This window comes from Colletes gigas, unplaced genomic scaffold, assembly GCF_013123115.1.
Source record: "Colletes gigas isolate AHSC1104 unplaced genomic scaffold, ASM1312311v1 Colletes_gigas_Sc00059, whole genome shotgun sequence".
Lineage (NCBI taxonomy): Eukaryota > Metazoa > Arthropoda > Insecta > Hymenoptera > Colletidae > Colletes > Colletes gigas.
Window position 1 is genome coordinate 61989 of NW_025106688.1, and position 60948 is coordinate 122936.

General features: G+C 36.6%; 3 protein-coding genes across 8 annotated transcripts; 2 read left to right on the forward strand and 1 right to left on the reverse strand.

Moving 5' to 3' along the window:
- The first annotated feature begins 44967 nt into the window (after positions 1-44967).
- LOC122403539 (inner centromere protein-like) lies at positions 44968-47303 on the forward strand. Of its 2 annotated transcripts, XM_043407106.1 has the most exons (3): positions 44968-45161; positions 45461-46705; positions 46824-46935. In XM_043407106.1, exons 2-3 carry the CDS (start codon positions 45492-45494, stop codon positions 46825-46827), a joined length of 1218 nt encoding a protein of 405 aa, XP_043263041.1. In that variant the 5' UTR covers positions 44968-45161; positions 45461-45491; the 3' UTR covers positions 46828-46935. The 2 variants fall into 2 exon arrangements, with proteins under 2 accessions (XP_043263041.1, XP_043263040.1); XM_043407105.1 differs by having other exon boundaries at positions 45461-47303.
- A 3635-nt stretch (positions 47304-50938) lies between these two features.
- Positions 50939-59915, reverse strand: LOC122403541 (KICSTOR subunit 2-like). 5 transcript variants are annotated; one of them, XM_043407108.1, is made up of 10 exons: positions 59673-59915; positions 58736-58882; positions 58504-58655; positions 58302-58442; positions 58069-58207; positions 57809-58002; positions 57587-57737; positions 57359-57463; positions 57120-57286; positions 50939-51042 (listed from the first exon to the last, which is right to left on the reverse strand). In XM_043407108.1, the coding sequence occupies exons 1-10, from the start codon at positions 59751-59753 to the stop codon at positions 50964-50966; spliced, it is 1356 nt and encodes a 451-aa protein (XP_043263043.1). In that variant the 5' UTR covers positions 59754-59915; the 3' UTR covers positions 50939-50963. The 5 variants fall into 5 exon arrangements, with proteins under 5 accessions (XP_043263043.1, XP_043263042.1, XP_043263044.1 ...); XM_043407107.1 differs by having other exon boundaries at positions 57353-57463; XM_043407109.1 differs by lacking the exon at positions 59673-59915 and adding an exon at positions 59118-59233 and having other exon boundaries at positions 57353-57463.
- Positions 51123-57053, forward strand: LOC122403532 (WD repeat-containing protein 3). The gene is made up of 14 exons (XM_043407094.1): positions 51123-51428; positions 52190-52399; positions 52476-52673; positions 53722-53886; positions 53969-54174; positions 54265-54400; positions 54469-54659; positions 54730-54925; positions 55042-55269; positions 55353-55622; positions 55714-55956; positions 56027-56193; positions 56387-56609; positions 56689-57053. Exons 1-14 carry the CDS (start codon positions 51258-51260, stop codon positions 56851-56853), a joined length of 2769 nt encoding a protein of 922 aa, XP_043263029.1. The 5' UTR covers positions 51123-51257; the 3' UTR covers positions 56854-57053.
- Positions 59916-60948: the final 1033 nt, after the last annotated feature.

The following is a 60948-nucleotide window of genomic DNA, read 5'->3' on the forward strand; positions in this document are numbered from 1 at the left end:
AAAGAGTCATAAACGGGAACCACAAGTTCAAATACGGAAAGGATTGGAAGGACAATCCTATACCGTGAACTTGTACAGGAAGTTCAATACGGAACGGATTGGTAGACAATCCTATACCGTGAACTTGTACAGGGCGTTCAATACGGAACGGATTGAAGAACAATCTTATACCGTGAACCTCCCCAACCCGTTTATTATTTAAAAACCAGCTGTAAACGTGAACTTGTACAGGAAGTTCAAATACGGAAAGGATTGGAAGGACAATCCTATACCGTGAACTTGTACAGGACGTTCAATACGGAACGGGTTGAAAAGCAACCCCATCCCGTGAACCTCCATAGCACGTTGATTAATTAAGCAACGTGGTGTCAGGCCCAATAGTAAGTCGACCCAAGGGCGCCGTTGGCAAACCGGCACCACACCGTGCCCGTACGCACGTAAGAAGGTGGTAAAGGGCCAAGGACCGGGTACGGTTGCAGCCTTACAACCTCCATCCGTTACCCTCTCCTACGATGGTCGAAACCAGCAGTCGGGAAAGAAACGAGGTTGAAGCTCGTCTTCCCCAAAACTGCAATCAGCTGTTTCCCGGTTTAAAGGGAACGCACACATACATATACAGTCCACTAGCTTAGCTGCGTAACGCGGCGGCTGAGTTTCCCGCTCCTGAGTGCGACAAGCACAATCGGGAGCGCGTAAGAATTAAAGCGAGACGGATAGAGTGACTAACGTTACCGTGTATTTACACCTAGTTCCGTCTCTTTTGTTTCAGAGCGGCGTGAAGCGAGAAGCCGCCATACAACGCCTAAACAGGGCATTTAAAGCAAATAAACGGCGTCGTCGACCTGTTTCGACGACGCGAAAATAAAATAAAACGTGTGACAATTACTTTTCCATCCCCCTATTCCCTCGTGATCCGGACCCCCGTTAGACGAGGCTCTCAAATAAATATTTGAGCCCTCCATATTCTAACATATATTTTTAGTGTTGTTTATAGCAATACCTGGGGTATCTGAGTTTTCGTAGGTATCTAGCAAAAAATTAGTGATGCCTTTAAAATCAAGTGGAAATTTCTGTAGGTTAGCCAGAATATAATCTTTAGCTGGAAGTAATTGCCTTGTCACGTCGTCCAAAGTAATTTCAGATGAACCAGATTTTTTCAATTTTTTAACAGTGTTAGGCTATTGTGTGCCGTTTTGGCGGCCTTATTTCCTTCAGGACCTTGATCTGAACTGATAATAGAAGATAGAGAAAGAGGTCTTTTGGTATGTGCCGGAGGAGGCATGGTAAGGATTGTAAAATTCGGCTGTGTAGTTGCAGTCAAGCTTTCAGTAGTGTTTCGCCTTGAATCTTTTTCTATAACATGAGTAGCTGCCTCTATATTGGTTTGCATATTTTCTTCAGAATTTGAAATCCCTATAGCGCTACTATTGTTTGTGGAATCTATAGTTTTACAATACCTAGCAAGATGCCCCTCTTCATGGCATAAAAAACATGTTAACTTCTCCGTTGATAGATAAATCCAGTAAACTGTATCATCATAATTAATCTTCAAAGTTTCCGGTAATTTAGAAATGTCTTCAGGCTGTATAAACATTTGTCTTCTGAAGCTTAGCACGTGACTGTACATAAGGTCACTCATTCCTGCTCTGATAAATGTTATCTGCGAGCTTAACTTGATTTTTAGCTTGTCTAGTTCGTTTTCAATTGCGCTATGGGGAATTATTGGGCACACGTTTGACAATATTATTCTTTTAGCTTTTGTAATTAACGGTCATATTCCACGAACATGCGAACCAATGTTTACTTTAGCATTACTATCAGTAAGTTTGTCAGCTATCTCCTTACTGTTCAAGTACATGCAAACTCGTCCATGTGAAATGCGAGATACAAATCTAATATTTTTTGGATCCGTTAGCTTTCCCACTGCCATTGTGTAATCCTGAATAGAGATTCCTTCAATTGAATCAATTATTATTGCCTGTTCTTTAGTCGGAAAATATACTTGTTGAGCCATTTGTGCGTAGGTTTTTGGTACATTCGGATTCATGGTTGATTTCTATACGTGGAAGAGTGCCCCTGAAGTCAGAAACACTTTCCTTCTCTCTCACAGACTTTGATCGAACACTCGCGTATCGCACACAATCAAAACCAGGACAATAATATAAACACGTCCGTGCTTGACGGTACCTCGCGCTCGACTCATCTATTGTAGTTAAGAGTCAAATTTAAAGAAATAAACGGCTTAGACGTATAAGGCAATTAAGCGAAAATAAAATTCAAATTACACCGCTTATTTTCCCAACATTCCTTCCCTCGAGATCCGGACCACCGTTAGACAAGGTGTTTAAACCTCCTCTCCCTAACAGAAGTCGAGTTTCTGGGGTATTCGGTCAGTGAAAGCGAAGCCTCCATCAACAAATTAGTATTCTTGATTTTGGTCTTATTTTGACCTCTAGAATCTCCCTTTAAAATTTTTCCCAGGGCTGGCCGAACACCCTGTATGTATAGAGTTAGTTTCCAATAAATAACATTGCGGTTTCGATAAATTGCGGGAAGCAACGGTTTCAACAAGCAGAGTCAAACAGCGCAATAATAGGACCGCTTTTATGACTTACCATTCAAGCCGAGACGTTTCCGCTGAAAATCAGTAAATTTCTAAACGTTATATCTTGAAACCTAATAAAAGTCGGATGAATAAATTGCAGCTTAATGAATTCGTCTTGAAAAGGACTATCGCATGATCAAATATATAGTTCCATTTAAAAAAAAAAGAAAAAAAAAACGAAACTTCACCATCGTATCTTTTAAATTAATAACTTAAACAAAATTTTCGTTTACGTCAAAATAGAGATCCCATTTTATCCTGCAATTTACATATAAACAATTTTTTCGTATCATCAATAGTTATTGAAATATCGCGTGGACACCCTGTATATGTATAAGTCTTATGTTAATATTTTGTACACTCGGCTATAGCGTGGACGAGAAACGATTCTTGATACTTTGTTGACGCCTACTGGAGGTGGTGAGTGTAGAAAAGAACAGCGGGCATATGACAAAGAGGGACTGAACTCCCAAGCATCGCCGAATTTGCTATCGCTTCCTTCGCTTCGGGTCGGCTGTCACGAAACACAGGCGATGTTTACGCGAGCCTATACGAAATCGGTGTTCTAATTCCGTACTCTAATTCCGTTCTAACTCTCTTGGTAGAGGTCGCAAAATGAAATACTGATTCTGTATAGACTCCCGTAAACATCGCCTGTGTTTCGATACAGCCGACGTGGAGTCACCTGAGCGATGCATACCTTTGATCGCTTATTGCGTTAGTAAATAGGATCTAAATTGTATATCATATTTGGTGTCATTTTAATCGAAAAAGTGTCACGAATATGTTGATGAAGTTTGAAAAAAGGAAGAACAAAAATAAAGACGAATTTCGTTGTTGATTTAATATTGTATATGTACTAGTTAAATCGTGTCATAACTTCAGTACATATATGTATGTATCGCTCGTTTACTGTAATAGTGATATGATTCAAAAAGATACAACTTGCGAATTTGAACTGTTTAACCAACTTATTTTACTCTGAGTTGTCTCACGATTTTAACAAATAAATGATAGGTCAATTAAATTACAATTTCTTTTTTCAGATGAGGCAGACACTTTGAAGAAACGACAAATGTATATCATAATTTATGAAAAACAATAATAAAAATTATATTGTACTTGATCTGAGTTAAATAAGAAAACTGTCACAGATACGTTAAAAATTTCAAAACAAGAAAAGGAAAAATAAAAAATTTGTATTATTGCAGTAGTGTTGCTTTAGTAATTTGAACCCGTATCATATGACAATGTTCGACGACCGACTGTCAAGCACGCCGCTATCTTGGGGAACCGCCCATAGGAAGGCACACTCGCCGGTACAGCGAGTGCTGGGTTCTAACGGTACGCAGTGGGGATAAGTAGAGGGGATACGACATTTGCCTATATCGTGGATGAGTTCTGAGCTTATACAGGGTGTTCGGCTACCTCTAGCAAAAATTTTAATGAGCGATAGTAGAGGCAAAAATAAGACGAAAATCAAGAATACTAATTTGTTGATGGAAGCTTCGTTAAAAAGTTATTAACAATTAAATTCAAAAATTTCAAATCGTTCTGGAAAAATTATTTTCGGTTGCGGGGGTCAACTACAATCATTTTTGGTGAGTACACATACCTCCGAAATCCTATCTACTTTCGAGAAAAAAAATCGAGTTGTTGCTGAAATTTTTCGGCGAAAAAAAATTTTTCAAATCGTTCTAAAAAAATTATTTTCGGTTCCGGGGATCAATTGCAATCATTTTTTATCATTACACATACCTCCGAAATTGTACGCACTTTCGAGAAAAAAATTCCTTACTGAAAATCCAATTAGGTGCCTAAATTTTTCAACGGAGAAAAAAAATTGCAAATCGTTGTGGAAAAATTATTTTCGGTTGCGGGGGTCAATTACAATCAGTTTTTGTCATTAGACATACCCACGAAATCCTGCCCACTTTCGAGAAAAAAAATAGAGAAGGTGTGAAATTATTCGAGAAAATTAAAAAATTGCAAATCGTTGTGGAAAAATTATTTTCGGTTGTAGGGTTCAATTACAGTCATTTTTGGTGAATAGACATACCCCCGAAATCTTGCGCATTTTCGAGAAAAAAATTCAATAAGGGTGGCACTTTAAACGTTAATCACTTTTTAACGAAGTTCCATCAACAAATTGGTATTCTTGATTTTCGTCTTATTTTGGCCTCTACTATCGCTCATTAAAATTTTTGCTAGAGGTGGCCGAACACCCTGTATGTATGTATGTATACAGAAAATACTGTATTAGGTAATAGATAATTGGAGAGGTGTTTCAAGAACTTTAATGCAATTATTCGATAGTTAACTTTGAACCACATAAGAATTATATTGCGAATCGTTATCGGCATAAAATTTAAAATTATTTAAAAGACCCATTTTGTTGGCACTTTGTTTTAAATTATTTTTTAATACATTCAGATAAATCCATTTGTCCATTACATTATCTATAAATACTAAATTTTCAACGCCATTTACCTCACATTTCAAGATTTATTAATAAAAATTGGCTAAATCGCTAGGTGTACGATTTTAAATGGCACTCACTGTTAATATACGAGTATCATTCTAGAGAAAAATAGTGTAAAGCAATGAAAACAAATTTAAACTGCAGCAATTAAAAAAGAAGCATCATAATATGGAAAAAAAGGAAGGAAGCATACAAAAGCTGTTTTGTATTATTACATCAACTGTTAAATTTGGTGAAGATCATTAATGTTATGAGAGTGTTTTTCGTGGAATAGAGTTGACAATTTGGTACAGATTGACAGAATAATAAATGCAAACAAGTATAATTAAATAATAAACAAAAATTTTGAAGAGGCAGTTACGAAAATGAGGCTCGAAAAAGAATTTATTTTGCAATAAGACAATCACACGAGGCACACAGGTAAAAGAAAAACAAAAAAATTTTTGAGGATTCCAATTATTGGAATGACCGGCACAAAGTCCGGATTTGAATTTAATCGAAAACTTATGGAGCGTTCTGAATTCAAACGTGCGATTAGAAAAACGACAGAACAAGAACAATTGCTTTAAATATTTACGATTAGCGTTTGAAAATATTGATAAAAATTCCATTGAAAATCTGCTAAATAACATTCCACGATATTTAAAAGCAATTATTGCAGCAAAGTGTAGTGATACTAAATATTGATTTTATATTTTTATGTATCTTATTACCTGTCCACTTATTTTTGTCTCTCGACAATTAACCAACATTTCCGTTAAGTACACCTTATTTTAACAAAAATGTAAATATTAATTTCAATAATACGTTAAATAATCTATATACCACATAGTATATAAAACTTAAGTGTATAATAGTTATACTACTTTGGTTAAATTTAATTTATACTTGTTTCCTGTACCTGTCCACTTAATTTTGACCGCAACTGTATATTTTAAACGTTTTATTTTTCTTTTCACATTCTTTTCTTTTTAAAGGAGAGGAGGCCGTCTGCTAAAAAATTTGGAAACCGCTGTACCAAAATAACGGTTTCATCGGTGTAAGGAAGATCATTGACATTCCATGACAATATTTACGTACTATTAGACAGTTTTATCCATAATGAGATAACAGTAGTTTCTCTTAAAACCGCAGTTGCAGCATTCAGAAAAATACTCACACTTATGTGGTTAATATCTTCAACTATTATCTCTATACGCCCCGTTATATGACAATTGAGGGAAATTAGGTGTCCATTCTTTTTCTTTTATTTAGAGAAAAGATATGGCAATACGCACACCCTGTATACCACATGAAAAATAAAAACAGGTTAAAAATGCCGAAACCACTATTCCCGAAAGACAAGTTTATTCCATTGCACAACAGACGCAAATTAAATTTACCAAAGACCCGGAAACGTATGAATACCGATGGAGAACTTCAACTTCAAAGATAGCCTTGGAAATGAGTCTTTCTTACATTCCGTAATTCAATCTCGATTGCATACAAGCATCTTGAAAATGATCAATAACGGAACATTAATCTTAATCCGAAGACAGTTAGAAGAAAGGTACGGTCAGCACTTTGATTTCGCTTTGATTGCTTGTGCTCGCGTGCAAATCACCACGACAATGGACGATGTATTTACTGACCCGTACAAATTATTCCGCGCCGCTGTGGAGCGTGATTAGTATCGTTGCAGCATTGTGTGTAACAAAGATGTACGGACGTACAATAAGGGCGGTAATCAGTATTGTTGGGATTTCTATTACTTTCGTTGTTGTTTGAGTCGCGCGTATAAATAAACCGACGTTCGTCTTCGTAGGCTATTCTATCGAAGCAGAGTTTTGTATTCCTCGGACCAAAGTAACTTTTTACGGCTAACAAACTCGTTAATATGTTACCATCTTCGTCCGCGGTATTATTTTACAAAACATTCGGGATACCTGCCTGTCAGAAGGAAATTATGCGACGTATCGCGAAGAAAGTTTCTTGTAGTTTGCGACTCGCGCCGTGCACCGGGGAAAATGATTTATGCGACATCGCGTCTGACATACTACTGTCTCTGACTTGTCGTGTCTGACCGTTCGATCTAAATGTTTCATTTGGCAAATACGAAACTCTTATTTTATCATCTTTCGATCGTGATTCCGTGAAAATTCTCCTGTGCAACGCGATCTCGGGATCTTTGGGTTTCAAGTTCTCTGTTCGCTGGTCAGCCGCTTCTTCCACCGCATCGTCAATCCTTACGATCTTGCTGACCTTCCAAAGACCTTTTCTTGCACTGTCTCCGTTTGATGTAACACCTAACTAAGAAATGAACAAATTTATCGTACGACTTTATCAAGCAGACCATGCATATTTCTCAACGATACCAACAATCCTAAGAAACAACGAAAAATAATTATTGCATACTTTATTATGCACCGCAAGGTTCGTGCAAGGTTTCGTTTAAATTTGAATTCCCGAGTTCGAGTACTTCCCTGGGAGAAGTAATAATCGGACTTATTAAAAAACTATCATTATTATGCAATAGAATCACGCTGCGAGGATTTTGTCCCAGCGCACAGTGGGCAATTTTAACGATCTAGATGGACAAATTTCTTAAGGACATGTTCATGAATTTTTTGTCACTATCTGTTTTTTTTATACATATTTATGGTTTTTAACGATAATATAAACGCATCGTAATATGGTAATAATAATAATTATGGTAATGATAATGACGATGATGATATAGAATTTTGAAATCCTATTTCTTTTTTTAACCATTCCGCATTGTTATTCAATAACCTCTCTTTTGTGCGGTTACATCTTGTCTATCTTTCAGAAAGTTCATAACAAAAATTTATAATTTCATTTCTAACAATTTTCAATATTTTTTCTTCAGCATTTTCGACATCAAAATAATTAACAATGTACGAATACAGTTTCATGTTATTGTCGAAATTCTCACTTTCGCTGAGCCATATCTCGAAGAGAGTATGTACTACGAGGTATGACATAGCTTCCTGGAAATACATACATATAAAAACTACAGGGGCAGGACGGAGTAACCAAAATTCTTAAAGTAATTAAAGAATTATTACAAAATAAAACGGAAATCAAATTGTACACTTAATTAAATTAAAAATTTTACAGAATCTTCTAGCATGATAAAGATATCTCCTTTAACAGCATGTACTGATGTAATAAATACAAACTAATAAATGTATAACAAACTAGATATTACCTTTTCTATTAGCCATAGCAAAAGTTATCACAGAACACAAAAGATATTTAATATTTGATAAATGTATAATAGCTTTCGGCTTAAATAACCTATCAGCATAAAAAACTGTCCGTATAATATGAATGAATACAGTGTTGTTTTACCTAACAATCAAACGAATTTCATGAAGTTAGGCATTTTACAGTATACAGGGTATTTCACCTAATCCAGACCACCTTAAATATATCGCTTACTTTGTGTGATAGAAAAAATGTCAAGGGGAGAAAATATTCTGTTCGAAGGCGACAATACGGTGTTGGACCGAATTTTTTAGTCAAGGTCATTTTTTTCAAGATTTCAAGGTAATCGTATTTTTTTTAAATGGAACTGCATATTTTCACTACACAGTCTTATGACTTGTACATTTTTAAGTTGTTCTATAGTAATTGATCTACATTCATGCAGAACCCTTTGTCCCATGTTTTCTGCTGTTGTGGGAATACATATCATTGTAAACTTTATTTTTTGAGCTGGCCAACAAATTCGTACGCCATGTCCTATCCAACGATCGGGAAAAATTCTGTCTAATACATTGCGTGCGATGAGTGCATTATGAGCTAATGTACATCAAGAATTTATTTACCGCCTCCAAAAATGTATCCACGTTCATGGTACACATTTTGAAAACCTTTTAAAATAGAGATTTAACTTAAGACGGTTTCAGTGAAATTGAAATTCCTTCATTTACCGTCCCCGAACGCCTACTGAAGTTACTGACAAACATTTCATAATTTCGTCACTAAAGGTCAAATGAAGGTCAATATATTGCACCTCGTTGGAATCGTCTTTTTATAAACTATAAGACTGTTGTAGTGAAAATATGCAGTCCCATTTTAAAAAAATACGATGATCTTGAAATCTCGAAAAAATGACCTTGAGAAAAAAATTCGGCTCATCACCATATTGGCGCCTTCGAACAGAATATTTTCTCCTCCTGACATTTTTTCTATCATACAAAGTAAGCGATATATTTAAGGTGGTCAAGTTAGGTGGAATACCCTGTATATGAAATAAATTTATAGGATTTGGGGCTGTTTCGATAACATTAATATTTTCATTTTGTCTACCTAGATCTATGAAATTAGCCATTGTGCAGCGTGCGGAGGTATGCAAAACCCCAACGACGCTTGTACAATTAACAATATATACATGGGCGTACGTTCACCGTCGCCGTATGATGAATATATGCATTATACGGCGAACGGAGTGCGTTGAAAGGGTGGTAGAAATCCGCAACGAACGGAAGACAAGAAAAGCTTCGAGCCCGACAAAACGAAATGTTTGGTCGTGGAAGAAGAAGCCAGCGGGTATAATGGATATCTTTATTATCGGAGGGAGAGGCAAAGCCGATTGGAGTCGGGGGAAAGACGTCGCGGTATCTGCGGTGCCGGTCCCAGCGACGACGTTCTGCTGTACCAGGCCAACAGAACTTCGATCCAATTGGTCCGCCCGCCCTCCCTCCCCGACATAAATATTGATGAAAACGATACATTTATACGCGAACGACAAGTCCGTCCGCGGATAAAAAGTCAAGAGATTTATCGGGATACGGCTTCGCGACGACAGCCATTTCTGCGCCGATCATACATCAAGCGGAGCCTCCAGGCCAATTCTGATCGTCGAGCCGATGCTCATGCGATTCCTGTTTCCAGACCGATCTGCGATCGCGATTCGTTAAACAGTGTCGTTTCAGACAGATTTTTTCCAATCCTACGCTAAACAGATATTCTTTCCTACCTAACCATTTCACCGAAAGCAAGACTGTTTTAAATCCAGTAAGGAGCAAAACTGAATGCACATACGACATTTTAACAAAAATAATTTTTTATTCATTTTTTACATGTAGAATGCAAAAGAAACAAAGTACTTAGTATTATCTACAATCTTTTGGCTTTTCAAAACTTTAACATTTATAATATCATTATTATTTCGCTTCGTATAATTTTTGTTCGTGTGGTCGGTTTTGCCGACAAATAAATAGACATAAAAAAATAGACAAATATTGTGAGTATTATTTTACAACGTACGGAAAATGAAATTGAATCTGAGGACAAGTGCCTTGATCATGATCGCAACTCAAAAATTATTAGCCTTGCATGAAACTTGGCGTACAAGAAGAACAGAAGACTATGTCTGCTAACCCGAACCGATCGGTCGCGACTCTAACGCAATTATACAGGTCGTCGTACTGGTTTTTGAAATAATCGCATTAGAGTCGCGACCGATCGGTCCTGCGGAATTTTCCAAAATACAAACCGAGACCCGATATAAACGACTGTTTCGCATAGATCATCGTACTAGTTTTTAAAGTAATCGCGTTAGAGTCGCGACCAATCGGTCCGGACCACGAGCACGATGTAAAGAAACGTAATTTTTTGACACACGATCGTATGTCTCTTTGTCTTTTCAATTGAAAATAATTGTATGGGAAAACATACATAAGGAAAAGCCACCAATTATGACTCACTTCCTATGCTATATGCGATGTTTAATAATAAATTGAATGACAGTATTGAAGAGCACACATAATGTTATTATTCTACACTAAAGGAATTATAATTTCACAAAAAAATATCGGTTAATAAATTTCGAATAAGACGATAGAAGTACATTCGACTCTATTGCGAAATCGTAATAATTTCAAAACTTCAATTCAAATCCGGCACGTGTTCTAGTTGTCCAATCACGTGAGACACAAATGATTTCTTCATCAAGTGTCACAATCGATGGAGGTGCGACAAAAATGAACTACAAAAAAAATTTTGACCCCTGTAGCTAAGGATCAACCTAATACACGCACGACATTTTAACAAAAATAATTTTTTATTCATTATTTGCATGTAGAATACAAAAGAAACAAAATACTTGGGTTTGTCTACAATCTTTTGGCTTTTCAAAACAAATTTAATATTTGTGATATCATTATTATCTCGCCTCGTACAATTTTTTTTCATCTAGTCGGTTTTGCAGTACAATTACTTTTTAGTAAACATTTCAGATTTTGATACTGTGTCGCTTGCTTTGCTGCAGTTAGGAACTCGTGAGAATCTCGTAGGAGGACAGAAAAGGAAAGGAGGGAGGCGCGTTTAAAGTCCGGGCCTGCTAGTGGACTCATCAGTAAGGCTTTCTAGCAGGCCCTGCCTTAGACGACTGGGATGTTGGGAAGTCGTTCGAGGAATGTATATAGCAACTGATGAGTCGGCCGAGCGCTTGTGGGAGCGCGACCCCTCTGGTGGCGAGCATGGGAGGCGACGCCACATACACTTAAAATTTCATCCATAAACCTTTAACCGTGATAATTGCTTCAATACGTTTAGATATACTTAACAATACATTTTCGCAATACTCTGGTGCAATAGAATCGCATCAATATAACGTTATGAAACCATCATCTAAAGATATAAAGAATAATATCATTTTCCAATTAAAATTGGGGTTATCAACGGAAGTAATTGTTAGAAAAATTACTGTTATTCAGGGAGTTGTACATAAAATACAGAAAAACTGTAATGAAGTCCCTGCATCTTCTGGAGGCCGTTCATAATTATTATCCTGTCAGGACAAGAGAAGATTGGCAAGATACATTACTCCAGCAATGTTGGGAAGTGTGGAAGTATAAAGAGTTTACACGAAGATTCTGGAATTTTCCATTATATCCAAATGCGTATATGTTTAAAACAAAAGGCGGCTTCGCACAAGCGCCACAGCGAGGCGTGATCGCTAGTGAACGCAGTCGTTATGCGAATGTCGAACTTACAACATAGCTTTTTCTATTAAATAAAGATTTCCTTTTTTATTTCTACTACTCGTGTCAATAATTCATCCAACAGAAAAGAAACTAGTAAATGGACAGCTCGAAGAGCATTAAAAGAAGCCAAATTTACAGCTATTGAGAAGAAAAAAAAGCTGCCCTATCGAACAAAAATGTCAAGATCCCTCTGAATTTTTCAAAAAAACATTTAAGCTGGAATATTAAATTAGAAAGTAATTATTTTCAACGAATCAAAAATCAATCGAATTTCATCGGATGAACGTTGTTGGTGTTGAAAAAAGCAAAACGAACCTCTTTTACCGCATCATGTGAAACAAACAATGAAATTTGGTGGTAGTTCACTTATAGTGTGGGGGTGTATTACTGTGCACGGTGCAAGTTCAGTACATCGAATAGAAGGTACGGTGGAAACGGTAGAAACGATTGAAAATATGCCGATATCAGAGTGTGATATTGTATTCCGGCATGACAACGCTCCTAGGCATTCTGCGAACAGCGTGAAGAATTAGCTGCAAATTCAATTTCAACCATGAAGTGGTCAGCTCAAAACCCAGACATAAACCCAATTGAAAATGTCTGGAAAAAATTTTAAATGAAGTTAAAAAATAAATATAGTGCTCCTCCAACAACGATAATCGATTTGTGACAAAGAGTGCTACAACAATAGTATTCTATTACACCACAGTATTACGAAAATGTAGTATTAAGTATGTCTAAACGTATTGCAGTAATTATCAAGGTTAAAAGTTTACAAACAAAATATTAAGTGTACCAAAATCCGAAATATGTACTAAAAATTAGTTACGGTGCAAAACTGTCTACACGAACAGAAATTGTACAAAGCGAAATAATAATGTTATTACAAATGTTAAAGTTGCTTTAAAAAGCCAGAAGATTGTAAATAATACTAAGTATTTTATCTTTTTTATATTCTATATACAAATATCGAATAAAAAATTATTTTTTTTAAAGTGTCATATATGTGTTCAATTTGGCTCCTTACTGTATATCTACACTGGTGAATGTACAGGGTGTCTCAGGGTTAAATCGCAAAACTTTACATATGAATTCAGGACCGTAAAATAAACAAATTTTTCCTCTGAAAGTATGCTCGCAATTGCTTCCTTTAAAAGATATTTACTACCAAAATTAATAAAGATTAGGAATGAATAACATTGAAATATTTGTGTTTCCCAGAACGAAAGTTACTAATTGGTTGCAACTTGTTGTTGCAAGTATACAGAGGTAGACATAAGTATCGACATAGTACGCGATTTGGTATAAAAACGTTAAAAACCATTGAAAAAATTGTTTATGTCACTTCTTTTTTGTACGTATCTTTATTTACAATATCTCATTGATCTATACACAAAGGCAGAACAAAATTAATAAAATGAAAGACATATAATTAAACAAATTAAGCAACCTGCTCCCGGCTTCCCATCTCAGATCCACTCCCGATCATTTCGTCAACGGCCACGCCGATCCAGTTTCTAGAAGGATCGACCCCCATTAGACGTTGAAGCAGTTCCATCTTCGTGCCTGTAGTCGGCAACCGCATTTCTTTCAGCTTTTCCTGCAACTCTACTGTTGAAACCCGGGATATCAGCCACCACATCGCGATAATTTCTTAATTTTTTAACAATCTCATATGGCCCCTTAAATTGAGGTATGAGCTTTTTGAGCACTCGTGGCGCTGTATCAAAATTGTGGACCATAACGCAGTCACCTGTTTGGTACTCGTCATCCTGGTCATCTTGAGGGTGCACTCCGTTGAATCTGGAACTACGACTGCTTACATCAGCAGCTTTCAGTCTTTCATCGAAAAACCCTCCATCTTTAACATGTGGAACAATTGTTCCCGATTCGTGGGATCCAACCTTTTCCTATCTAGCTCCATGGTCGCCTCCCTGCCCTCATAAACTCGAATTGCAACTTTCCACTCCTCTGCAGTTGCGCTGTCAGGAGATCCCATATCTGCTCAAATAGCCAGAATGGCTGCCTCCCTTAGATCTGCCTTATCCGGGAATAGTTCCCGGAATTGGCGCACAGCGATTCCCTCATTTCGGTTCATCTTCTTCGATATTTACCAGTATACGTGAGATGTCTGTAGTAGCAAATGTCTTATCAATCACCGGTGAACTGGTAACAGATAACCTCACCTTTCCTCGTATAGGAGTCTTGTCTGGCACTTGGACTGAAGTTGCCTCACAGTCCCTTATGGTCTGAATGGAAACCTCTACTCTATCAAGCCTCTTTTCAGCTTCTGGAAGTTTTGTTCTGGATCCAGCGGTTCAATACGTGTGTGCAATTATAGCACTAACTGAGACGCTGGCTAATTATAACTGCATCAACCAAAAGTTCTAAGACAGATTTACAAGCACAAGTCCCCACAACAAATCTAGGAAGCAAGCAGTTATTTTGCATTAAATGTGTTGTGTACCCGTCGATGTGTACATTCATTCTCTTTGTAATAATTCTGTCTCCTTTCTCAGTATTGCACATTCTTTTTCCGACCAATTACACAATACGGTTTCTTCTGGTAGGGAAGTTTCTTCCACACCTGCTCCCGGCTTCCCATCTCGGATCCTCTCTCGATCATTTCGTCAACGGCCATGCCAGTCCAGTTTCTAGAAGAATCGGCCGCCATTACACGTTGAAGCAGTTCCATCTTCGTGCCTGTAGTTGGCAACTGCATTTCTTTCAGCTTTTCCTTCAACTCTACTGTCTTCCAGTTCCCTAAATCGGCTCGTTCCATGGTCACCGATACACCAAATAACATAAGACGCACGCTCAATCCCACTTCTGAGTTTTAAACGAGGAAGAGTTTGAAGAAAAGAATTTATTAACACGTGTGGTTACTCTCACATTATTCCGTGGAATGCGAGTGATCGGTTATTGTCGCACAGCGATCGCCCCACTCTTATCATGATTTGGTTACAGATTCGTCCGCGAGTCTACTAACTTAAGGATACTTTACACTAGTGTTACACAACCAGAAGGCGACAACAATTTCGCCAGCTTTGTTGAAGGAAGTGATAAGCCGTCATGGAGTTTCGTTTGAGCTGCACTCTGATTAGGGTCGGAGTTTTGAATCTAACATCTTCAGGGAGCTGATGAAGCTACTAGGAATTAAGGAAATTAGAACAACTTCATTGTACCGTGAGTCGGACGGGCTTGTAAAGCGAATGATAAGGACTTTGTTGCAATATTTGTCCCAGTTTGTTGCAGATCATCCGATAGACTGGGACGAGTGGATTCCGACATTCTTGCTGGCTTCTCATTCTTCACAACATGAAGTAACCCAAAATACTCCGTCAATGGTCCTCATGGGACGGGAGATGCGCCCTCCTCTGGATTTGTTAAAGGGAACTGCCACTTCAAAACAAAAGGAAGAAGATGGTTATATCAAAGAAACTAGGAAGAGAATCGGAGAAGTACACAAATTCTTTCGACAACGCATGCGAATTTGTTCAGAGAGAACAAATAGTGTTTCCGGGCGGAAAGGACGTGCGTGAGAAAAGTTAAAAGAATTCCTGCGAAGAAGCTGCGATGTGGGGATTGAGGGAAATATCTGACATCTTCGCGAAAGAAGAGGACGCCTCGTCGCAGAAGGCTAGGATGAGGATTACTTGCTGGCTGCGATAAGCTTCTTTGTATGTCTAAACGGTCATGGAAGTGTAATTCCCTTCAAAGGGTTACTCCACAGCCGGTGCTCCATCCAGATGGGGTTCTAGTGGCCAGACTGCAAAATTGTGGTATGTTCCGGACAACCATTTCATTGAGGAAATTCTCCTCGATGATTGGGGAACATCCGTAGGGGGGCTGTTCCGTTTAACTGGGAGAATTTACACCCGGGAAGTCCTCAAGAAAGAAGCGCGCAAGTCGCAGGAAATCAACGGGAGGGGCGAGGAGCAGTCGGGATTTCCTCATCCTCGAAAATGTCTCTGAGATCAGATTCATCTAGAGGAATTTTTCGATCAAGCGAAGTATTTGCAGGATATACACCGGCGTCTTGCTCAAGGTTTTTGGTTGGTTTTCCTTAAGACGGTGGACAAATGTCAAGGCGCTAAATGCCTGTTAAAGGCCACTCAGGTAAATGTTTCGGTCAATTGGTTTATCTCCTTTCCAGGCAGAGATGTTTAAACACGAAGGGGATTTGGAGGTTAGAAACTGCTACTGAAGTTGCCTGCCCGAGTTGAATTTTCCGCGGTCGGGACGTTTGCGCTTTGAAGAGAGGGAACAGTGTCGTGACAGTTTGAAGATACATCGTTGCAGCAACCTGAAGGATGTTCCGCAACGATGTGAAGCTGCTTCTTTAAACAAGCGGAGGCGAGGACCCATTCCTTCCGGTTGCTAAGAGGAACCGGCAATTATTTGAGTAAGAGAATTACGAGAGACCTCGAAGAGAACAGATGCGTTATTAAACCTGTATAAATAAAGTTTGAGTTATTGTTTCTTATCAGTTTTCGTGTTCAATGAATTTTGTACGAAATACCCCTCCCCGGCGCAACGATATTAATTATTTTTCTCTTCTCTCTTTCCGATAATTTTGGGGGACGACTGCTTCGTATCTGACATGTTTACAAATGTTTTAATTATGCTTTGAATCGTAAAACCACTACTTTGCACTATTTCTCCTATCTTTGAATAAGATTTGCCTTGCTCATATAACTTAAATATTATTTTTTTTTCTGCCAGTGTACAACTTTCTTTTCCTCTTCTTGACATTTTCAAAAGAATCGTAAAAACAACAATTAGAAACACAATCAAACTTGCAGACAATGATAGAAATGACTATTGGGATTGACTTCATTTGTTTCAACGAAAGACTAACAATATATTTTTAGAAATGTATCGGTAAATAAAGATTTTCAAATATGTGCCAATACCACAGACGAGGCATGCGAGTAGACTTTACACTTTATGGACTTTCGTGGCCCAATCTGACTGCCATACTGACCTGAAAATTCGGAGGTGATTTTAGCGTCCTCTTCTCATGAATGGCGGTCAGTTGAGAGACTATTCACTGAATTAGTATTGATGGGCAGATAGCTGTAGTGTATGCGTTAATACATGTAAGTTGACTATGGAAGGGATTGAAAAAGGCAATCCAGTGTTATCAGACGAGAGACCGGTGCCCAGAGGAAATTGTCCATCCACTTTCGTATTACTAATTATTAATCGGTAAATTTAACAAAAATAGAAAAGTCTTACTTCCCTTACATGGTGTATAGTTCGGCCTGCGATATAGAGAGCTCCTAAAATCAGGTAGGCGTTAAAGTGAAGATGTTTCAGCTACCGGAACAAGCGAATTGACAGAAATACGAGCAGATGAGGACCTTATACCATAGTCAGAGCCGTATAAAGAAATGTTTTATCCAGTATCGCCATTTTTAGAAAGCCAATTTTAGAGGTACCGTTACAGGTAAAGGTCTTACTCAAGCCTTTAATATTGTTGCGACGAACTGAAGATGCATCGTTGCGGCAACATGAAGGCTGTTCCGCAACGATGTGAAGCTGCCCCTTCGAACGAGCGGAAGCGAGATCCCGTGCCTTCCGGTTGCCAGAGGAACCGACAACGATTTGAAAGAAGAGAACTACGAGAGACCTCGTAGAGTAAACACGTGTTGACAGAGCTCCGTTAATAAAGTTTCCTATTTATCAGTTCTTAGTTTTTAGTTTTGTGTTTAGTTATTGTGTTTTAATGAGTTCAACAAGAAACGCCTCGCTCCGGCGCAACACTGGTGTCAGAAGTGGGATTGTGACTTGTTCTGCTGCCGGGGCGGAGGCTTTTTCGTCGCTGGAGTCTCTTCTAGAAGGGCGACAGCAGAACATCGCAACGTAATTCCAGAAGCAGCAGCGAATGTTTGTGGAAGAACGTGAGCGAGCTGAAGAGAAGCGGGCAATGGAGAGAGCTTCCGCTTCGACCAGAGATGCCTCAGTTGAGGAAAGGATTGGAGCTGTGGAGAGCCAATACCAGGTCCTATCCTCAAATGTTGCGCGAATTCTCGATCGGCTTTCGGGAGCCCCGGTCCGCGATAGGGAGCGCGAGCCTGCAACTTCTGTCGGGCTCGCGGGCCTTTCGACTTCGCAGCCAGTCCCTCAAAGTGGGGGTAGGATGAATCAGAGTGTTTCCGACTTAGGCTACACTCTGAAGCCCTCCGTGTTTGACGGAAAGTCTTGCTGGAAGGAATACAAAATTCAATTCAAGACGATTGCTGAGGCGAATCGATGGGATGGACCAAAGAAGGCTTTGGCCTTGGTCTCATCGTTAGGGGGGCAAGCGTTTTGACGACTCTTCCCGTTGAGAAACGTTCTGATTATGACGCGTTGATTTCAGGTCTGGAATTCCGTTACGGAATGAGAAATTTCGCCAATTTGAATTATGTTATGTTTCAAAATTATAAACAACGGAGAGAGGAGTTCATCTCCGATTTGGCAGCGAAAATTGAAAGGCTAGCGCAGGCTGCGTTCGACAATTGCCCAATCGAGGTTAGAGATAAGCTCGCGGCCTCTCAATTCATTGCTGCGCTGGCCAATGACGAGATGAAGAGAACTTTGCGACTCGGCATTTCGTTACGAGCTGCGGTTGTAAGAGCTCTCGAAATTGAGGCAGTCGAGGCAGTGTCGACGCCGTACGTTAGGCCTGAACGGTCTTTCAAACCTTTTTCTTTTTCGGAGGGAGAGTCATGCAAAAGAAGGTTTCCGAGCGGAGAAGGAAAGCCAACGGAAAAAGAGAATGATAGCGGAAAGTCCATGGAATGTTGGAGCTACAAGGAAATGGGACATATGCAGCGGAATTGTCCCAAGAAAAGCGTGAAGAAAGGAAACTGGAAGAAGTCGGCGTAGAGGGGGAGATTCCGGCTTCGTTTCCTTCTACCCCCATCGTAAGGAAGGTAAATTTGTCGGAAGATTCTATCAGCGTCGAGGGAAGGAAGTGTCAGTTCGTCATCGACACGGGCTCATGTGTGAACTTGATGAAGTTTCACAAGAATGACAAATCTTGCGCGGCGGGAATACAAGAGAACATTAACATCTGCTCAGTTTCCGGTGAGAAGTTATCAATTCTCGGAAAGCGACGCTCCTCCATAGCCATTGGAAGCCTCAAAACCGAGGAGGATTTTCTTTTGATCGATATGGTTGAAGAATGCATTTTGGGAACGAACTTCCTCCGAAAGCATTCCTGCCAATTGGATTTTATTCTGCAAAAACTTTGGATTAAAGGACATCAAGATATGGATTTGAAGAGGAATCATCTTGAAGACCGAGTCCTGACGCTTGCGGAAACGAAGAGTGAAGCTTCTACTTCAGAATTTCTTCAAGATCTGTACGGACGTTACTCTGTTGATCTTTCCGAACAGCAGAAGGCTGCATTCCGAAAATTATTAAGCGAGTTTTAAAACGTTTTCGCAAGGGATCCCGATCAAGTAGGAAGATGTGATGTCGTTCAACACAGAATTGACACTGGAGATCATCGCTCGATTAAACAACCACCACGACGTCTCCCTCTACATCGTCGTGGTGAAGTTGAGGAATTGCTTGGGAAAATGGAAAGGCAGGGAGTAATTAAGAAATCGGGAAGTCCGTGGTCTTCACCAATTGAATTTGTAAAGAAGAAGGATGGAAGTACCCGATTCTGTGTGGACTATCGTCGTCTTAACGAAGTCTCGAAGAAGGACTCCTATCCGCTTCCTAGAATTGAAGACACGCTGGATGCCCTGGCTGGTGCAACTTGGTTCCCAACGATAGATTTGCAAAGCGGCTATTGGAAAATTGCAGTACATGAAGAGGATAAGGAGAAGACTGCATTTTGAGTTGGAACTGGACATTGGCAATTCAAGATAATGCCATTTGAACTCTGCAATGCTCCTGCTACTTTCGAACGTCTTATGGATACGGTATTGACGGATTTAAATTGGAAAATCTGTCTGGTATACCTGGACGATGTTATAATTTTCGGAAGAAGTTTTGAGGAAGAGATTGGAAATTTGGGAAGAGTTTTCACCCTCCTGCGCAAGGCAAAATTTCTTTTGCCGAGAGGTTAAATACCTCGGTCACATGGTCTCCGAACGGGGCGTTAAGACGGACCCCGAAAAGATAGCTGCGGCACGAGACTGGCCGGTTTCCAGGAATCAGACAAAGCTGCGAAGTTTCTTAGGACTTTGCACTTATTACAGGAAATTTGTCCGAAACTTTTCAGCAATTGCAAAGCCTTTGCATCGTCTGACGAAGAGTAAGGTTTCCTTTCAATGGACAGAAGAATGCCAGAAGGTATTCGAAAACTTGAAGACACATCTTACGAAGTCCCCTATCTTGACTTACCCCTTGCCTGATACGGATTTCATCTTGGACACTGACGCATCGAACAATGCAATTGGAACAGTCCTTTCCCAGATTCAAGATGGTCAAGAAAAGGTAATTGCGTATTTCTCAAAAGCGCTGGGAAAGGCGGAAAGGAATTATTGTGTGATAAGAAGGGAACTATTAGCCATCGTGAAATTCATAGAGCATTTTCACCATTACCTCTATGGCCGGAAGTTCTTGATGAGGATAGATCATGCTTCTTTAAAATGGCTCCTCTCTTTTAAAAATCGCGAGGGTCAAACTACAAGATGGATAGAGTGTCTTCAACAGTATGAGTTTTAAATTAAACACCGTGAAGGAAAGAACCACGAAAATGCAGACAGCCTTTCCAGGAGACCATGCGAAGCTTTGCAATGCAAACCCTGTTTTCGTCTGGAACAAGGTCGCGAAAAAGAGCATCTTGTCTTCAGAACCATCTGCGTATCTGCAAAGACGGAAGAATGGATTAAGGCCCAGGAAGAGGATGAGGATCTGCAATTTATCCGACATTCGAAGACTAAAGAAAATATGCCTACTTGGCAAGAGGTTTCAGCATTTTCCCCTGAAACGAAGTACTTCTGGAAAACTTGGGATTCATTGGAAATACATCATGGATTATTGTTCCGGAGGTGGTAATCTGCTGACGGAAATGAGTCCAGTCGGTTATTGGTAGTACCGAAGAGCAAAATTACCGAGGCCTTCAGGAATGCCATGATACGCCTTCTGGAGGGCACTTCGGGGTAAGGAAAACATAGTTGAAAATTCGACAGCGCTTTTTTGGCCAAACCACCAAAGGGATGTAGAAGATTGGTGTCGTCGGTGCCATAGTTGTTCCGCGAAGAAAGGACCTGCGGAGAAGGGAAGAGGAATCATGAAGGTTTATAACGTAGAAGCACTTTTTGAGAGGATAGCGCTCGACGTTGTTGGTCCCCTGCCGAGGGCTTCCGCTGGGAACAGATTCGCGCTAGTTGTGATGGATTATTTTTCGAAGTGGCCAGAGGTGATTCCACTTCCTAACCAGCGGGCGACAACAATTTCCACAGCGTTGCTGAAGGAGGTGATAAGCTGACACGGAGTTCCGCTCGAACTGCTCTCTGATCAGGTTCGGAGTTTTGAATCAAGCATCTTCAAGGAGCTGATGAAGATACTTGGAATTAAGAAGACGAAAACAACTCCATTATACCCTCAGTCGGGCAGGCTCGTAGAGCGAATGATAAGAACCTTGTTGTGATATTTGTCTCAGTTTGTTGCAGAACACCAAAAGGACTGGGACGAATGGATTTCAACATTCTTGCTGGCTTATCGTTCCTCGCAACATGAAGTGACACAGAATACTCCGTCGATGGTCCTCACGGAACGGGAGCTGCGCCTTCCACTGGATCTTCTAAGGGGAGCTGTTACTTCTGAGGAAAAGGAAGAAGATGGTTACATCGAAGAAACCAGGAAACGAATTGAAGAAGTTCACAAATTCGTTGGACAGCGGATGTGAATTTGTTCGGAAAGAACGAAATCGTGGTATGATTCGTTTTCGAGATCAATTTCCTTTGTTCCTAGAGAGAAGGTGTGGCTGTATAATCCTCGAAGGGCAAAGGGAAGATGCCCGAAGCTCCAATACGATTGGGAAGGACCCTACGATGTGAAAAATCGGCTTAATGAGTTGATTTACCGGATAGCCTATTCCCCGAAGTCCAAACCGAGGGTTGTACATGTGAATCGACTTGCTCGGTACAATTCACGAGAGATTTCTTGCAAGGATACTTCGAGGTGAGAATCGAGGAAGATGGCCGACATCTTTGCCCAAGAAGAAGACGCCTCGTCGCAGAAGGCTAGGGTGGGGGTTACTTACTGGCTGCGAACAGCTTTTCTTATTTGCGTGTCGAAAACGGTCGTGGAAGTGTAATTCTCACAGGGAGGGTTACCCCACAGCCGGGGCTCCATCCGGATGGGGTTCTGGTGGCCGGACTGCAAAGTTGTGGTATGTTCCGGGCAACCATTTCATCGAGGAAATTCTCCTCGATAATTGGAGAACATCCCTAAGGGGGCTGTTCCGTTTAGCTTGGAGAACTCTCATCCGAGAAGACGTCAAGAAAGAAGCGCGCAAGTCGCAAGAATTCAAGGGGAAGGGCGAGGAGCAGTCGGGATTTCCTCATCCTCGAAGAAGTCTGAGTTCAGACGAAGTATTTCGAAGGTTACACCGGCGTCTTGCTCAAGGTTTTTGAGTGGTTTTCCTTGAGACGGAGTACGAATGTTAAGGCGCTAATTGTCCGGTAAAGACCACTCAGGTAAATCTTCGATCTATTCGTTTATTTACTTTACAGACAGAGGTGTTTTAAACTCGAGGCAGATTTGGAGGTTGGAGGCTCATACTGAAGTTGCCTGCCCGAGCTGAATCTGCCGCGGTCGGGCCGTCCGCGTTTTGAAGAGGGGGAGCAGTGTTGCGACGGACTGAAGATGCATCGTTGCGGCAACGTGAAGGCTGTTCCGCAACGATGTGACGCTGCTCCTTCGAACGAGCGGAAGCGAGAGCCCGTTCCTTCCGGTTGCCAGAGGAACCGGCAACGATTCAAAAGATCAGAACTACGTGAGACTTAATTGAGAACTAACGTACCAAATTGTGCTCTGTTAAAATAAAGCTTATTCTTGTTTATTAGTTCGTGTTCCTAGTTTTACGTTAATTTGTTCCGTGATATCATGAGTTGTGCGAGAAACACCCCGCCCGGGCGCAACAATATATTAGTTTACCTGCTCATAATATGTGCAGGTAGAAAATAAGAAAAGGTTGTGCAGTTACGGACATTCAGAAAGGCACCCTCAAGCAAGATGTCACATACAAGATTTTAGTTTACAACCTCATTATATCGTGGCCAGGACTATACAGGGTATTATTAACAATTTTATTTAAACGAAGAACTTTACATCGTGGGTAACACCAATTACCAGGTCTTACCACGTGGATTTTGCTGCAAGTGGAGATCCGAAAGGAGATAAAGTTAAATGGAGTGTGCAGTGGGTATGGGTATTAAATTGACTCCCGTGTGATACCACCCGCATTCATCACCACAAACATCTAAATCGACATTCGTCATCACAAACATCTGAGTAACATCCAAGAAGACTTCTACACCATCCACATCACCACCTCGTAGCAACAACATCTCAGTCAGACATCAGTCCTCAAACTAAGACAACCCCACTCTAGAGCCATACCCGAAACTACCATTATATAAACCCTTCGCACAAATAAAGTGCAATTCTGTATTTCAAACTCAAGGTCCGCATAACGTTAGTCTGTCCGTTCCTTATTTTAGCTACGGCATAATCTACGGCCGAGACAATAGTTGCACGCAACTTTGTATTAAGTGATATTATTCACTTTTGTTTCGCGAGTTTCTATTTTTTACAAGTGACGCGTAAAGTCCCGTCACACTCGCCTGGACATGATTATTAGTAAAGCGAGTCGCGCTTCTGAATCTGGTCTCTGTTTCTTCAACGCACACCGTCGGGATCCAAAAGGACCCGACTTAATATCTGAGAAAGGACATTAGACAAGAACTCTCGCCGGAGGGTGCGCGTTTCCGCAGAAAACAGATACTCCACACCCCTCCAGTCTAGCCACATTTAGTCTAAACCAAGCTACCAAGGGGAGAGCGGTTAAAATTATCAGACCTATTACACGGGTGATAACGAGTTTCATTCCACCAAACAGCGGTTCTCTCAGAACGAGAGAACGAGAAAAAAGAAGCTACTTGTTTTATAATTGCTTAACAAGACATGGAGACGTGTACAATAGAGACTTAAAATTAACGTCGAAGCTTAAGTCTAATCGAAATAAAAATAAAATTCAGAAGATAGAAGAAAGCAAAGTTCTTTCAATCTTCTGATTTAGTTGTACCAAGTAATTATTTTGTTTAAAGAGGGTGTAGGTAAGTAACCTCTTAGGCATGGCTGAATTTTGCGCGTGGTTGTTTTTTTATACGGCAGAGTGAACAAACTATGAGTTTAGAGCCACTATAATGGCGCGTCGTTCAGAAAGATGACATCCGCGAAAGTCACTATAGTGGCGCATCGTGTCTAAGAGATTAAGAGAGATGCAACACGAACCGAATAGCGAGTCTAAAAGGTCAGCTCCTTGCCTCTTAGCAAGTTCGATCGAAGGGGAAGAGAATCGACCCACCCAACACAGAGGTTCCCCATTTCTCCCACGTATCCTGTTGGGAGCCAAAGGATCTGTAGCGGCCATTGTATTGTCACTACGCCCTTGACATGGTATGAATGAAAAGGAATGCAAAGATAATTTTAAGCTTTCTATTTTTCCATTTTCCCAGGGTCTTGTGTGAGCCTGATCGTCCTGTTAAACACTTGGCGACCAGAGCCGTACGAGGCGTCTGTTTTCTTTCAAGGTTTCGCCTGGGCCTCGAACCATCCCGAGCCGGGCCCGGCGAGCCTCTTGACTTTTATTACTCTCTTTCGCTTAAACTAAACTTTCCTTTAACTAGATATTTTCCAGTTTCGTTTTTTCCGTCTTTCTGTCCTGTCTCTTTTTCTCTCCCTTTTCTGTTAGGGTAAGGACGGATATATATTCGATGGAGTCGAAGGAAAAATGCTCAGTCTGTTACTCACGGTCAGTGAGGCTGAGTCTGTTAAAGATACCCAGTCCGGTAAAGACGTCGTTAACATCACAGTCAGTAAAATACAGTCATTCTACACAATCGGTTAGACTGCGTAATATCAGATTTAATAATAACCTACGTGTAGCTACACCCTTAAATAAACTTTATAATTGGGGGTAGCAAGTTGGAGTGTTATTCAACCACCAGCCCCCTCAGATCCAACTCGGGATGACTGATAAAGAGAGGTATCATGAGTCGGGGCTACCGTAAATAGGAACAGTCCCTGATCCCCTCTCCGGCCGAAATACTCTTTTTTTTGGATCGCCTCACCAAAGTACGGCAACTGACTCCAGCTAAACGGCCGATCACTTACTTTCTACATGGAAGCAGTGGTGATCGGAGCAAAAAACGAGAGATCGAGGAAAAAAGAAGCTAGTTGTTCAATAATGGCTTGGTAGGACGCGGAAATACAATAAAGAAATCTTCAAAGTTAATTTTAAGATTCGCGACAAAGCTTAGGTCTAATTAATTTAGAATTAAATGTCCCTCAGCGGATGAATCCCTCTCAAGTTGTAGCGTCTTCCTTTGACGTCCTTGTGATTAATCTGAATCCAAGCTGAAACCAAAACTGAGACTTATGTTAGTAGCATATGAAAGAAAATTTAATGAACACCATGCAATCCATCGACTACTACGTAAGTAGTGGAAGAGAGTAGTGAAGTAGATGAGAATCTATAAATTGAACAAGGTCATATTCATACGTAAAGGAATGTGCAAAATTGACACATAAAATAGTGAAGATACTAGTAAATTAAACATTGTGTGTTACTATAGGTCTTATTTTATTAGCATTGCACTCAGTTAAAACGTCATAATAATTTCACAAATAACGACAAAATAAAAATTATAATTAATCAACAGACGATACGGTACGTAGCCAAAAAATAAAAAAAGTTTTTTAAAGTAAGAAAGTCCTCATCAGATCAAATTCTATTAATAACACATCTAATAAAAACATCAAAATAAAAATTATAATAAATCGACAGACGATGAATCACCAGATGAATCCCATGACGCATGCGACGTCTTCTGCGATGTCCTCTGTAAGCCTGCACCTAAACTGTAATCTAATTCAAGAACATAGGAAAATAAAATTCAATTATATGAAATAATATTAAACAAAATATCACATTACAAATTTCTTAACATTGCACACAAGAATTTAAAAAATAACGTGAAAATAATTATTTTATATATCAGTGCAACGAGAGATAAAAATTCTCACGATAATGAGACATTAAACAATTATAGAAAACGATTACATAAATTATCTGTCACCTAGTTGAAAGACTACAAATTTCAGAGAAATAAACAGATTAAAATAAAAATCTTATTCTAATTAATATCATCAAAATTCATGAGATAGTATAGAAACAAATATGTTACATGAATCAACACAATATATCATTATCATTTTCAACGAAATAACCACACCAATTCGAAAAATAATACAGAAGTAAAAATAGGGAAACGAAACGTTCATAATAATCAAATAAAATCGGAGAGACAAAGTTGAATCAACACCAAACAATAAAATAAACAAGTACATTTGAACTAATCGTATAAATGAGTGAAGTGGACTTACTACTTGCTGACACACAATTACAAGTGGTATTCCAGTAGTGATCAGTAGCCGTACCAGCATTGGTCACTAGTGGATACCATTCCAACTTTTCCTTGTTAAAACCGAGTTTTCAATTTGTCTTAGCGAAGATCGCAGCCGGTTAAGCTGTTTTCAATTACCAAACATTTATTTCACAATTAACCCTTTGCGAGTGAGACCATTTTGGACATTATTCTAAAACATTTGTGGTATTCGTTTTCAATGTGATTTAAGTAAGCACATAATGTATAAGATTTCATTTAATTTTTTTTTTTCTAGAGAAGACAGAAAAAAGTTTATTTAATTTTTTTTACATAAAATTTAATTCTTCCTAAGATTTATATGAAACATTTAAAAGATTTTTTATAAATTACGCCTATGTATCGGGACAACTATAAAACAAGAGATTATATAATCATTATTATTCATGGGCTGATTATAGTTAAAGTCTAACCGGACTTTGAAATGAGAACATAAAACTTAAATGTAAAGTTTCATTTAAATTCATTTAGCCATTTATACTCAATCGTATTAATAATATACATATTGTACGCTCATACATAGGAATAACAAAAAAAATTTCTTTTTTTTTGAATAATTAAAATATGATCAGAGGAATTTCTTAGCGAAAATATGATAAAACATGTATTTTCGTTAAATAAATTTTACAAAATTTTTTTTTCATTATGAGTACTTTCCTTATGTACGCCTACATAAGTCGGAAAGTAAAAATGCCTGGGCAGTCGAGAATCTCGGTTCGAGATTACAAATCGTATGCCGTTGACGCGAGGTCAGATGTCAGTTCTTTAAGAGTGAGAAGGCAAATGTGAGCCTTTTTCTCTCGACTCCCACGAGGCGGTCCGAAATTACTTCGGGCAGCTTCGGAGAATCGAGAAAGAGAGCATGCGTCAGTTTGCCTTTGTCGACTTTCCGAAACTCTACGAGTTCACGTACGCATGATCTGGCATGAATGAGTAGTGCACCCGGTGCTGAATCTGGCATCTCTGAGCACCAGTGGTCACCAGCGGCCAGCATCCCGTAGCGGTTCGCTTATGGCCATGTGTAGGCCCCCGAAATCGCGACGAGACTAAACGAGTATGTACTCAGCAATGGCCCTATTTATACCTCCTCTCTAAGATGGTGGAAGGGTGGGGCGATTCAAAGTGAAAGTCAAAATCGAAATCACAATTAACAGTTAAGACTGTCTTATTTGCAGAACTCTTTCAATTGGTCCTACTTCTTGGCCATTTCTGGGTCTTCACTGGACCACTGACCTTGATGTCAACCTCACTGTTGACATAAGCTGACCATTGAGTAATCAACGATTAATTACAACCATCGCAAAGTCAACAACTAAAGCCTTTTTACACGACTGCTGATCAAAGCAGTTTCACATATGCTTCCTTTAAGATGACGAAGACCAAAAAGATTAATATTTACATAAACTCATAGGCTCTTTCATTATTCATATACTACATATTGTTAAGAATTGCTCCAACTATTGCGTTGTAATATTAAACAAAGGTAAGTTTTATTTATAATTGTTTAATCTGTATGTGTTTAATTCTGTTCCCTGATATAAATGAATCACGATAGTGGCGATTTACCGACAAAGTAATTTCTTTTTTACTCATTCTCTCGTGTCTTACTCTGGACATCGTTTGTTATAACACAGACGACTTATGTTTATACATATACCAAGTCTGTGTTTGTAAGAAGCATGTGACCGGATGAGTAGTTAATTCTAATGGTCTCCTACAATAGTGAATGTATTTCATTGAAATTTATTTCTGAAGTAGAGCTCATGGATTCCTAAAAAAGAATTAAAGAACATTTCCGTAGAACGTCAAACAAATTAATCCATTGATGCCCAATTCTGGACCGTACAGCTTTCATTCCGTTAAAAAATAATAAAATTTCTGTAATTTCATTTTCTGTCTCACTTCCTCTCGTGTTCACTTCTAAACCCGTTGGTAATGTTGCGAGTGACACGAAGATGGTAATGGAGTCTCGAAAACTCAAAAAAATGGGCCGAAGAAATATGTACATTGAGTGAAAGGTCTACTTGTATAAATCGTCTGTGCCATTACTTTTGTCCAGGTATCGAATGATGATAAAACAGATTTTCATTAATTATATCACAGACGAGATATATGAATACTTTCACGTAATGTAATTTTTCGGCCGGAGTTTCTGGGGTCCCGGGACCCCATTACCATTTTCGTGTCACTCGCAACGTTATCAACAAATTCAGAAATTAACACAAGAGGAAGTGAGATAGAAAATAAAATTACATAAATTTTATTATTTTTTAACAGAAATAAAGCTGTAGGGTCCATCATTGGGCATTAATCGATTAATTTCATTGGAGAAATCAATCGATTAAGAGTATTTAAAAATTTCAAGATTATTAAAATTCCTAAGGATGTATTTCATTGATACGTACACCGCAAATTCTCTATTTTTTATTTTAAATTGTAATACATCATTTATTAAAAAAATAACTCGGCAGAAACGTATTTGCGACTCGAAATCAGTTTAATCAGACTGTGCATCGGGGCCCCGGAAACTTCTCATTCCTCACTTTCGCACACTATGCCCAATTGCGTGTACGTGAGCTCGTTGAGTTTCGGAAGAGCCGAGAAGAACAGGATGATACTCGCTTTCCTTCTCGCTCTTGCATCGCTGACGTCGCTTACATTTCTCGAAAGCAAGCCTGTTGGCATCGCCACCCGTTCGAATCGTCAGTAAACGACAAAAGCCATCGTGACTGACAGACCTTACATTTCTCGTAATCGGACCTGGGCGCTTTTTGAAGATTCATTGACTTTCCATACGAAGCGACCATGCGTTATATACATATACATGTTATACATGCTAGGAACTATAAGTTGTATAACTTACGTCGTATATCTACTTTCTAATAACATGGGAAAATTTTAAAATATAAAAAAATGTAAGAATACTGTAGAATTTTTGCAATGGAGAATTATTGAAGGAAAATGAATTGATTATATACATACATATGTATATATCGGACACATCCCTCGCAAACACGCTGCAAACATTAATGAGAACAAATCTGCAAATCTGTCCTTTTTTTAAACCCCGCAACTGATCTTTGACTCGGAACTCGTTCTCTTCATTTAGCAATTATAATAAACGTAGACTCATTAAAATTCGTAAAAATAACGAAGTTATAGCCATTTAGAGGGAAGAGTACCCAACGGTTAATAATCATACCAGAAATTTTAAGTGAGTTTTTCTCGAAACCATATTTTCGAAATTGGCTGACATGATATCACAAATTCATATTGATTAATGGATTTGAAATTTATAGAGACATGCCTGTATGTTAGAAATTTTGCCTTTGACGGTTCTGGGGTAAGTCCTGTGCTGTTCCTCACAGTGCTCTTACCGGAAGGTCCCACGCCTTCCCCACTCCGTGGCCAGATCCTTCAGGACAAAGTCTTCATTTTTTCCAGCAATACGACGTCAGGTCGTCTGCCTCTTTTAACTACTCTCTCTCTATTCATAAACAATCAATGCCTCGACACGCGCTACCTGGAGACCCAACGCGGTCGTCCGCTATCGCGTCACCCGTTGCCAGGCCTGTTTAGTCTCATTCGCTCTTTAGGCCGCATGCACCCCAAAACTCTGTCATAAATGTATCGTAGACTGAGCGTCCTTCAGTGGTCCTTACATTCGACTCTCTTGGAAAATACATTGTCGCTAGCGTTTCTGGAAAACAAAAGCCGATCCCCTATTTCGGGAGAATGTCCACGCGTCGCGTCCAACCATTGTTGCCGTGGCGAAATCGACTTTTTTGCCTTCGCCTTCGAAAAAGATTAAGTAAAAGAGTTTCCTTCATTGGAAGAACAAAAATTTTCCAGTCCTTTATTTTCAGTAGGGACGGTGTCAACTTCCATTCATTTTCATGTTGTAGCAACGATTTGAATATTCGCGCAATTAGAAAAGAAATGCGTGCGCGCGCGCGAGAGAAGGAAAGAAAGAGAGAGCGTGTGCGCGAGGTGTATAAATAATCCGCGAGCGAGCGGGCTCGTTCTTCTTCTTTTTCTTCTTCTTCTTCCTGTTTTCTCCTCGCTTCGGCAGTCGATTGTATCAATAAAATATTTTAGTATTTTGTTAAAACGCACCCCGACAATGTTATAATTAACTTTTATTTTAATGGTAGTATTATAAGAGAATGACTACAGGTGTACACGTGCTCTTTCGCTATCGCTAACGACGACTCCTAAAATCTACTTTTCGCGAATCTCCCGTAACCTGCGGTGTCGCTCTCGCATGACGTCACGCGCGTTGCCATTGCCCGCGAAAATCGGTATCAGTTCGGCCTTTCCTGACAATTCGATAGCGTCCGCGCTATCAGTACACATATTACTAAATACAAATAATTATAGAATGAGTTACAATCTAAAGTTATCAATCTAAATACAATATAAGCTTAGTATCTACGGTGCTTTAGCCACTATTTTAATTTTGTCGACTGCAATTATTGCTTTGTATAATCGACTACTTTGTTGCTCTCCTTCTATGTCTTGCACAAGATACCTGTCGTTACCTAACGATTTAACGATTTCGTACGGACCTTTGTATTTTATTTCTAATTTTCTGCTCTGACCTGTCGCATTTGGTTCACTACGAACCATCACCAAATCGCCTTTTCGATATAATTGGGGCTTCCTACGATGCTTATCGAAATACTCTTTTTGTTTCGCACGATTTTTCTCTAATAGCTCAGAAACTGGTTTTCTTTCATCGACGGTGTCTAAACTTTGGTTAAGTTCTAGAATCTCGCGTGTCAGTCGATTTGTATGGATACCTATTCCTTGTCTATGAAATATGATTTCGTATGGTGTACGCTGTGTGACGCTGTGTTGAGTATTATTAATTGACCACTGCACTTGATTAATATGGGTGTCCCAATCGTCCCCATCGCTATTACAAACGGTTGATAAACAGGTTAAAATCAAACGGTTAAGTCTTTCGATTTGACCATTTGCCCTCGGTGTGGCGGTCGCGGTTTTTACGTGTTCAATGTCATACTCCGTACAAAAAGTTTCAAATTCTCCCGCTGTAAACGACGTACCCCTATCGGTGATTACACGTTTTGGTTTCCCATAATGGGATATAAATTCTTGAACAAATAAAATTGCTTCTCGAGCGCTCGTATTTGGTACCGCTTTCAACATACAATATTTACTATATCCGCATATTGCTGCAATCACATAAATATTATCGCGTTCAGTCTTTACAAAAGGGCCTAAGTGATCCACGTGTACGTCGGCAAAAGGCGTTTCTCCTTTATCTAACGGGAACAAAAAGCCTTGAGGTTTGCCTGACTGATTTTTATAATATAAGCAACTAATACAACGATTTATATATTCAGTTACAGCCTTCCTCATTTGTGGGAAATAATATGTTTCTTTAATAGCCGCTAACGTTTTATCTATTCCTACGTGGCATAGCTTTTTGTGTGTCTCCGATACAATTTCGTGCCTTAATTCCTCTGGGACGTACAGACGCCATCTTCCCTTCGTGATTCGATACACTCGGGCATTTCGCATCGAAAATTTCTCGTGTGTTTTAGCGCATCCCTTTTCTAATCTATCGCGAATATCTATTATTTCTTTACTGCTACGTTGCATTGCCGCAACCCAATCCGTCGTAATTTTTATTCCTAATACGGGTAATCCTATCAATTCAACTTCCTTTGCTTTCTCAACAGGTCTTCTACTTAAAGCATCCGCTACCATATTACTCGCACCCTGTTGATACTCTATGTTATAGTTAAATTCACTCAGCCTGACGAACCATCTGCCTATCCTTGGATTAAGGTCTCTCCTTGACGCGAGTAATTTGAGACTGTTGCAGTCCGTTACAATAGTAAACTGAATTCCTATAAGATATGCACGGAACCGTTCCAATGTACAAACGATTGCAAGTGCCTCTAGTTCAAATGAATGGTATTTGGATTCATCATTAGAAGTTTTGCGACTAAAGTAAGATACTGGATGCAATTTTCCGTGCTGATCTTTCTGCAATAAGACGCCGCCTATACCCTTTGCGGACGCATCCGTATGAATCTCTGTCTTTGCCTCGGGATCGTATATTTTTAAAACTGGTTCGCTTGCTAAACACATTTTTAATTTTTGGAATGCTTCATCATGTATCTCTCTCCACTCGAATTTCTTATTTTTCGTGAGTAAATCTGTAAGTGGTCTAGCCAAAAGAGCGAAATTTTTAACAAACCTTCTAAAATAACTACATAAGCCTACAAATCTTCGTACCCCTTTCACATCCGTCGGCGTTGGGTACTCTAATACACTTATCAACTTTCTTTTTCCGGGGGCTATCCCAATATCACTAATTTCAAATCCTAAATACTCTATTTTCCTCATCATTAAATAACATTTATCTAACCGCAATGTTAAATTGGCATTTCGCAACGCTTGTAATACGCATATGAGTTTACGCTTTCCTTCGTCTACACTTTTTGACGGAATTATGATGTCATCAAGATACGCTAGTGCCGTTGTGTATCGTAACGATCCTAAAACTCTATTAATTAATCTCTGGAAAACGGCAGGGGCGTTGCACAGCCCGAAGGGCATTCTTTTGAATTGATAATGTCCGCTCGAAGTACTAAACGCTGTATATTTCTTTGATTCTTCTGCCATCGGTACTTGATAGTAGCCACTACTGAGATCTAGGGTGCTAAAATAGGCCATACCTCGTAATCCGTCTAGATTATCATCTATTCGTGGCATGGGGTACTGTTGCTTTACTGTTTTACGGTTTAGGACTCGATAGTCGATGCACATTCTCACATCCCCTGTTTTCTTTTTCACCAACAGGACTGGGCTGGCGAACGGCGAATCGCTGTCCTCGATTATATCCGCTTCCTTGAGTTCCTCGACGATGCTTTCAATTTTACGTTGTTCATATTGTGATACACGATACGGTCTATAAGCAACTGGGTTTGTGTCCATCAGTGTAATACTCATTTCGGCTCTATTTGTACATCCTACCTGTCGAATAGTATGTGCGATTAAGTCTCTAAAATCGTTTAAAATACTCACAATTGATCGAGCCTCATCCTCCGGAAGCTCCGTGTTTATTTCTTCCAGTTTCACTGGTTCTCTATTAATCTCGCGTTTGTTGTTTCCTTGGCTACGAGTCACTGTTTCTCCTCTGGTCAATGTTGTTCCTTCCACTATTTTAACATCTCCTCCGGATACGTTAAGAATTGGTAGAATCGATTCTCCGTTGCCGTCGGTAGAAATTAAACATCTAGGTATCAGCTGTCCACTTTCTTTCAATCCTCCTTCGATGCATAATTCTTGTTTTTGAAGTTTTGTACAAACTGCAATGCAGCCTAAATAATTATCCGGAATTACAGTAGCTTCTTTCGCCCATAACAAGGTTTTCTTTTGTGTATCATCAGGCGTTATTTTAGGCAGATTGTCTTCTAATTCCTTGATTATCAGCTCGCTTGGTCGACTGACGATTTCCACATGCGGTTGCTCAGTAAATGGGTGACCAACAATAAGCGGAATTACTTGGCAGTCTGGCGGTACGATGTGTATCGTTACTTTGGCTTCCACTTTGTCTATACGAAGATTACCCGTCATTTTTCCGACTGGGTTAACAATACCGTTCCCATAGCCTATCAATTGTTCAAAGTTTCCCTCTAAATACGTAAACCCTGCCTCGTCCGCAACGTCCCTACGCAAGGTGACAGAAGAGCTGCCAAGATCTATATAGGATTTTATATATTTTCCATTGATAAACGCATCTTTAAAATATTTTTCGTGGCCTCGTCCCGTTTGTGTGTGCAAAACAACATTACTCGCGTTGTTCGTATCGGACCTTTTGACTCCCTGTTTATTTTTACAATATTTCGCATAATGTCCGGCTTCGTCACACAGGAAACATTTGTTGTGTTTTGGCTTTTCACAGGTTTTCGCTGTATGTCCTTCTCCCTTGCAATTAAAGCAAGTTTTACTGACTCTCCCCTCTGGTCGGCTCTTTTTGTCCTTACCGTTTTTGAACGGTGCTCGTTCTTGGAAAAGCGAATCAGTGCCCATCAAGTCCCGTAGTAATTCACTAGGTTTATTATATTTTGATAAGGGGCCTAAGTACTCACGAATCCGTAAATTATGTAGACCTTGAACCATCCACTCAACACTCTCTTTCTCGCTCATATCAGCTTCATTACACAATGCTAACTTTTCATAATAATATTCGGTAATACTCTGGTTCGATTTCTTCGAATAATTTTCAGCGGCTAATCTTTTACTTACATAACTTTTCTCGCAAGGAAACGCTTCTGTTAACAAGACTTTCCATTCGTTCCATGTACGCTCCCGAGGAGGAAGACTGTCTCTCCATTTCCTTGCCACGCCGTCGAGCTTTAATAACACATAGTGTTTTTTCGCAATATCTGACCACGAATATAAAGTGGCGTATTCCTCTATTTTACACAGCCACCTTTGTATGTCTGCGTCTGACTTCACGGGATTAAAGGTCGGTAAAATTTCATGTATATCTTTGAAATAATGTGTACCTGTATTAGCGTTGTTTTCCATCTCGTTCGGTGTACTGATTATTGTATTATAACTGTCGCTCGAAGCAAGGCTACCTTCGCTTTGTATACTTTCTGTCTCACTCCGATTGCACGTCTCTCTTGTTTTGTCCTCAACCTTTCCTTTCTTTTGCGATGTGTGTAACTGTAACGTTTCAAAATCCGTGGCCGTCGCCTTACTTCTCGTATTCATACCCCTCTCGATGAAATTCTTTTTCGCATACTCCCCCACTGTCACAAAATAGTCGCTCTATCCGCGTCTATCTGTTCAACTTACTTACTTTCGAGTCGCCCGAAGGTATATGTATTCTATCTTACCTATACCTTTGACTTCGCCGATCTCGTAATCTTCCACGTGTTTGACTCAATCCGTCTAATTTACTGACTTTTCTCTTGGTTCTTTTCTGCGTATATACTTTCACACACGGGTAATAATCCCACTTCTGAATTGTTATAATTAACTTTTATTTTAATGGTAGTATTATAAGAGAATGACTACAGGTGTACACGTGCTCTTTCGCTATCGGTAGTTTAACGACGATTCCTAAAATCTACTTTTCGCGAATCTCCCGTAACCTGCGGTGTCGCTCTCGCATGACGTCACGCGCGTTGCCATTGCCCGCGAAAATCGGTATCATTCATATGATTGATTTTAATGAGTCAGCGTTTTTTTAAATTGCTAAACAAAGAGGACAAATAGGACAGTATTCTCAAATATTTTCCGATTTAAAAATTAAAAATTACAGTGAAATTTATTCGGTTGTTTAGACCCAATAGTATTAATAGTATAAATATATGAACGCACGTTCATAAGCATAGTAAAAAAATGTCTTTTTTTTAATAGTTAAAACATGATCAAGGGGTCCTAAAACGTGTATTTCCGTAAACAAAATTTTTGTTTCATTATGGTATTTTGCTTATACATTGCATACGCCTACATAGGTCGGAAAGTCAAAAATGCCTGGGCAGTCGAGAATCTCGGCTCAAGATTATGCGAGATCGAATTTCGGCTGTGGTAAGAGCAAGAAGGATAGACTGACATCGCCGCCTTTCTCGAATCCTCGAAGAGATACGAAACGCCAGAACTCATATACAAGGAGGTTGGCATTAGTGTGTGTAAGTGGTGGGGCAGCTCCCTTTGGGCACGGGTCTGCCATCTGATAATACTGCACTGTCTTTTTCAATTCCCCCCATAGTCAACTCACATGTATTTACGCACACATTCAGCTGGCTGCCCATCAATACTAATTTAGTGCCTAGTTTCTCAACTAACCGCCATCCATGAGAAGAGGCCGCTAAAATCACCTCCAAATTTTCAGGTCGGTATGGCAGTCAGATTCGGCCGCGAAAGTCCATAAGGTGAAAGGTCTATTCATATATCTCGGCTGTGATTATATGTCCTCTACTTCATTAATTTTGTTTTATCTTTGTATATAGATAAATGAGATATTGTACGTAAAAACACGTACAAAAAAGAAATGATGTAAATAATTTTTTTAGTAGTTTTTAACATTTTTATACTAAATCGCGTACTGTGCCAATACTTATGTTCACCATTGTATGCCCGCCACTGTATATTTCCAAAGATTGAAATGCAATACTCTGAAACGTGCGATCATAAAATCTAAGGAATCTAGCGATTCGTGAGAATGGTACGCACTTGAGCCTGGCACGGTTCTAAACCAACGTAACGCACCGTATCATCGTAACACTCAGAATTCTCGCAATCGTGCATATTGTTTCTCAGAAACAACTACCCAAGCAGATCGTCTATTCATTGCTTCAGCCTGGTTTATTGCCTGCGTCGGTACAACGTACCAGATAACGTTAAAAAATGATGTTAATGTCATCATACAAACGATCCATGTTCCTATATTCAAAGTGAATCTCAACCAAAAATTTCTATAAAAATTAATAACCTCTACATTTATGCATAGTTACTACCAACCATCAATTTGAGTTTGATCTCCCCTTTCTTAATTCTGCGGCCAGATTTGATATCAGCATAAAAAAATCTACGCGAAACGATGGGTTCCATTCAAGTCCTTGGAAAGAATTCATTTGTTTCTATTGTGCAATCGAGAGGCATGATATAATTATTGAATATGTTACGAAAAAAACCTAGTGATAACGGTTTCAACGTGTAATTAGTTACCTCATATTCCAAGTTGCTTAGTTAACAAGATATCCGACTTGTAAAACGACAAGAGTAGTTACGAAAGGAAAACGAAACGGCTGTCGATTCTGCTTTGAAGTATTTCTTTTACTTCACTCGCAAAGTGTTTTGTAAGCATCATTAGAACCGGTTCCGCTGAACGCGTGGCATCGAATGAAACGCACCGGGGAATTATTTAAGACTTTAATCTTGCTAGATAATTTTATAGCGAAACCTTCCACAAAAAGAAAACAGCGAAAGAAAAAACGACGCGAACAAAGTAGAACAACGATCGTGTTAATTTTACGCCTATTTTAAAAACCAGTTCAATGATAATGTAAACTTCCTAATTTTATTAAAATTATATGTTTTTGACGCTACCTATGACTTTTCAATATTTTCATTTACAACATCTTACTGCCCATGAAAACCCATACGTTTCTTACGTTTAACATTTTTTTTCTACCTTCGTTAGTTTCCGAGATACTTAAAGAAATGGCGGATATAAGAAAAGAAAAATCAGTTTGCAGAGCACGAGTAGTAAGGAACCAGACCCCCGCTCCCTGTCTTATGGATTGAAAAATCCCAGAACACTGAAATTAGAAAAGCCCTTGAAAAAGGAAGCACAACATTGGATGTCAGGAGTTTAGTATTACCCTTTACCAAAATGGGAAACGTTAACTTTTACATGCTAGTATTAAAATATACAGCAGTGTGTTCTACAAGTAAAAATACGACTAAAATGCAATATAATAAAACATCCATAAATGATTTCTTAAGAAGTTATGACAAAAATATAAAATGTGATGTTCTTTTATTTACTAAACAAACTTTACTAATGTTTTGTTTAAAGAGACCAAATGCTAGTTGAGGCACGACAAAATATTTTTAACGTAAAATTATGTGGATAAACATTTCTTTATCAGAGTTTAGTTTCTATCATTTTTCTTGTGTGTTGAAGTATTCTTTCTTCGATGATAATTTTTTGTTGTCATAAAATTTTGAACTACTGTTCAAGTATATGTTCAGTAAATTACAAAGAAACTCACGATATCGAATGCTTGCAAAAGATTGATTTTATTTTCTTATTTTAATGTCCTGAATCTGAACCGAGTTTCACAGTTCATATTTTTGTTATAACTTCATAACAAAGCATTTATGGATTTTTTGTTATGTAACATTTTAGTCTTCGTTTTACTTGAACACACTGCTGAAGTGTGTTCAGAAAAATGCGGAACACCCTGTATATCAATTACATACTTCAATGTATGAATTACCCTATGTAACAATTAAAAAAATTAAAAATTGAGTAATAGAAAGTGATCGAAATTTGGATTTTTTATTCGCCAGAATCGTCGTTTGGCCCACTGTGCGACAACGCGCCATTTCGCGTAAGGTCATCATTGATGCCGATTACGATGCAACTGATCGCCTCACCGAGAATGTTTTCTTACGACGAGACCCTGGACGGGTAGCGCGCAGGCCCCTTTATTGGATTTAGTCCCCTAATGATTTTGTCAAGCCGGGATGAAAAGAACCTGCCAACATTTCGCCGGTGGCTCGTTCTGCATTCGAATTTGGCGCTGTATCCACTCTTGGCTAACCGACGGGGATTCCCTCGTAAATTACGCTTCGCGGATCGTAACCCATCACCTAACACAATTGCTCGAGAAAAATAACTGACGGGGCGAGATGATTCTTTAACATACAGTCGATTACGCTAAAAATTGTCCACCTCCTTTACTAATTTATTGTTCTTAATAAATAATAATACCTATACAATGTAGGGTAGACCTTATTTTTCGATTTTCGAATTTTTTGGGGGGCACCTCCTGAAATTGTCACACCAGATGAAAAAATAACCTATGCAAAATTTGAAATTGATCGGACAACGGGAAAACGTGGCACATCGCAGTTGAAAATTTGATATTTTTGTAACCCGTTTGTCTCTATTAAAGTGTATCGCAATCATACACTTTAGCACCTCCTTGAATTCGTCTTTTTACGCTTTATAAGGATATAGAAACAAAATTTTGAATTTTTTGTTTTTTATAAATCGCGATTCTCAAATTTCAAAAATTTATTGCGGGGAAAAAATATACTTTTTCGCATTATATTTACTTCGTTAAATAGTACAAGTTTTACTCATAACATTTTTTTCTGTTTATAAATAACGCAGATATTCTTGGCTTCTAATTTGAAGTCAAAATTTTTTGAAATGATGTAGGTGTATATCAAAATTATAGTTTCTTAATTATTTAATATTACAATTAATTCATACGGACAAAATAATTTATGTAAACGTGTGTGAAATAGTGTTGGAAGTACTGCTACATTTTCCTCCGGCTGGCTGCTATACATATAGTACTTCAAAATCGGTCCGTTAGACTACTATCTGTTTTGAAGGAAGGATCAGGTACTGAATGTTGGAAGGGAACACGACTAGAATTTGAATTTATTGAGGCTAAATCAACTCACCTTTTAAACTCGCGCTAAGGAGAAATTTATGGTAAAAAAAGCGACCAAACTGCGTGCAAGGCCAAGATTGTCACATCTGCAGGCTAGCCCATAGCCCTAGCATAAAACCAAAATTTTGAATTTTTTGTTTTTTATAATTTACGATTCTCCAATTTCAAACATTTTTACATTTTTAAATTAAAGTGTATTTGAAAAATTAATTAGAGTTTTATTCGTAAGCAACTCGGTACAATCGTGGTATACGTACACATAGACACTCACGAATAACAAAATCGCAGTGTGTGTTTATTTAATTGCATAGTGGTTAGTGCCTGAAAGGATTATTTGTGGACACTTGCGGACACTTTGGACGATTGTGAGGCGTGTATGATCGCGTGTGGGTGATTTTTGGTCACAACATTGTGTATTGGAACTGGCATTCACCTTTTCTCTGTGAAAATCTTGTCGGGCGAGTTTTGACATGCCCTTCTGGATTTTCATAAGACAGGTTGAATCTTATTCAACGAAAGATGTTCGCATTTCCATAAGTGGGCAAAAATCGAAGGCTGTCGATAATATCAGTAAGTAAAATTTTTCATGCTACGTGAGAACCACTAGCACTGGCCTGCCGCAACCTTCCGCGCGAACGCAGCTGTACGCAGATTGCCATTCTACAGGCGGAACTTTAAATGTTAATAATAACTTTGTAACGAAGCCTCCATCAACTAATCGGTATTCTTGATTTTCGTCTTATTTTGGCCTCTAGAATCGCTCATTTAAATTTTTCCCAGGGGTAGCTGAACACCCTGTATATCCTGCGCTTTTCTCTAGAACTAGATTCAGACTCTGATTTTTGGCAGTTGCACGAACACGTAAAGTTTTAGTCTAAGACTACGAATAGCCAATTGTTTTTGTACACCGTTAGTCCACACAACCTAGCATTCCGACGTTTAATAAAGTGGTATTAAGAGGAATATAACATATCGTAGATCTACGAACGTGCAAAATGTGAAGCATATCAAGTGGCAATGGAAGTGGTGAAAGGATTCCACCGATTTTGAACAAGATCCTTCTTTGTCTGCATACCGTCGTAATGTGGCGTATCGTTCCGAACGCGTTTCTTTGCGCCCCCTCAATAAATGTCATCGCTTTTGGTGGTAAAGGGAGAACGCACGATGCCTTACACAGCATCCGAATATCCAGCGCTACTTCGTATGTGAATCTTACTTCGACGTCATGGACGTATAGCGCCGCGGTGGGACGGCTCAAGGAGTCGACGGTGGTTTTTGTCATCCACTACGTGCTCTGATAATTAAGACATTTCCATTTAGAGTTGACGTCCGGTGACGTGTAGAGCTGCACCGGGCGCGCGTACGTTTTCGGCGGTCCCCGTGTTACAGAAAAACCTAATCCTCATGCATTGTGTTGATAATTAATGGTGTATGATCGAGGGCCTCCGTTCCTGGAACGACGGAAGATCCGAACTCTGTAAGAAACGATACGTGTGTATCCACCGCGAGAAAGATTTATTAGTTTCGCGTGATAACGAAACAACCGCCTGTCAATATTCCTGTCTATATCGGCGCGGCATTTAAGGAAATAATTGGGCGTTTGTGTTTTGCGTATCCGGCACGAAGTTCGACTTCTCAAAGTATTGTTTTAAATTACTTTTTTTATCATTTGAATCCTTTAAAACGAGTTATATACAGGGTGTTCGGCCACACCTAGGAAACATTGTAATAGAAAATTTTTAGAGACAAAAATAGGACGAAAATTAAGAATGCCAATTTGTTGATGGAGACTTTGTTAAGAAGTAATTAACGTTTAAAGTTCCGCCATTACTGAATTTTTTTCACGAAAATGTGCAGGATTTTGGGGGTATGTCTATTCACCAAAAATGATTGTAATTGTCCCCTGCAACCGTAAACAATTTTTCCAGAACGATTTGAAATTTTTTTTTTCGTCAAAGAAATTCTGCACATACTCAAATTTTTTTCGCGAAAGTGGGTAGGATTTCGAAGGTATATCTATTGACCAAAAATGATTGTAATTAACTCCAGCAAACAAAAATAATTTTTTTAGAATGATTTGAAATTTTTTAATTTTGTCAAAAATATAGTTATCTATTAAAGGGAATACAAAAATTCAAAGTATAAGTTGCTTTTTCACGCGAAAAACGCCGAAAAATTCGGTTTTTCATTTTTGCTACTACGGCGCACCCTGCCAAAAAATCTGAAAAAATTCAGGGACATAACCAATGACAATATGCATTTACAGTAATTATATAAATCTAGTGTCTCGAAAGCTTCAATACGAAATCGGTATTTTTCTGCGTTTTTTTGCGTTTTTAATTTTTCACACCTAGGATTTGAAATCGAAAAATCGGAAAAAATTCTCAAACACGTATCTCAATAGTCGCAATGCACCAGATTTTTTTCATAATTTTTGTACTCGATTAAATAGAGGAAATAGGCAGAAATTCGTTAATCCGAATTTTCTCAATAACTACCCTTCCAAACAAGATAGAGGGTTAAAATTTGGCACAGAACGTTTTTTCTTGATGCTCTATCGATGGATCCATCGTATGTCACATTTCGTTCAAGGGCACATTTGACCCCCTTATTCGGCTATACCCTTTCAGCACATTCACGAATTTTTTTCTAGAAAATGAGTAAGTTTTTGGGGGTATGTCTATTGACCAAAAGTGATTGTAATTAACCCCCGCAATTGCAAATAATTTTTTTAGAATCATTTGAAATTTTTTAATTTAATTTTTTAATAACTTTTTAACGAAGCCTCAGTCAAGAAATTGATATTCTTGATTTTCGTTTTATTTTGGCCTCTATAATCTCCAATTAAAATTAAAATTATTTCGGTGTGGCCGAACACCCTGTATATTTCTATTAATCAGTATTTGCATAATAATATACAATCAGGGACAAAAGTAAGTGGACACATGATGAAAAAGAATATCAATGAAATTTAACCAATATGGCATTGCAATTACATGTTTAAGCTTCATTTAATATTCATCCTTAAAGTACATAGATTATTTGAATAACAATTCAAATAAATATTAACAATCGATGTATCCAAATTAGGTTTAAACAAAAAATCAAACAATTACAGAGAGACAGAAGGAAGTGGACACTACTAATAACTACTAATTAATATCGCGGCATACTGTTTACAAGAGTTTCTATCTAATCTTTGACAATAATGCCGAATACTAATTTTAAATTATTAAAAAATTCCATTTTACCCGTTCGCTTGTCCGAAGGAAGCCATCAATACACACCACAAATTCTCTATCGAATTCAACTCAAGACTCTGTGCTGGCCATTCGAGTAACTTAATATCTGAATCGCTAAAAAATTTCATACTCTTTTTAACAACATATTTTGAATCATTGTCCTGTAGAAAAATAAATTCTTCTTTCAAATTCATTTTTATTGTTACCTCTTCCAGATATTCATTGATTACACTAATATACTTATCAGCATTCATAATACCATCACTTGGTACTAACGTTCCAATCCCAGGCCAGGAAAAACAACCCCTCACCATTAATAAACCACCTCCTTTAATCGTTGGTGTGATAAATGATTTTTTGTATGTTTCATTTTTCTTTCTCCAGAGATTTTGCTTTTTCTTCAATTGTCGCATTTCAAATTTCCATATATTTCATTGAAATTTTTTTCTGAAGTAAAGCTCATAAATACCTACAAAAAAGTATTAAGCAACTTTTCCATGTAGCGTCAACTAAAGTAATTAAAAATGAAAAACGAATTTTTAAGAAAAATCGACAGGGTGTGGGTGCCTGAATTTTTCGACGAAAAAATAAAAAATTTCAAATCGTTCTAAAAAAATTGTTTTCTGTTGCGGGGGTCAATTACAATCATTTTTAATGAATACACATACCTCCAAAATCCTACGCACTTTCGAGAAAAAAATTCGAATAGGTAGATAAATTGTTCGACGATATTAAAATATTTCAAATCATACTAAAAAAATTATATTTAGTTGCAGGGGTTAATTACAAGCATCTTTGGTGAATAGACAGACCCCCGAAATATTACCCTCTTTCTAGAAAAAAAATCAATACGGGCGGAAATTTAAACGTTAATAACTTTTTAACGAAGCCTCAAGCAAGAAATTAGTATTAATATTCTTCTGACTCTCTGAGATTGGTTCATTTTTTGTATAAACTTAATTTCGGTTTACACCGATTGTTAATATTTATTTTAAATGTTATTTAAATAATTTATATACTATAAAGATAAATGTTAAATCAAACTTGAACTTGTAATTATGATGCTACAATAACTAAATTTCATTGATATTCATTTTCCACTTATTTTTGTCCTTAACTGTAAATAGATCATAAAACGTAAACGTTATTATAAACAAATATTAAAATCTACCAATTTTCAAAAACCTTGGAAGCCATAATTTACAGATTTCCTAGTAATGCATAAATTGTACACGTCTTTATTATATACAAATATGTAATTTTGTCAATTTAAAACAAAAATTGTAAATCACAATTAACAGATTTATAAGTAGTGCATAAATAATAAAATTATGTAAAGGTAACATTTGATTATTTATAAAATGTTAAATTTAAAAATTTCGAGTCAAAAGACAAAAAGTTTTTATCAAATTGAACTCTCGTTTAAATCGCCGACGATAGATAACAATTTTCACGTGAAACATGCGGCCATAAAAATATTAACGAGTATATCGTTTAATCGGTTCCATCGCTGGATTCTAAGCAAATGAATAATGAATCTGTTTTCAGACGTTACGCGCTTATATCCTTTGTTTTTTTTATATCAGCTTTAGCGATTGGTTCGTTCATTGTCAACATCCGTACTAAAAACATTGACTAGCTTTTCAGAGCTATAGGAATCAGCCAATGGTTGTTTACACTTTCCGCGCATGCGCAATAAGCGCAGTCAATGCGAACAAACTTAATGTTGACCGACGTGGATAGACGAGCGGCAAATAGCTCGACGTGCGAATTAATTTCGTTTAACGACAAGCAGCCGAGTTTATGGATATTAATTCAACCTGTCAGCTACATTATATTATCATGTGACGCCCAAGGAAACGATAACGGGTGAAAGTCTGCGGTTTGCAGCAAACATGAACATGTTTTAACATTTGCAGTATCATCTCCGGATCAGCTGTCATAAGCAGACGATACACAGGTAAAATTCACATTACAAGTAACAGTTTATTCGTTAAATCATCCACTAAATCATCTCAACATCTTCGTTCAAATAAAAATATAAATTCACCGTTGTTTCGTGATACAGAAATCTTTCTGTTTACAACTAGCCTTTTACCTAATTAGTATTTATATTATCATCGATTGGTTTAAATACTATAGTATTTCAAATATAATGGTACAGATTCTGCAATCTACATTTACGATTTTCTTTCAAAATTTTCTTACTGTAAGTAAATATTTAATTCCTACATGTATCTATTCTTTCTGTTGTTTCAGTATCAGCTGTTATTTATTGGATCATAAGGTCATGGAATTAAGTGAAACCAGTGTACAAATAAGAGATTGTTCCATAGATTTCATTCCTGTATACGTTAAACAAGAGAGCAATGAACGCGAAACAGATTTCAATGATATTGAAATAATTAATGCAGCTCAACATTTTTGTGCCATTGAAATTAAAGAAAGTAAAAGGTACAGCACAGTTATTGAAAACAAAGAATCGATTATAAATAATAAAGATTACATGCAAAATGCTAACTTAAATAATTTAATTTCTACGTTAAATTCTACGGAACAAAATGAAAATTATAACATTAATAGCATATTGAATGGATCAATGTATTTACAGAATTTAGACTATGAAAATGTGAACATAGAAATACAAAAACCAACAAGTCAAATTTCAGAAGTTTTTATTGATCACAATGAACAAATACAAACAGCTAATTATAGTATTTCTACGGTTACTATACCAAGCGAACTTTTAGGACTAAACCTTAATATAAAGAAAGAAGATGTAATAGATCAAGAAACGATCTATACTACAAAATGGTTATGCAATGTAGATAACGAAAGTGATCTTCCAACAAACGTTTCCAAAAATATCAAGAAACTGGTACAAGTTCCTATTGACTTTGAAGGTACAATAACACCATTAACAAAGCAGAGGAATCAAACTTTAGAAAATGCCAGTAACTTGAAAACTAAGGAAAGTAAACATGAAAAATCTACAAGGCAATTGAAAATAAGATCATTACAGGATTATAAAGAAAAGTTACGAAGAAAAGCAGAGTGCATGAGAGAAAAGAGAAAAAAATTATATGAACAGGAAAGCGAAGATCAACGTCTGCAGAGATTAGCAAAGGAAGCAGCGAAAAGGCGAGAGATGAGAATGTATTATGAAACGCCAGAACAAAGAAGGAAAAGATTGGATGCGGAAGCAGCAAGAAAAAGAGAATACAGAATGTACAATGAAACACCTGAAGACAGAAGGAAAAGACTAGATCGTGAAGCAGAGAGAAGAAGAATGAAAAGGCTTTCGTTATATGCTACCGAAACTCCTGAAGAAAGGAGAGAGAGATTAAATAGAGAATCTGCAAAACGAAGAGAAGCTCGACTGAATCAGTATGCTAAAGAAACGCAAGAAGAAAGAAAAGAAAGACTAAGGAGAGATGCCTTGAGAGTTAGAGAAATGAGATTTACTAGGTCTGCTATTGAAACAGAAGAGGAACGCAGGCAAAGGTTAGTAAAAGATGCTCTTCGAAAAAGGGAGGTAAGAATGCATGGAGGCCATTCAGAGAATAATAATTTCACTGAACTTCAAACCGTTCGTAATTTTGAAGAATTAAACAATGTGCAGATAAAGGAAAATCCTGATAGTCAATTGGGAGGTCATTATTTGAGCAACTGGATGATGTGGTTCCAGAACTCATTAACTCAACCAGTTCATGTTGGAGAACAAATCAGCAAACCTCAGACAGAAAATGCTGGATAAAAAATTTCATATGTATTTTAGTATTTTACATATAATTTCTGAACATTCGCATGCATAATAGAACTATACAGTGACTAAACTATATGCGTTTCGTATGTATAAGCTTTTGATACTACATTTATGCTTGAAATACAGTGACAAAATGTAAAAAATAACTGCTGCAGCTCTTGTATCAACATACTGTTAACTGCATAAGACATGTTAGCAATAGTTCTCATATAGTATACAACTTAATTTGTAATATTTATATAATTTATCATCAACTATGATTACGATATTGTACGTTGATGAAGTGTAAAAATCTGTTATTATATATATAATAGAGAATTTACCAATTAATAGATAATGCACACCCTTGAAAGATTCAATACTGTTGATGCGGTAACTTGAAAGCTTTTGTCCCCTTAAAAGATGTACAAAGTATAGTAAAATTATTGTGATGTTATAATATTTAATGGAAATAGAAGAAGATTGTTGAAGTGTCAATATTGTAAAAAATTAAAATTATACGTTTGAAAGATAACAAAATAATTCGTAACAGTGCCTTTTTGTTCACTGTTTTACAAAAGTAATTTATAATGCGATTCAAGCAATTTATACATATGTGCATAACTTAGGCACGAGTGAACATTGAATGATTCTGATGACAATTTGACTGTTTCTCAAAATATGTGTATGTACATTATAATGTAATTTTTTCTACAGTTCCTTTATATTAAATAATACAAGAAAACATTGTCATGTAATTCTATCAAATTTGTTAAATATTCCATTGTCCTTTCTTGTAATTTTTCTTTTCCCCTGCGATTTATAAAAAATATATCGTAGTCGAGAAATTTAATTTTATGAAAAACATTTTAAAATTCTTAGTGATGCTTCAGCTATTAAAGAACTATTTTCTTAATATGCGTATATATGTACTTATATGTATATACGTATTTGTTAATATAATTGCACTTCAAAAGATAAACGAAATTCAATGAATTATATTAAAGTTTTATATTCTCATCTCAAAATCTGATTAAATTTTTAACAAACTCTCTTCATAGTTAATGAACGTTAGATATGTCACAATTCCTTCTTTTATAATACCTTATAACTGCTTCAAACATTTTTCGAATCTAATTAATATCTAATTAAGTTTTACAACCATTTGCCAACACATTTTTTCATGTAATTAATTAGTAATAAACGGTTACTGGAAGCGATAGTTGTTTAAACCATCGCGCTAAAAATTTTTAAATACGTGGTGCCATCTATGAATTGGGATTCGAATTATTGAAAAATAACAGGATCATAGCATGGAAAAGGAGGTCGACGATACTAAAAAGAGAGAGCGATACTTTGTGCGAGAGACAGAGAGATATTCCCACCGCGCCAAGTCGATTAATCGATCCGCAGCTTGATTATTCACTAATTATTCTTTTCCTGTGATTAATTTATGAACTCTTATAATTTAATAATATAGTATAGACCTTTGGCAATATTCAAGGATACTTTTTATAACCATTCTGTTCGTAATTAAATAGTTATTAACAAATATCAGAAGTCGGCAAATTTGTTCGAATTTATTAAAGTAACGACTTAGAGAACAATCACTAATAACTAATTAATTTAAGCGAGCAAATAATTCATCGATTAAAGCAGACAGTAATAGAATCATAAATATTCCGACTTCCAATATTTGTTAATAGCTTCTTAAATATAAGCAAAGTGGTTATAAAAAGTATCCTTCAATATTGTCAAGGGTCTATACTAGATTGTTAAATTCTAAAAGTTCATAATTTAATCACAGCAAAATAGTAATTAATGAATAATCAAGCCGTGATTTGATTAATCGAATCGGCGAGAATATCTCTCTATCTCTCTTGCACAGTATTGCTCTCTTTCTAACGCCGTCAACCTCTTTTCCTATTCTATGATCCTGTTATTTTTCAATAATTCAAATGCCAATTCATAGATAGCGTGGTGCAGAGATGCCAGAAAAGCACCGTCGGGTGCACACGTACACATGCCAGATACGCGTACGTGAGCTCGTGGAGTTTCGGAAAGTCGACAAAGGCAAACTGACGCATGCCCTCTTTCTCGATTCTCCGAAGCTGCCCGAAGTAATTTCGGATCGCCTCGTGGGAGTCGAGAGAGAAAGGCTCACATTTGCCTTCTCGCTCTAAACAACTGAAATCCGACCTCCCGTCAACGGTATACGATTTGGATTCTCGAGCCGAGATTCTCGACTGCCCAGGCATTTTTACTTTCCGACCTATGTAGGCGCACATAAGCAAAGTACCCATAATGAAAAAAAAATTTTGTAAAATTTATTTTACGGAAATACACGTTTTAAGACCTCCTGATCATATTTTAATTATTGAAAAAAAAGAAATTTTTTTTTATTCCCATGTATGAGCACACATATGTATATTATTAATACGATTGAATATAAATAGCTGAATGAATTTAAATGAAACTTTACATTTAAGTTTTATGTTCTCATTTCAAAGGCGTGTGGACGGATTCAAATACGTGAACACTAAACGTAACGATGTAATTATATTATTTAATATTTACTAACTATTTAACATAAAGAACATAAAAGAAAGACATAAAACGTAAACGTAAAAGATCATAAACGTAAAACTGTGATTGCTCTCGACTAACGTTCGATACAGAGTGACGTTCCTGCAGTCAAAGTCGACCCTTCCTTATTCCTATCTTATAATAATGATCTAAACAAAACGCACGTTCGAGACGCAGTCTCTAAAACGTATTTCAGCTTAAACCTAAACACCTCACTCGATACCTACTCTAGCTTAGACTAAACACTCCTATCGACGCAAACGATAACGGTTCTCCTAGCCACACACATACACTCCTTACAGATTATACCTCTTGTTCCATAGTTGTTCCGATATATAGTCATAATGTATAAAAAATCTTTTAAATGTTTCATATAAATCTTAGGACGAATTAAATTTTATATAAAAAAAATTATATAAACTTTTTCTCTATCTTCTCTAGAAAAGAAAAAATTAAATGAAATCTTATACATTACATGCTTACTTAAATCGCATTGAAAACGAATACCACAAATGTTTTAGAATAATGTGCAAAATGTGATTGCGATTTTCGCTAAGACAAATTGAAAACTCAGTTCTAACAAGGAAAAGTTGGAATGGTACCCGATTTTGGGTTAGGTTTTACTTTGAGATATTATTAAAGTTATTACAGGAACTTATTTTCAGAAATAGAACTATGTTCACCACTAATCAGCGTGGCGTGAGTGATGAGGTCTTTGCCTGCAAGTTCCGAACTTCTTCTGCTCTGCTGGTTCGAACCCTGCTTGAACTTTTTTTTTTTATTTTTTCAATCATACTTTAATCGTACACTAAATATGACATTATATTTTTGTCTGACCTTCGAATATTTTTTTTTAAAGTAAAATTTAACCGATTACATTTAACATATGTTATTTTCAATGTACGAAGTACATGAATCTGGATGGTACTTTTCACAAAAACAGTCAAAACATAAAAATTTCAAGCACCACGTACATTTACTGAAAGTTTTGTTTTCACAGAAATTACAAAATTTTGTATTTAACTCTGATGGAAAGGCCGCTTCATTTACATTCATGTGCTCATACATGGGAATAAAAAAAAATTTCTTTTTTTTCAATAATTAAAATATGATCAGGAGGTCTTAAAACGTGTATTTCCGTAAAATAAATTTTACAAAATTTTTTTTTCATTATGGGTACTTTGCTTATGTGCGCCTACATAGGTCGGAAAGTAAAAATGCCTGGGCAGTCGAGAATCTCGGCTCGAGAATCCAAATCGTATACCGTTGACGGGAGGTCGGATTTCAGTTGTTTAGAGCGAGAAGGCAAATGTGAGCCTTTCTCTCTCGACTCCCACGAGGCGATCCGAAATTACTTCGGGCAGCTTCGGAGAATCGAGAAAGAGGGCATGCGTCAGTTTGCCTTTGTCGACTTTCCGAAACTCCACGAGCTCATGTACGCGTATCTGGCATGTGTGCGTGTGCACCCGGCGGTGGTTTTCTGGCATCTCTGACCATGTGCGACTTTAACCTAGAATATGAAACAAGCTTTTAAGTATTACATGAATCATAGAACATTTTTAAAATAGTTTGTGATTGTTCAGGAAATATTTTCATATAGAAAATGTCGATCATGAAATACTCTTTTAAAATAGATATTATACATTTAATATGAGACAAGAGGGATAATACTTTCATACATAAAAATAAAATTTGTCCTTCTTACTTTTATTTAATAAATAAAAAATGGGTTTAACAAAGCAATATTTGAGATATGTACCGGCTGGGAACTCAAATATAATTGCCAGCACTTCTTGTAATATTGTTTTTGTAACATTACAAGGGCAAGAAGGCAGATTTGTTGCAGTTGGAGCATGTGAACATGTTTTTGTATGGGATTTACGTCTAGGAGAAAAGGTAAAGAACAAAGTATATTCGCTATCGTATACAAAATTATGAAAAATTTCACAAATACAGTACTTGAAATTTCTATAACAATGTTAATATTTTGAATAGGTATGGCAAGAATTTTGATAATAATATCAAAGAAATGTTAAGAAATAATTATGTAATAGAAAGCAGAGAACTTATCTATAGCATTTAAAAATGCTATGTTACTTCTGTTAAAGCGTAATGAAATTTGTACAAAACTTTTAAATTTGTCTCAAAAAACTAAATTTGTAATGTTAATAAGCGATAATGCTACAATTGTTTTATTAGTCAAAATATTTTGTTTTTTGTATTAACTAATTTTTGCAATTTTTTTATAATTTATAGTAATGATTTTTGTAATTTTTCAACTTGGTTTCACACTTATCTAACTGAATTCTTTAGTTGTTGAATGTTGTTACATATTGATCTTAAACTTGTCGATTTTTATTTGCAAGGTAAATTTTTAAACTTGATCATCTCAAAAACTACATCAAAAATGAAGAAAATTTCTTCTTAGTTTTTCATAAGAAATCACTTTCTGTTCGCTTATAGATATTATTTAGTTGCACCCTGTATGTTTTTTATTATTTAGTGGCTGAATCTTATTTACAGCAAAACATTTGATTATTTTTAAATTCAATGTATAAAATTACATAGAAAAAAATTGGAAAAAAATGATTTTACGGTGTTGACCAAAATCACAAAATTTTTAAGAATTACATGTGCCATTACAATATTTGTTTTAGGCTCAAGTATTATCAGGAGATAAAGTAAATGTATCGTATTTGGCGGCATCTCCTAACCAACGACATATAGCAGTTGGTTATACGGATGGTTCTGTGAAAACATTTGACTTACGGTCCGGAGAAAATATAAGTGTATTCGTAGGTCATCGATCTGAAATTACAACTTTGGTATATGATAAACAGGGGCATAGATTAGCTTCTGGTGCAAAAGTAAAATATTTTGCTTCATGAAATTTATATAATAATTAAGTTCCTACAATACTCATTTCCATTTACTATTTTCTAGGATACAGATATTATCGTTTGGGACATAGTAGCAGAAACTGGAATATGTCGATTAAGTGGACATAAAGGTGTTATAACTAAACTGGCATTTATGAAAGATCGCAATATTCTTATCAGTGCTAGTAAAGACACTTTTGTAAAATTTTGGGATTTAGATACAGAACACAATTTCAGAACCCTCGTTGGTCACAGAACAGAGGTAAATATTATTTAAAATATACAGAATGAAGCACTAAAATAAATGTTATTGAGGTGACCTATCTTAAAGGCTTCACCCCATAGATATAGTTAACACGTTCGCTACCACGCGTCACATATTTGTGACACGTCGGATTTTGTCACAGCCAACATCACACATGTGTGACAGCAATAGTTTATTTTATTTTATAACCATATAAACTATCGATCATTATCACATTATGTAAACGACTACATTCATAATACAGAGTGTTCGGCCACCCCTGGCAAAAATTTTAATGGAAGAATCTAGACTCTGAATTATTTTCTAGAAAGTGGGTAGGATTTCGTCGGTAGGTCTATTCACCAAAAATTATTGTAATTGACTCCTGTAACCGAAAATAATTTTTCCAGAACGATTTGAAATTTTTTAATTTTGTCGAAAACTTTCACACCTTCTCGAATTTTTTTCTCGAAAATGGGTAGAATTTCGAGAGTATGTATAATGACCAAAAATGATTGTAATTGAACACCACAACCGAAAATAATTTTTCCAGAACGATTTGAAATTTTTTTTTCGCCAACAAATTTAAGCACCTACTACCCCCTGTCGATTTTTCTTAAAAATTTGTTTTTCAATTTTAATAAATTTGTTTGACGCTCTACAGAAAAGTTGTCTAATACTTTTTTGTAGGTACCCATGGGCTCTGCTTCAGAAAAATATTTCAATGAGATACCTTTACTATTGTAGGAATTGGACCAGTTTGAAATTTTTTAATAACTTTTTAATGAAGCCTCAATCAAGAAATTGATATTCTTGATTTTCGTCGTATTTTGGCATGTAGAATCTTCTATTAAAATTTTTCCCAGGTATGGCCGAACGCCCTGTATAGTTGGCCTCTTAAATACATTTCATTTATACATAATTGAAAGCATGCACTGCATTGAATAATATTACTACAATATAGTGTGGTCTGTGGCAGACAGTTTTCCAACTGAATGATGGTAACGAATATGTTAATTTTAATTTCTTTACAGAATTATTAATAAGAATGCTTTCATTAATCAAGGTTTGGAGTCTTACTTTAGCCAAAAATGACGAATATTTAATAACTGGTTGTAACGATACTGAATTATATGTGTGGAAAATATTTTTTACTGATAGTGGAACTACAGATTTTGAAATTAATTTGCAAGATTTAAATATCGCCGATGATTCCGAAATTAGCAACATGGTATATTTTTGTTAAATTATATTTGCATTTAGCAATACACATACTATTCTATGTATTTAATGAATATGTTATATTTTGTCAGAGATATCCTTTAGGATGTAAGAAAGCTGGAAGTATATTGAGGAGCAGTCGTGGAAGGGTTGTGTCTCTTGAAATTGATACAACACATACTGTTATAGGATGTCATGGCGTAGACAATACTGTAGAATTATTTCAATTTTTACCTGATGACAAAGTAAAAGATAATGTGGTGAAACGATTACGGAAAACAAGGAAAAAAGCAGAAATGTGTGGAAAGATGTTTCTGTACTATATTAATATTAATTATTTATTAATATTTAAATGTTTTTTAATATAATATATGTATTTTACGAATAGAAGCGGAAACAACACGGAAGCAGATTTTTCAGGTGTACCGACAATAAGGGATGAAATCATTCGTTTACCTGTTATTAAAGTGTCTGCTAAAGCGAAAGGACTAAATATAGTGATGGGTGGAGGAGGAGAACTCAGAGTATGTTACGTAAAAAAGATCTGATTAAAGAATAGTTTGATTAACTAATTTCTATATTATCGTTTCAGGTATGCGTTGGGTTAAATAATAATTCTATCGACTTATATTCCCTGTTTACGCAAGAGAAAGATGCCGAAGTAAAACATTTAAGATCAATAACTAGTCATGGTCACCGTACAGATGTTCGTTCAGTTTGTTTCAGTTCTGATAATTTGGCTTTTGTAACGACAAGTGGAGATTCTGTGAAATTATGGAACAGGTATTAAAACATAATGCAAAAGCTTTTCAAAAAATCTTAACAGAATTTTATACTTTCTTCTTCCTTTTAGGCCAACACTAGCATGTTTACGCACTGTTCAGTGTGGTTATGCTTTAACGGCAACATTTGTACCAGGCGACAGACATATAGTAGTTGGTTTAAAAGATGGTAAAATGCTGATTATCAATATTGCATCAGGTGATATTTTAGAAGAAGTTCCAGCACATTCCAAGGAACTTTGGAGTGTTACACTATTTCCTGATATGGTGATTTTAAACAACTTATATTTAATCTTTTCAATATTATCTATTATTCAAAATGTTATATTTTATCATTATTTCATAGCCATAATATATATTTTTGGTTTCTTTTTACCGTATAGAAAGGAGTAGCAAGCGGAGGAGGAGACCAAACTGTCAAATTTTGGAATTTTGAACTTATTCAAGATCCTGATAAGGAAATAAAGGCCAAAATTTTGTCCGTTTTACATACGAGAACTTTAAAATTGGAGGACAGTGTATTATGTGTCAGAATAAGTCCTAATAATAGATTTGTTGCAGTAGCGCTGCTTGATTCTACTGTAAAAATCTTTTTCCTTGATACGTTTAAGGTGATTATGTATAAAATCCATGTATAATTTTATGTTTAGTTTACCAAATGATTCGAAATGATAGGTATATAATGTTTTTTTAGTTTTTCATTTCACTTTATGGTCATAAATTGCCAGTTTTGTGCATGGACATATCTAGTGACTCGACGCTCATCGCCACTGGTTCTGCTGACCGAAATATAAAAATTTGGGGTTTAGATTTTGGAGATTGTCACAAATCGATATTTGCGCACGATGACTCCGTAACAGGACTTTCATTTGTACCTAATACTCATTACATATTTACTTGTGGGAAAGATGGAAAAGTAAAAGAATGGAATGTCGATAATTTTCAAAAAATTGTGACATTACAAGTAATTAATTTTCTTTAAATAATACTTCACAATATTATGATAAAGACGTTAATGACTCCAATTTGAAATCGCACAACACTGATTTACTCAGGGACATTCAGGAGAAGCATGGAATTGTGCTGTTTCACCGAATGGTATTTATGTTATATCCTGTGGATCTGATAAAGTAGTTAGAATGTATGAACGAACCACGGAACCTTTAGTCCTACAAGATGAAGAAGAGGAAGAAAGAGAACGTCAAGAAAATGAGTTAGTTACTGGTGAAACCACGGTTGTCCCCGGACAAAAGCCACAATCTTTACCTTCAAGAAAAACTGTGTCTAGTGAGAGAGGGGTAAATATTAATAAATTATATAAATCGGTCGATTTGCTCACGAACATTGTTCAAATTATGTATTTTTTAGGCTGAATTGATACTGGAATGTTTGGATATATCTAAAACATTCAATGAACAGTTATCGAAAGTAACATCATCAAATACAGCGCCTGTTGTTCCTTTACAAATGCAAGCTTACAATTGTACGACTGTAGAGGATTATCTATTGGAAACAATTAAGCGAATTAGAGCAAGGTAACAATAGAACGAATCGAAACATGTGAATTCCTTGTGTAAAGGGAAATCGAAAAACCCATTACCATTCGGCGATCCAAGGCTTCGTTATTTAGATACAAGCGCTTCTGATTTCACATATTTATTAACGCCCTATATATTACACGGACATTAATAATACAAATAAATTACATAATAAAATAATCATTTTTAGCGATTTGGAAGAAACGTTACTATTGTTGCCATATTCAGCCGCCTGTGAAATTCTCCAAATGCTTCCCAAACTATTAGAATCAGATTATCACACAGAGTTACTTGCAAGATTAGCATTATGCCTAGTACAAGCTCACCATGGTCCAATTGTGGCTACCCAAGAACTTTTACCTACTTTAGAAACTGTCAAAACACTTACTATGAAAAAGGTTTCAGAACTGAGAGTAAGAAACATTGTTTATATAAGTTATAATTGAATAATTGTCTATAAAATTTAATTTGATTTAAACTCAATTCTTTTAGGATACAGTTGGATTCAATCTACATGGAATGTTACATATGCAACGTGTTATCGAAGAAAAGGAAGGAATCCAACTTTTCACGGATGCAACTAAAAGCAGTAAACATAAGAATAGAGCCAGAAGAAATAAAGAAAAAGCAGTGAAAAGAGCAATCATGTCCTTATAAAACTTAATAATGATACGAATGTTTTGTACATATTAAAAATACTAAATATAAAAATGTTGGTTACTTTTTCTTACTGTATAGTAAAATTGTTTTGCAATATGAAAATTTTGCTCGAATAATGATTTAAGAATTAATTAATATAATACATTAATAAACAATTCTAAAAACGTATACACAAGTTATATATAATTTAAATAAAACTTAATTTTTGCACATCATTATCTTTGATAAAATTTAATATTGTCATATATATTTGTGTGACTCACTTCGATAATTTTAACGATTCATAAACTTTGTTGCATCTAATTTGCATACATAAATCTGTCATAAACGACGTTACATGAGATTCCTTATCTCTCTGTTTACCACTTTCAAACACAGTGACAAGTGTCATTCTGGGGTCAGTATTATACATGGCATATACACATGAATCCTGAAAAACAGATCAATTTATACAATTATATGTACACAATTTATCAAATTTCATCTAATAATATACCTTTACATTTTTACTATAAATAATTTTATCCATAGAAAGAAGTTCTGCTTGTCGTTCTTTAATTCGTTTCTGTATATTTTCTAGATGAGTCGACGAATTTTGTACAAACATCTGAAACGATGATAAAAGTGCTATACGAATATTTCTTTATAAGACTGCAATATCTTCTACAAATTATACTATACACAATATATTAAATCTACTTTTTATATTCTATAAGTTATACAAACTTACACCAGGGCAACTGAGGACAACAGGGAAATGTTCAGAAGTATTTGGCTCCCTGCGAGGATGTCTATAACCTGGTCCTGAATCTTCTACTCCTCTAGAGTCAAATATTATTAAAACTGCTAAAACATCATGTTTACGTTGGAAACTTTGTATTCTGAAATAAAAATATATTAATTTTCTGCAAACAACAATTTATTTAAGTAATACTACTTAAAGATGTATTACTTATGATAGTAATCCACATTTTGCTTGCTCATGATGCTTCTCATTTCTCCTGGACTAGCCTGTTGACTTAAAGTAGTGTGGAAATATAAAGAGCATTTAGCTAATATATTACTGCGTAGTTTCACTAACCATTGGTACAATGCTGGTTGCTGATTTGCTTTTAAAAAAGTTGCACCAAAACCTAATTTCCAAGACTAAAACCATTATATTTGAAAATTAAATGTTTTTACTTATTTTAAGTTTCTACATACATTACCGACCTCTTTGTTTTGCAAAGTTCTTTCCCAAGCCGACATTCGTGCTTGCGCGCCGTAAAGAGACATTAACGTTGATAAAAATCTCCAATGTTGGAGCTCAACTTGTGCTTTCGTTAGTTGCACTAATATTTCACACTCTAACCTGATAAAAATATATTTTAATTCATAAAAGATAATCTCCACGGTCGCAATCTCTATTCTTTAATTGATAACAATTTGTTTTTGTTTTTACTTACGTTAAGCTTGTCTTAAATGCAGTTAACGCTAAATGTGAACAAGACAAAGAATGACTTTCCACTATTCCTTCTATGTACTGCAATAATTCTTGGTATTTCATAACTTTACTATTTATACTCATATTGTACATTTTTTCATAGCTATAATACAATAATGTTGCATAAGATTTTAAACAACAACTTAGAACAATAATATACTAACAAATCTATTAGCTGTATTTTTGCTGTAATATATTGGCACAGTTGATTAGAAACCTCTGCAACCGTTGCACCAATAGAGTTGGTACCCCTAGTCATTTCTTCCATTCTTTTTAGATCAGACTTCAACAATTCATATACTGTTCTTAAGGAATTCTACATAAATTGAAACAAAATATTAAATAAATATAATAAATTATTTGTTTTCATATGAATTAAAGCATTAATATACTTACATCTTTCCTTAAAAATCCTTTATTTTTAGTATGAAGAAAACCCATATCTGCATATGAATGTTCCGCTACTGCTATTTGTGGTAAATGCATAAGTAACATACCCCATGGACCCATCTGTGTTTGACGGCATGATCCACGTTCCTTTTCCTATTCATTATTAAATAATAATTCAATGCCTTGTATAAAATATAGCATCTATAACGTGTTGTAGCTTACAAACATATTCAATGAAGCAAATATCATTAAAATATTTAACATACGAAATTTGCTGAAAAATTATGCTGATTATAGTTGCATATTAAATTTTATAAAATCATTATCTTTTTCATATAATTTTATGATACAGAAAGAAAATTATAAAAATTATTTATGAAACTCTTACATGCTTTACACAAAACGAAAAAAGATAAAAGCGCAACTTCAGTTTAAATTTATTATGCATAAGACATAAATGGAAACAACTAAAAGCAACTTTTGATCATTCGACCTAACTCAAGGTTTTGAGACGAATAAAAAAACATTTCATTAAAAAGATACTACTAACTATAAAAGAAATAAAACCATATCATTGGTGTGTTATATATAGTATAAAAAAAGATAACCTAAGAAAACAACTAAAAAAAAATACTCAATTCTATTGTAAAGATTACAATGTGGAATTACAATTTATGTAAAATAACATATCTTGTAATAAAGTCATGTACACATACTAATATAGATACGTAAACATTTATATCAGTTCTATCATTTTTCTAAACAAAACACGCTTATTTATAACTTGCTTTCATTTTTGTTACATTAAAGTAACATATCTAAATAATCCATAAAGTAAAAAAGGTTGATAATATTTGGGCTAATTTTGTTAAAGCATTGGCAAGGGATTAATAGCAAATTTAAGGAAAAGCACAATGTTTTCTTGTATCTAATAACCACTTACAATTAACTCCTTGGCTTTGTCTGTACACAATTGTGCAACTTGAGTGAAAAAAGTGTTAAGAAACTCTTCTTCGTGATCCATTTTTTACATAATTTTATTATACAACTATAAAACCAGACACGTTTAGTTTAAGCATTAATGCATCTAAGGTTATGTTACCCTTAACAACACGTACATACTAAGTATTAGTGGTGGGATATGGGATTTCGAATGTCGAATCGAATCGCTTCATATTTCATTCTGCGTTGCATGTTGCAACTTGCAACTTGCAACATAGATTGGAACAGTGATGCCAGAAAAGCACCGTCGGGTGCACACTCACACATGCTAGATACGCGTACGTGAGCTCGTGGAGTTTCGGAAAGACGACAAAGGCAAACTGACGCATGCCCTCTTTCTCGATTCTCCGAAGCTGCCCGAAGTAATTTCGGACCGCTTCGTGGGAGTCGAGAGAGAAAGGCTCACATTTGCCTTCTCGCTCTTAACAACTGAAATCCGACCTCCAGTCAACGGCATACGATTTGGATTCTCGAGCCGAGATTCTCGACTGCCCAGGCATTTTTACTTTCCGACCTATGTAGGCGCACATAAGCAAAGTACCCATAATGAAAAAAAAATTTTGTAAAATTTATTTTACGGAAATACACGTTTTAAGACCTCCTGATCATATTTTAATTATTGAAAAAAAAGAAATTTTTTTTTATTCCCATGTATGAGCGCACATATGTATATTATTAATACGATTGAGTATAAATAGCTAAATGAATTTAAATGAAATTTTACATTTAAGTTTTATGTTCTCATTTCAAAGTCCGGTTAGACTTTGACTATAATCAGTCCATGGATAATAATGATTATACCTCTTGTTTCATAGTTGTTCCGATATATGTATAGGCATAATGTATAAAAAATCTTTTAAATGTTTCATATAAATCTTAGGACGAATTAAATTTTATATATGTTAGATAGACGCGTAGAATGGAATTAGGAATTAAGAAATACGCAGGGTATTCGTATACATGCTTTATTCCCGTTCTTTCAGCGTCGGAAAAACAAATGAGCCCGTCCTGGGCCTAGACCCTCGCCTTTGTCGTCAGCCTTCTCCCCCATCGGTAGGGGTGGGAGTGTTGACGGACGAAGGCCAGACGCGGTCCCTTGCCAGCGCAGCGCCTCGGCTTGGCCCTCGCCTTTTCCCGACGCGTTACATATAAAAAAAATTATATAAACTTTTTCTCTATCTTCTCTAGAAAAGAAAAAATTAAATGAAATCTTATAC

What these genes read in the sequence shown, in the direction of transcription:
- LOC122403532 (XM_043407094.1), top strand. Translation starts at nt 51,258, where the DNA reads ATGGGTTTAACAAAGCAATATTTGAGATATGTACCGGCTGGGAACTCA. An exon ending in TCGTTGGTCACAGAACAGAG is followed by an intron (nt 52,674 to 53,721) that starts GTAAATATTATT and finishes TCATTAATCAAG; the next exon opens with GTTTGGAGTCTTACTTTAGC. An exon ending in ACAAGGAAAAAAGCAGAAAT is followed by an intron (nt 54,175 to 54,264) that starts GTGTGGAAAGAT and finishes TTTTACGAATAG; the next exon opens with AAGCGGAAACAACACGGAAG.
- LOC122403541 (XM_043407107.1), bottom strand. Translation starts at nt 59,753, where the DNA reads ATGGATCACGAAGAAGAGTTTCTTAACACTTTTTTCACTCAAGTTGCA. An exon ending in GAACTTTGCAAAACAAAGAG is followed by an intron (nt 58,003 to 58,068) that starts GTCGGTAATGTA and finishes TAATGGTTTTAG; the next exon opens with TCTTGGAAATTAGGTTTTGG. An exon ending in GAATCGTTAAAATTATCGAA is followed by an intron (nt 51,043 to 57,119) that starts GTGAGTCACACA and finishes TTCATATTCTAG; the next exon opens with GTTAAAGTCGCACATGGTCA.
- LOC122403539 (XM_043407105.1), top strand. Translation starts at nt 45,492, where the DNA reads ATGGAATTAAGTGAAACCAGTGTACAAATAAGAGATTGTTCCATAGAT.